Source organism: Hippopotamus amphibius, chromosome 2 (assembly GCF_030028045.1).
Source record: "Hippopotamus amphibius kiboko isolate mHipAmp2 chromosome 2, mHipAmp2.hap2, whole genome shotgun sequence".
NCBI classification, from domain to species: Eukaryota; Metazoa; Chordata; class Mammalia; order Artiodactyla; family Hippopotamidae; genus Hippopotamus; species Hippopotamus amphibius.
The window spans coordinates 175,141,015-175,212,248 of NC_080187.1; the positions used below are offsets into that span (position 1 = coordinate 175,141,015).

At 41.5% G+C, this 71,234-nt stretch overlaps 2 protein-coding genes and 9 non-coding genes across 11 annotated transcripts; 8 read left to right on the plus strand and 3 right to left on the minus strand.

Moving 5' to 3' along the window:
• The first annotated feature begins 1,231 nt into the window (after positions 1-1,231).
• On the plus strand, positions 1,232-1,319 carry TRNAY-GUA (transfer RNA tyrosine (anticodon GUA)). The gene is given in 2 exon segments: positions 1,232-1,268; positions 1,284-1,319. It is a non-coding gene; the product is annotated as a tRNA-Tyr (tRNA).
• An 18,924-nt stretch (positions 1,320-20,243) lies between these two features.
• Positions 20,244-21,245, plus strand: LOC130844648 (olfactory receptor 6S1). Its single transcript, XM_057720767.1, has one exon. It carries the CDS (start codon positions 20,244-20,246, stop codon positions 21,243-21,245), a length of 1,002 nt encoding a protein of 333 aa, XP_057576750.1.
• A 5,865-nt stretch (positions 21,246-27,110) lies between these two features.
• Positions 27,111-27,182, minus strand: TRNAP-UGG (transfer RNA proline (anticodon UGG)). Its single transcript has one exon. It is a non-coding gene; the product is annotated as a tRNA-Pro (tRNA).
• A 1,641-nt stretch (positions 27,183-28,823) lies between these two features.
• On the plus strand, positions 28,824-28,896 carry TRNAT-UGU (transfer RNA threonine (anticodon UGU)). The gene has a single exon. It is a non-coding gene; the product is annotated as a tRNA-Thr (tRNA).
• A 666-nt stretch (positions 28,897-29,562) lies between these two features.
• On the plus strand, positions 29,563-29,655 carry TRNAY-GUA (transfer RNA tyrosine (anticodon GUA)). Its single transcript has 2 exons — positions 29,563-29,599; positions 29,620-29,655. It is a non-coding gene; the product is annotated as a tRNA-Tyr (tRNA).
• A 2,861-nt stretch (positions 29,656-32,516) lies between these two features.
• On the minus strand, positions 32,517-32,598 carry TRNAL-UAG (transfer RNA leucine (anticodon UAG)). Its single transcript has one exon. It is a non-coding gene; the product is annotated as a tRNA-Leu (tRNA).
• An 8,200-nt stretch (positions 32,599-40,798) lies between these two features.
• Positions 40,799-40,871, plus strand: TRNAT-UGU (transfer RNA threonine (anticodon UGU)). Its single transcript has one exon. It is a non-coding gene; the product is annotated as a tRNA-Thr (tRNA).
• Positions 40,872-41,182: 311 nt separating this feature from the next.
• Positions 41,183-41,254, plus strand: TRNAP-AGG (transfer RNA proline (anticodon AGG)). Its single transcript has one exon. It is a non-coding gene; the product is annotated as a tRNA-Pro (tRNA).
• Positions 41,255-43,732: 2,478 nt separating this feature from the next.
• TRNAL-AAG (transfer RNA leucine (anticodon AAG)) lies at positions 43,733-43,814 on the minus strand. Its single transcript has one exon. It is a non-coding gene; the product is annotated as a tRNA-Leu (tRNA).
• Positions 43,815-44,748: 934 nt separating this feature from the next.
• TRNAP-AGG (transfer RNA proline (anticodon AGG)) lies at positions 44,749-44,820 on the plus strand. The gene has a single exon. It is a non-coding gene; the product is annotated as a tRNA-Pro (tRNA).
• A 21,290-nt stretch (positions 44,821-66,110) lies between these two features.
• Positions 66,111-66,548, plus strand: RNASE12 (ribonuclease A family member 12 (inactive)). Its single transcript, XM_057720499.1, has one exon. It carries the CDS (start codon positions 66,111-66,113, stop codon positions 66,546-66,548), a length of 438 nt encoding a protein of 145 aa, XP_057576482.1.
• Positions 66,549-71,234: the final 4,686 nt, after the last annotated feature.

Here is a 71,234-nt window from a genome sequence, read left to right on the forward strand (position 1 = left end):
AGCTGCCCTAGCCAGATAGCCCTATCAACCTCCCAAGTCCTTTAAACTTTCATTCACGCACTTCCTGGGGAGAGAAGCGCTTGCTCTGCCACCACTAATTTGCTCAACGCGGACAGATCCCTGACAACACGCGGCCCATGGTTGGGAGGTGGACTCTGGTGACTTGGACCCACCAGGATGAGCCCCGGCATAGCCAGCTCCTCCTGCCTGAGGCCTCACAGTGGGTAGCAGGGGACCACCTCGGACATAGCCCTCATCCTCACAGTGCAGACCTGCGGGTCTCCCGATCAGGGTGGCGACACAGGCATTGGAGGGCAGGTGACTTGGATGTGACTTGCCGCAGCTCTGTGCGACCTGAGCTAGGTGGGTGAGTGATCGGTGTCAGGGTGGCGGGCACGCACCAGATAGGATCTGAAACTTTTGTCAAAGACTCAGAGGGAGGGCAAGAGGTCCAACCCGGACAGCGGTGTGCTCTGCCTCTTCCCTTCGTTTTCCGTGACTGTCCAGGAAGCCGACACAATCTTGAGCTACTTCCGGGAGCAGCCGCCTCTGCCAAAGGAATCCGGGTGTGTGGGCAGAGGACGGGAGCCAAGTCCCCAGACTGGCAGCACTGGGCCAGGCGGCTGGGTACCTGTGGGCGTGGTCTCCCTGCCTAGCCTGACATCCTCTCTCCATCACTTCCCAGGAAGCCTCACTACACCGAATAGTGAGCCCAGCTAATGGTGGGCAACAGGGTTGGGTCAAGGTTAAGTGGCAGGGGTGTGGACGCCCCAGCACAAGGGAGAGGGTATGTGATTGGGTGGAGCTGAGGGCAATGCTCAGAAACTCCTCGAGGGCCCTTCAGCGACCCTGCCTGCGTGGTGGTGCATTCTTCTCCTCTGCTTTCATTCGCAAGCCCGCCCCCCACCAACCCACTCATGCTTTTGGATTTCACCAACGTCCCCCCGCCCCGCCCCACGGGCTTTCTGGCCACCGAGGTCTGTGGTCCTTGTCTCTCCCTGTAGAAAGAACCCAGGGGAGAGAAACTGAATCAACAGGTGGCGGCCCGGGCCCAGGCATTCTGAAACTCACCTTCCAGGGATGCGTGGCCACCAAGGATCTCCGGCGTGTGCACAGCTCCCTGCCAAGGGGCTTCCAACCAACCCAGGGCGTATTGCACCCAGGGTCTTCTAGAACCTCCGCCTCTGTCATTTCCACAAAAAGGAAGGACCCAGCAACAGCACCTGTGCACCCTTCGGTAGCTCAGCTGGTAGAGCGGAGGACTGTAGGTCTGACAAGTGGGTATCCTTAGGTCGCTGGTTCGATTCCGGCTCGAAAGAAGTGCGTATGATGTTTTTGCCCCATCATGAAGGCCGCCACCACCCCCTGGCGCCCAGCCGGCAAATTAGCCAATTGGCTCTTGCAGCAGGTCAGCATCTAAACTCTCCCAGGGCAGAGCCAGGAAAGCCGTTCCGAAGGCACCCTCACCTGTCGCCAAGGACCACACCTGCTTCTTCTTGAAGTCAGTGGACCCATGCGCTTCAGCACCAAACGGCCCACCGTCCCCCCCACCCCCCACCTCCTATTGCTCCTGTCTTAGCCAGCAGCCCCAACTAGCCAGCCCTGACTCTCTTCCCCCACCCCAATCCGTTTACACTTTTATTCACCCACAGCTCTGGCTGTTGCTGCTCTGCCTAGCACAGCGCAGTCTCTGTCTGATACCATAGCTTTTCTAATCATGGACAGATCCCTGTCAAACAGGTTGCCCCAGAGGAGCCGCTTAAGGCAAGCCCTGTCTATCTGCAACCATACAGGCTGCTAGGCAGGCCACGGATAACCCTGGTATGCGTCTTGAAACTTTTCATGTCATTTTATGTATGTCTGTTTTCCTCAATTTTTTTTCTGTTGGTATTTTTTATTTTATCTGTGAACTTTAACTTTTAAAAACCTGCTATGTAGTAAACTCCCATGGTTGCCTTCTTAGCATGCTATTTGTAGGCATTTGCCTTTTGAGAATGTATTTGCTAATCTGCACTGCTCTTTAAATGACATTTAAGCCGAAATAGGCAGCTGTTTTTGTCCCTGTAGTTTAATAGATAGTTATTACGCCCAGCGTCTTATTTAGGTGCTCTGTCAGTCTCATCTCTGAATTTTTTTCTACAAAGAACCCTCAGGCTTATTTGTCTTGTTAATATTTCCTGGTGCACATGTGGATTTTTGGCTACTTTATGAGCAATGATATCTCCTAGTCTGCTTGTATCATTTAGCACAGACAGGTGATCTAAATGAAGACTCTATTGCTCTATATCCACAAAGTGACCCCAGCCTTGAATGTCACCATATGCAGAAATTAACATAGACCAATGATGGAATTGGGCCTTTCTTGGACATCCTGTAATGCTACCCCTTACACCATTATGTTTAGGTTTTTTCCTATTTACTAAGAATGTGTTCTTAGAATTATGAATGGAGGTACTAAGAGGATGCAGAGAACTAGCAAGTCCTGCATCCTCTTAGTTTATGAACCCAGGTCATGTTGATGCAATAGAGTTGCTGCTCTTTAGGATTGGTATTCAGGTATGTTTTGTTTACAAACCATTTAATAAGCATGTAATCTGTCCTGTGTATTGTGCTTGTGTCAGAGATATAGAGGTTAAAATATGTCTTGCCCTAAAATATTTCTGACTGTAGGTTACCCAGAGATGGAAGCAGACATAAAGCAATGTGCTGAAAACTACAATTGAGGTAGACAGAGTATTCCATGTAAATCTAAAACTAATGTCAATCTTAGGAAGTTTTAATGCAGGCTGGGAAAGTAGAAAATATGAGAGGTCTCATAGTCGACGCAACGCACTGTAGTCAGCTCGTTTTAGAAAAGGAGTAGTAGATCTGTGATCAGGTAAGCAGAGTGGATACAAACAGTTAGAAAAGAAACAGAAACCTGAAGAGTGTTGATTTTTTGTGTAACTATATATGGTATCACTAGAGCATACAGAGAAGTCCAGGACTAGTAGGAAATGAGGATACAAATAATTGTGCATGGAATTTTAACTTATTTCATCATATCCCTGATTTCCACTTGCTGCTCACCTCAGAAACAAGGGAATGATTTCTCAACATCCCTTGTGAGTCTTCTTGGAGAAGACACCATGGTTTTATCACGTGACGTTTATTATTTTACCAGAATCACCAGCAGAAGAAAGTTTCATAATGTCCTTGTACTTACACAATCACCTCCATTGCATCCATTCCCACTCCTACTCTCATTTTCTCTGCACATACATTTTGCAGCTGCCTGGCTTGGGTCAGCTGACAGAGAAGGCAGAGACATTGCTGATGCCAGGAGAGAAAAATCTTATGTTGTATGCAGGGTTTGCTTCCTTTTCTGATTTGGCAGGAATGGGGAATTGGGAAATTTCCATTCAAGATCTCTTAAAATTGTCTTCTCTTTTTATCAAACCTCAACATCTCATCTACTTACCACCTAGGTAGCCTTTCTCAGCAAGTTCTGCCTCTATGATGCCTGGATCAATACAACTGTCTATGCAGGCCATAACCAGTGATAATAAAATAGTTCTACATAGGTTATAAATAAAAACATTTACCTTTCAATAGTGAGATTAATTAGAAACCAAAGATTTTGTCTCTCTCTTCCACCTCTACACTCATGCTAATACAAGTAATCGAGAAGTATGTGGTCCAAGAATGGGTAAAATGACATTTGTGTGTAAAATCCATAAGCAAGAAACATAGAACCTGGCTTCAAATGGAACAATTTTTCAATCAGTAGTGGGTAAGGGAGTGTAGACAAATGTCAATGTCTTCTCAAGATGGAGGATGAGAAGTGTAATCCTTTCATGTCCACCTTTTGCCTGCTAGTCCCATATTGTATATAGACTGAAATATCTTGGGGCATTTTGTGGCAAAGTCCCTTTATTTACATATCAGAGCCTGCTCAAACCAAAAATCATTGAGCACATTGTAGAGAAATAAAACTCTCTAAGAGAGGGGAGGTTGGGGTCCTAGAGGCTGGTAGCCATAAGATATAACAAAGATGACAGCTTCCCTAGGATCAGTAGGCACCCCCTTTATTTTTACAAGGCAGGGGAACAGCATTTGAGAAGCCACACCTAGGAGGAAAGCCTAAAAAACAAGCAGTATCTTACTAGGCAAGTTCCTTGTTTTCCTAGGTGCTTTTTCCACTGTTGCAATCGCATTGTCTCTCACTGTATGCCAGGTAAGAGGGCAAGAATCCAAGTTACAAAGAGGGCAAATGAGCTCCTGCCTCAAAGTCCTGTAGCATGACCAGTTCTCAATGGGAGGTCAACAACTGCCCTGGAAGATAAGAAGTGTTGCTCATTTTACTGGTGGCTTTTTCTTCCTATCACCTTAGTAGTTTAATAAAAATATTAGAGGCTCAGAAAGGATCACATTTGAGGTAATGAGCTTAATCAGTTCAATGCCCCCCATTCCCACCTTCAGCCAAACTCTTTGACTCAGTCAAAATGTGTCATGTTTCCTGGGTGTATGAACACTGGATAGTAACAAGATGCTCCTTCTGCTTTGATTTCTCTGCCTCCTCTTTTATCAAATTCCTTCTCATTCTCTCTTACTCATTTCAGGATCATCTTTTATCATAATCTCTTCTTAGCTCCTCAAGTCTCAATTTTGTCTCCACCTCTTTGTCTCCTTGGTAATCCTTAATTACTTTCACCTTTCCACCTATCATGCTATACTGATGTTACACTTTAATATCATCTTCTGGATTGAGCTCCTTGAAATCTGGGGAAATCTCATATTTATTTTGGTATCATCAGCACCTTGCTTTTCACAGTACCTTGCACAGCATAGACATCTAGCACATGTTAAATTATTTACTAGCCTGAAGCATTTCAGCATGAGCTCCAGAAAGTTGAGGGCTCTGATAAATAATGACACTCTGGAGTAATAACTAAAGACCTGATTTATTGCAAGATAAAAAAAGGTCCACAATTCCTTCTAAGATAACAATCAGAGATAACAGATTCCATGCAAAGAGTCCAGGGTTTTCTGTGATGAAAAGCAAATAAGGAAGCTTCTGGGAATCACATGGTAAGATATTCAAACTAATCATTATCACTGAGGAAACCTGAAAGTTGAAACAATATTTGAAAACATCTGCTTCCTGATATTGGAGAGAGAACAAAGATGACAAGAGTTACTCTGCCAAAATGTAAGAGAGGTAAAATCCAGAGTGATAATAACTAGAAAATCCACACATATATGAAAATAACTTATTTTAGGAAAAAGCCAGTATGAATTTTATAACAAAAACAGCCAAACATATTAAGAGAAAGAATTATTATAGGGCAGTCTCATTCATGAACATGGCTATAAAAATTCTAAACAGAACATTAGCAAATCAAATAAACCATATATAAAAATAAACATATCTGACAAAATTGGCGCTATTGGATAAAAGTAGGATGGATTTAATATTAGAAAAATCAGTGTACTTCACCATACTAACAGACCAAAGGAAAAAATACTATTTTAATAGTTGAAGAAAATTCATTTAATAAACTTCAGTATCTCTCATGATAATATTATTAATAAACCAGGAATAGAAAGCAATTTGTCTGATAAAGTGCATTTACCAACAAAAGTCTCATTGCATGTTGTATTAACCATGCGTTTAATGGTGAAATGGTGCTAGATTTCTGTCTGAGACTAAAACAAGATTAGAATGCTCTTGGTGACTGTGTCGGCCTCATGTTGAAGACCCTGGATGTCTAAGCCATTGCTGCAGCCCACAAGACTGTAATATGAGTGACAAACAAACCTTCACTATGGAAAGCCAAAAAAAAAAAAGAAAAAGAAAAAAGAAATCCACAACTATATTACTAGAGATAATAGGTGATTTTAATACATTTGCAGTATCAAAGGTCAATATTCAAAGATTAGTTACATTTCTATATGCCATCAACTAGGATAATTAGAATATTAAATTTTCAAAAGGTTCCCTTTATAATAGTACCAAACAATGAAATACTTAGAAACATATCTCTCTCTTTTTTTTTTTTTGGCTGTGTTGGATCTTCATTGCTGCTGTGTGGGCTTTCTCTAGTTGTGGTGGGTGGGGGTTACTCTTCATTGCAGTGCACAGGCTTCTCATTGTGGTGGCTTCTCTTGTTGTGGACCTTGGGCTCTATGCATGTGGGCTTTAGTAGTTGTGGCATGTGGGCTCAATAGCTGTGGCTCACAGGCTCTAGAGCACAGGCTCTGTAGTTGTGGCACACGGGCTTAGTTGCTCTGGGGCATGTGGGATCTTCCTGGACCAGGGCTCGAACCTGCATTGATTCCCTGCATTGGCAGCTGGATTCCTAACCACTGTGCAAGCAGGGAAGCCCAAAACGTATCTTTTAAAATGTGCAAAATCTCAAGGCACAAAGTACAAAATATTATTGGAGAATTAAAGAAAAGTTACATAAATAGGAAGACAGTCCATTTTTATGGACTAAAAATTCAATATTATAAAAATATCAAATCTCCTCAAAATAATCTATGATCTGAAAAATCTTATCAAAATTCCATAATTTGGCAGGGCAACTTAATAAAACAATTTTTTTTAATAAAACAATTTTAAAGCATATAAGGGCATGCAAAGTGTCAAAATACCTAATAGACTCTTGGAAAGGACAAGGAGAGAGGACTAAACTGTATCGGGTACCAAGACTCTATAAAAACCCAACAATTTAGTTAGAATGGTAATGATATAGGACAGGCAAATATACCAATGAAACAGTGCAGTCTGGAAATAGACCCAAACTTGGCCACTGATTTGTGACAAAGATTACACTGCAAGGGATATAACTGTCTTTTCGATAAATAATGATGGATCATTTAACTACTACAATGGGGAGAAAGGAATCTTGATTCAAAGCACATATTGCATACAAAACTGAATTATAAATCTAATTGTGAAATGTAAAACAGTAAAACATCTTTAAAAAAACATAAGAGGATATCGTGATGACCTTGAGTTAGGCAAATACTTCTTATACAAGACACAAAGAAACATATGTAGGAGGGATAAAATTGATAAACTTGGCTACATTAAAATCAAGATCTTCTCATTTAAAAAATTCCATTAAGTGAATAAAGAGGCCTGCCATAGCGTGGGAGAAGGTACTTAGATATCCAACAACAGATTTACATCCCAAATACATAAAGAATGCCTACAAATTAATAAAAACAATTGACAACCATCTCAAATGTTTTTTCTATCATCAGCTTTTAAAGAAATGTCATTCCTGCTACTTCAAGCAATTTTTTTGCTTGTTTTTGTTTTTCTAATTTTATTGGAGTATAGTTGATTTACAATGTTGTGTTACTTTCAGGTGTTCAACAAAGTGATTCAGTTATACATATACGTGTATTCATTCTTTTTCAGATTCTTTACCCATATAGGTTGTTAAAGAATATTGAGTAGAGTTCCCTGTGTTGTACAGTAGGTTTTTGTTGGTTATCTATTTTATATATAGTAGTGTGTTACTTCAACTACTTTTTGAGGAGCTTTTATTCCATCTAGAAAAATGGGTTCTCCAAAAACTGTGCAAATAATATATTTACATTCCAAAGGTTTAAAATTTAAGAAAAACTCAAGCCTTAAAAAACCCTGTAGTCTTTATGTGAAATATTTAGATTCTTTAGGAAAATAACTTTTAATATCTGAAGAAAAGGATATTAAAATCAATTATCTTTAAACATAGATGAATGCTCATATAAAAAATGTTTTTCTTTATCATCTACTTAAGAGAAACACAAACTATTTCACTACCTTTAACAAACTCTCAAACTACTGGTGTCTAAAAACTTGAAATTACAGGAACCACATTTCCTAACTATCATGGGGCCAAACACGTTCAGATTTCATGACTTAAAGAACTACCATATAGCTCTCAATAGCTCGAAAAGCCAGTAACACATAAGCATATGTGTGCAGATAGGTAGTGCTGGCTGCAGGCAGAATCAAAGGCAAATACTATCAGAAGGAGAGCAACCCAATTTAGGTCTTTAGTATTTCCACAGATAAAGATAAGTGAAAAAAAGAACTCTTACTCAAAAAGCACCAACACACAGGAATAAAGCCAGCAGGGAAAAAAATCTTAAACTCAGTAGGCCCTCAGATACTGGAGTTTTCAGCTGAACAGCACAAAATCACTAAATACAAAATGTTCAAAGAAATAAAAGGTGGGGGTCATGTAAATAAATAAGCAGTATGAAACTATAAAAATGATCAGGCAGATCTGTAAAAGAAGAAAATACCTACAGCCTTTAAAATGAAAAATATAACTATTAAAATAAAACTCTCAATAAATGATTTAACTAGTGAATTACAAACACCAAGAGAGAATTAGTAAATGTAAACAAACATCTGAAGATGTTACCCAGAATTTAACATACACAAAGAGATGAAAACTATATAAAAAATAATGTCCTAAAGAAGAAAACAGAATGAAGAGAGGGTATTTGAAGAGATAATAGGTGATGAATTCAGAGAACTGATGAGAGTTGAATTCCAAATATAGAAAGCACAATGTTAACCATGCAGGAATTTTTAAAAAATTCTAAACATAGATGCATAATTGTGAAACCCTAGCATATCAGTGGCAGAGAGAAAATTTTATATACAGCCAGAGGAAAAGACATTATCTACAAAGAGTAACAAGATGATAGCTGACTTTCCGACAGGTATTAATTGAAGCTTGAAGACAGGGTTGAGAGGAAATAACTCTTAATCATGCAAGCAGAAAGAATATCAAGAAAGGGGTAAAATAGTCATTTTCTGATAAATAAAAGCTGAGACTGTTAATGACCAACAGATCTTTATTAAAGGAACATCTAAAAGGTGTACAGAAAATGAGCCTAGAAAGAGAGACTGAGATACAAGAAGAAAAGATCAACAAAGAAATTGGTAAATACGGGCATAAATATGGTAGATTGAACACATGCATCTATATTCACTCCCTCCTGAAACTCCACTAAAACTATAGCGTGGAAAAGGAAACAATAACAACAAAATTTGGGAAAGCAGATAATTTACTAGTAACTGACATGGAAAGACTGATTGAAAAAGATTAATTCTATTCAGGCAGTGAGAAAAAAAAAGAATTGGCTTGATATATTCCATAGAGTCTGGCTGTATTTTTGGAAGTGGGGTGAATGGAAGGCTAAATTAAGAACAATTGAAAAATATTTAAGAAGCAGTTGAATTCTAGATACTCCTGTACTACCCGGGCTGACTGTTGTCTCTCTCCCACTCCAACAGGAGACTCGATGATTTATTTCTGGCACAGGTGAAGGAGAGGGTCTCTGGATTGCTGAAGAGAGGAATACTGTACCGAAAGTAGGGGATTAAATAAATGTATACGTTCTGGCTGCTGAGTTGCCTACTTAGCTCCCACACATTTGGCAGCTAGACGGGAAGCTGAAGAATTTTCTTTGTGTTATCTGACAAGTCCAGAATGAAAGATCTGAAGATACTGGCATTGGTGTTTCTTAAAAACAAGTCAGCCATGTCACCATAGAGTGAGGTCCAGAATTATGTACCAGCCATGAACTCAGAGCTTTCAAACAGTTACTTAGTCTCCCTGTCTTTAATATAAACGTTTAACCAAGGATCAGCTAATTGCTGGGGGAAATCATCTAATGTGATTTTATTTGTCTGAAACAAACAGAAAAGGGTAACTTGGAGGAAACAGTCACCACATAGGAAAGACACTTTATTTTTCTAAAAAATGTCATTAATGTTTTCAGTGATAATATGTTGTAGTCATGGGGCAAAAAGTGATGTTGCCAGAAAACCGCAAAACCAAACAAACAAAAAACCCACTGCGGGGCGGGGCAGGGGGAGGGATGAATCAGGAACTTGGGATAACTATACACACACTACTATATACAAGATAGATAACCAACAAGGATGTACTTTATAGCACAGGGAACTCTACTCAATATTCTGTAATAACCTATATGAGAAAAGAATCTAAAAAAGAATGAATATATGTATATGTATAACGAATCACTTTGCTGTACATCAGAAACTAACACCACATTGTAAATCAACTATACTCCAATAAAATTAAAAAATAAAAAAAATAAAAAATCCAAACCCAAAAAACTCACTCAGAAATAAGAACTCTTAGGAATTAAAAAATATAATAGCAGGAATTTTTAATATGTGTCATAACATAGAGACAAAGGAAGATCCCAGAAAGTAAAGCAAGTGATTGCTAACAGAAAATAGAAGAGAATAGTTAAAAACATTTGAGGGTCAATTAAGAAGGTTGTATTTCCAATCAGTAAAAGAGAGAGAGAAAAAATGGAGAGTAATATATTGCTGAAATAATTCCTGAAAATTTGTCATATTTTAAGGGGATTAGTTTCTTGATGCTATTGTTTGATGTACAAAGTTTATAATTTTGATGAAGTCCAATATATCTACTTTCTTATGTTGAGAGTTCCAGGGGCTAACTTGGCCGGGGGAGGGGTGGAAGAACTGGAAAAATGTGACTTAACCTCACTCATTCTTTAAGACTGATTCTTATGACTCTCCCTTGTGATCTTGATTAACAACTAGGGTGCTGGTTACCTGGGACGTCACAGATCACTGAGTAACGAAATTCTTTGTTCTGATGATTATCACGAATGTTTCTAAAGACACAATCAATCCTAACAATCAACCCTAAGTTTGAGACTGTAATTAACTCTGCTCTGAAGGTATATAACATGCTCATGTAAGATCCCCTCTCGGGTCTCTCCACACTCTTCTGGGGTCTGTGCCAGAAGCTGCTGTACTCTCCTCTTAATAAACTGTTATTCTGTGGCTTAAACCTGAGCGGCGACTTGTTACTGATCCCGAGGAGAAATTCTTTTCCTTCGGAGATCACGAATCCACTCCCTAGACGGATTCTGCAGCAACAATATGTTTGGTGTCATATCTGAGAATCTATTGCCAAATCCAAGGTCATGAAAATTTACCCCATGTTTTCTGCTAACAGTTTTATAGTTTTAGGTCTTACGTTTAGATCTTTCATCCATTTTGAGTTCATTTTGTATGTGGTGTGAGATGAGTTCAACTTTATTCTTCTGTATGTGAACATCCAATTGTTCTAGTACCATTTGTTGAAAAGACTATTCCTTTCCCATTGAATGGTCTTGGCATCTTTTTGAAAATCAATTGATCATAGATATATGGGTCCATTTCTGAACTCTCAATTCTATGGCATTGACCTATATACCTATCCTTATGTCAATACCACATTATCTTGATTACTGTAGCTTTGTAGAAGATTTTAAAATTGAGAAATGTGAATCCTCCAACTTTATTTTTAAATACTGTTTTGGCTACTAGGGGTCTCTTGCAATTCTGTAAGAATTTTAGAACCAGCATGTACATTTCTGCAAAAAAAGGAGTTGGGATTTTGGTAAGGGTTGCACTGAATCTGTAGATTGCTTTCGTTAATGTTGCCATCTTAATGGTTTTAAGTCTTCCAGTTCATGAACATGAGGTGTCTTTCCATTTATTTAGGGTTTCTTTAATTCCTCTGAACAACATTTCATAGTTTTTAGTGTACAAGTCGTATATCTCCTTGGTTAACTTTATTTCTAAGTATTTTATCCTTTCTGATGCTATTGTAAAAGTTGGAATTGTTTTCTTAATTTAATTTTTGGATTGTTTATTGTTAGTATATAGAAATACAAATGGTCTTTGTGTGTTGATCTTGTTTCCACCAACATTTCTGAATTCTTTTGTCTGCTTCAGTAATTTTTCAGGGTGGGTGGATTCTTTAGGATTTTCTACATATAAAATCATAAAATCTCCTGGTAGAGACAGTTTTACTTCTTCCTTTCCAATTTAGGTGCATTATATTGTATGGTATGGTGTGACATACTATCATATAGTATTTTGTTTTGGTTTTTTCCACTTTGCCTTATTCTGTTCCATTCCGTTCTATTTACCTGAATTCCCTCGCTAGAACTTCCAGTACAGTGTTGAATAGAAGTGGTGAAAGTGGTTGTCCTCTCTTGTTCCTGAATTTAGGGAGAAAGTTTTTAGTGTTTCATCATTAAGATTAATATTAGCTGCAGATTTTTCATAGATGTCCTTTATCATATTGAGGAAGTTCCCTTCTATTCCTAGTTTGTTGAGTATTTTCATCATGAAAGGATATCAAATTTGTCTAATGCTTTTTCTTTTTCAATTGGGGTGATCATGTGTTTCCCCCTTATATTTGATTAACATGGCATATATATTGATTTTCATATGTTGAAACACCCGTGCATTCTTGTGGTACATCCCAGTTGGTTTTAGTGTATAATCCTTTTACTATGCTGATGGATTAGGTTTACTAGTATTTTGTTGAGGATTTTTGCATTTGGGTTCATAAGGGATAGTGGTGTATCATTTTCTTTTCTTATGATATCTTTGTCTAGATTTGATGTGGATAATACTGGTCTCATAGAACGAGTTTGGAAGCATTCCCTTCTCTACATTTTGGAAAAGTTTGAGAAGAATTGATGTTAATTTTTCTTTAAATGTTTGGTAGAATTCACCAATGAAGCCATCTGACCCTGAATTTTTCTTTGATAGGTTTTTTTTTTTTTTAGCTCTTTATTGGAGTATAATTGTTTAACACTGCTGTGCCAGTTTCTGCTGTACAACAAAGTGAATCAGCTGTATTTACACATATATCCCCATATCCCCTCCCTTCTGTGAATCCTTCCCACCCTCCCTATCCCACCCCTCTAAGTCATCACCGATCATCTTTTATAGGTTTTTGATTACTGATTCATCTCTATTTGCTATAGATCTGTTCAGATTTTCTTTTTCTTTTTCTTTTTTTTTGAGAAATTTTTGAGTCAATTTTGACAGTTTGTGTGTTTCTAGAAATTTGTCCATTTCATCTAGATTATCTAATTTGTTGGTGTACAATTGTTTTAGTATTCTCTTACAATCCATTTTATTTCTATAAGGTCGGTAGTAACAGCTCCACTTTTAATTCCTGATTTTAGAAATCTGAGTTTTCTTTCTTTTTTCTTTGTCAGTCAGGCTAAAGATTTGTCACCTTTGTTCATCTTTTCAAAAACCAATTTTTGATTTTGTCGATTCTATTTTTTTAAATTCTCTTTTTCATCCACTGTAATCTTTATTTTAATTTCTTTCCATCTACATGCTTTGTGTTTAATTTGCTCTTCTTTTTTTCTTAAAACTTTTCTTCTTAAACTTTTTTCTTCAGCCTTAAGGTTGATGGTTATGTTATTGATTTGAGATCTTTTTCTAATGTATGCATCTATAGCTCTAAATTTCCTTCTGAACATTGCTTTTACTGCATCCCATAAGTTTTGGCATGTTGTGACTTTGTTTTCATTGATTTCTATGTATTCTCTAATTTCTCTTGTGATAGCTAATTTGACAAATTGATTGCTTAAAACTGTGTAGTTTGATTTACACATATTTGTGAATTTTTTCCTTCTGTTACAGATATGTAGTTTCATTCCATGGTGATCAGAAAACACACTTGTATCATTTCAATACTTTGATTTTATTGTGACTAGTTTTGTGGCCTAATATCCATCTTGGAGAATGATCCATGTGTACTTCTGAGGAATGAGTATTTTTTTGCTGTTGGGTAGAATGTCCTATGTATGTCTGTTAGGTCCAGTCAGCTTACAGTGTTGAAGTCCTCTGTTTCCTTGTTTGTCTTTTGCCTAGTTGTTCTGTCCATTATTTAGAGTGGGGTGTTGAAGTCTCCAACTATTATTGTAGGACTGTCCAATTTTTTTTTCATTTAAAAAATTAGTTGTTGATTTTCTTATGAACAAGTTTTAAAATTTCTTAATATAGTCTAAAGTCCTTTATTAGGTATGTGATTTTAATATATTTTCCACAGCCTATGACTTGTTTATGCGTTGTCTTAACGGTATTTTTTTGAGAAAGAAAAAGTAATTTTGACAAAGTTCAATTTATCAATTTTTCTTTTAGGGACTGTGCTTTTAATTTAGTTTCTATGAAATCTGCCTAAATTACTGAGATTATATCTTATTTTGTACTTTTGGAAGTTTAAAACTTTTAGTTTTACATTTAAGTCTATGATTCATTTTGACAATTTTTATATATGTTGTAAGGTGCAGATTAAAGTCCAACTTATCATATGAATATCCAGATGTTCTCGCAATATTTGTTGAAAAGACTATATTTTTTCCACTGAATTTTCTTTTCCCCTTATTGAAAATCAAGTGCCCATAAATATGTGGGTCTATTTCTGCATACTCTATTCTGTTTCATAGATATTTGTCTACCTTTATGTCACAACCTTTCTCTCATATATTTTGTCTTTTAGTTCTGTGTTCTAGAAGATAATCTTCCACCTGTTTCCTCTAAGGTCACTTGTTGTATTTTATCCTTCTCTTTCACATCATGGTTGTACTCAAGGCCAGGTGATATACGGGTGTGAGTTAACATGTATGAATTAAGGACTATGGAATAAATATTTCCTGTTTGTATTTTAGATTTGCATTGTATTTCGCTGTTCTTTTTAATTCAATTCTATGTGCTATCTGTTTTCTACTGGAAGTTCCTTTTATATAAAATTTGATAATGTCACTCTGTCTTGTTTTCCTATGTTGTTATTTACTTACCCTTTTAAAGAATGAAAAGGGAAGAAAAGAAGGAAGAGAAAAAGTAATCTTTATTTTATTTTAAGGAATTTTGTCATAATGAAAAAGATAGGCTTCTGTACTCAATATATTATTGTAATCCTCTCTCTCCATTCTGAACTGTGATTCATTGTGAATAGATCTGTTTCTATATTGCCTCCACTACTTTTAGATCAGAAAGCAAGTTGTTGCTGAGAGGTTTGAATTCCTCTTGGAGTTCATAGTTCATTATAGTTTTACATTTCCTGGCTCTGAGTAGCCCACCCGGTATTTGACATTCCCCAGTGGTTGGTTGGCTAATTTTGTGGAAATCGAGTTGCCATCTTTAGGGAACGATTTCTCTGACATTCATTAATTTTTAACTGCAGATGTCTTGTAATTCTAAATACTTTGAGTTTTCTTTAGATACCTGATTGTTACTACATATTTCTGAGGCTTTTTCATTATGAAAAATTTCAAACATACTAAAAACAGAGAGAATGGTATAATAAATAGTGGTGTAACCAACTCATAGTTCTATGAATTACCAAATCATGGCCAAGCTAATTTTGTCTATACCTCCTCTCATTTTATTCTGAAGCAAATCCCAGGTATCATATCATTTTGCTGTAAATTAATTTTACTTACAAAGTGATAATTAAATTTTTCATACAATTTCTACAATGGAAATTTTACTGATGAGGAAAACTAAAGTCAAAGTGATATCAAACAATGATTAAAGCAGAAGTATAATTCAAGAATATTGCAATCTCATCATTCAACAGAGCTGTCGAGCTAGCAGTCTCCTTAGTTTAAATATTTTCCTTCTGTTCTCCATGTAATGACAGGGAAAGCCTTCCAGGATATCTTAAAAGCAAGAAATAAGGTGCAGAACAGCATATGAAAGTCACAGGCAGATAACTAAGCGTTTTGACATTTGCTTACATATACACAAAACAGCACTGGAAGGATGTGCAATAAAATAATGGAAATGGTTAATTAGGGAAGGGATATGGTGTGGGTGGGGAAGGGGAGGACTAGGACTTTAAAAATCTATACATTGTATTTTTTAATATAAATATAATCTTTTTTTCCTAAAATGCTCTATGTCATGCAAAAACTAGGATATTCCTATGATCAAGTCAGTTTGTGGGAGATGTTTGTAGGTTATATTCAAATACTATGCCATTCTATACAAGGGACTTGAGCATCCATAGATTTTTTTTTTTTTTTTTGGTATCCCCAGCGAGGGGAGGAGTGGTCCTGGAACCAATTGGCTTTGAATACCAAGAGATAACTCTACTTTTCTTCCTCTCAGGTCAAGACTTAACTGGTGTTCATCTCACAAGACCAGCTGCTGCTCAGGTCTGGGGGTCAGAACAGTTTAGTTCACATACCATTTATTGAGCATCTAATGTGTGTCAGGCACTGTGTGTGGTATTTGACATTATACCAAAATGTAATTCCTGCCCTAAGAGTTCAGAGGCTGGAATGAGACACAAATGAGAAGCAGAGTTCCAATTAGATATTGAGATTGAGGTCAGCAGAATCTGCCATGGTTCAGGTTGGAGAGTGGGCAGGGGGTGGGTTTGAGGGAAGTAGGTAGGGGAAGCTTCTCAGAAAAGAAGCTGATATGTGCCAGAGTAAACTGAGTTTTAGAACATGAAGAGGAGTTAGTCAAGTTTTTAGTCAGGGGCATAAAGTGGACACAAATAGGAAAATGTGAACAATGGTACAGAATTCTGAATAGTGTTTTGGGTGTATGGTACCACATACGCTATTACTAGAAGGTAACATCCAAGGCTGGGAGAAGCAATAGAAGCTAGAGATGACACAGGGAACCTTCTCCTATCTTATCCCACCCTTGGGCTACTATTGCTTCCCAACCCGGAAGTCAGGGGAGGGATTCCCAATATCAGTGTAGGTCTTCAGGGAGAAGACACAATGTCTGTATTACTTGGGATATAAATGTTTCCCTTGAGTGCCAAGCAGGAGAAAGAAGGATGATGCTACGGTCTTCCACAGCTGGTCAAACTCCATCCTTTTGTTCTCATTCCCACTGTATTGCCCAGTACTTTTGCAACTGCCAGTTTGGGGTGGGTGAGAGATGAAGGCAGAAGCATTCCCACTCATCCTTTGTTGAATAAAGGGTCAGCCTCCTTTTCAGATTTATCCTGTATGGAGTCTGGGAAATTTCTGTTGAATTGCAAATCTCCCTTGGGTCTTTGAGAAATTATTTTCTCTCTTTCTTATGGTTTTATCTCCTCACCATTTGGGTCTCTTTTCTCCATTAGGCACTTCTGCTAGCTGGGCTTCTAATGTATGGGTCAGTAAATCCTCATTTTGGGGCATCTCCATTGGAAACTCAAGTTTTGCATGAAGGATCCTACTTGTCAACAGAGGGACTGGTTAGAAACCAATGACTTCCTCAGCCTTCTCCTTCCCTGCACTCAGGCTAATGTTGGGAGCCAGGGAGGGTGGGGTCTCAAACAGGAAAACTGATAGTTTGTACATAAAACTCACCAGCAAAAAAGGTGAAGACCTGGCTTTAAAAGGAATATTTTTCAACCATTAGAGACAAAGGGAACTATAGGTAAGTCCATGAAGTCTTCTCATGGATAGATGAATGGTTTAACCCCTCTTCATTCACCCCTTGCCTTCCGGCCCCTTTTAGGGACATACCTCGGAGCATTGTGAGATCGCTGTATTGTACTTCACTTGAAGTGTGACTGTTCAAGCCTAAAGCAGTGATCAGATAGCAGAAGAAACTCTTTCTATAGGGAAGGTAGGATGGGCCTTGATGGCTGACCTGCCCATGACCATAAGAAGGGACAATGTGATGCAGCCTCCTTAGGATCAGCAAGTCCCTTTGTTTACAGGGAGGAAGAACAGCTCCTGAAGAATTACACACAGGAGGAAAGCACAAGAATATTATCCACCTGCTGCCTGTTTTCCCAAGTGTTTTGCCCATCCTCAGGAAATCCAAGGGTGCCAGGCTATTGTCAGCCTCACAGTACAAGGTATGGGAAGGACTCCAGGATGGAGTAGGACATTTCAGTCATATTGAATTCTTGCCGGGTGATCCTCACCCTCATGGAGACATCATGGACATTCAGGAGTAGGTAAGAAGAATCCCTTCTATATTTTGGTTTGGGACTCATCTTCCTCTTACTTAAGATATAGTTAAGCTCATTTTAGAGAGCAAAAGAGAGCCAGAAAGAATTCTCTTTGAGGTGACCAGTCCTCTCTCATTCCGCTCCACCACTTATTTCCTGAACTTCAGCCCGAATGTATTATGTTCACATACCGCTCTTTTCCATTAAAACCCCCCTATTCTCTCCATTCAAACACATACTTGTTTTTTAGTATTTATTTTAGGCATCACCTTTCTCCAGAATACTTCCTGTCTCTTTAAGTCTCAATTTGGATCTCTTTCTACATGCCCTCTTAGTACCCTATGCTTACCTGTGACATTCCACATGTGGCACATTTAACTTTTCAGTTCTTTTCATTAGTGAGCTACATGAGGGTAGTGACAATATATCCTTTATCTCTGAATCCTCAAACATAGTGCTTGATACATAATCAAAACAGAGCAAAAGCTGAGTGATTTTACTCACAGTAAGACAATTTCTATAGAAGCTGGAGGGAGATGAGACTTTGAATGGAATCCCTAGGGAGAAAGACCGCAGAATTGCTTTATCCTAAACAAAAGGTGCAGAAGTTTTCCTACTCAAGTGGGATCCACAGGTGAGAGATTGTAAGTAAAGAGTCTAAGCTTTGCTGTGAACAAAGACTGCTGGGGGTGCTAGAGAACAGTCAGGTTCACAGAGAACCAAGGACTTAAGGTCATTTCTCATGCTTTGCATGGCTAAAGGGGATTAGTTTTCTCCAGGTAACTGTGGCTTTTTTAAAAACAAAAACAAAACCAACAATAAAGTTTCAGAATATCATTGATTTGTTCTTATAACAGGTGTTAGTCTTCAGAATTGAAATGACTTGAATCAAATGGTAAGGACTTCATTTCTGATTTCATTAGTAATTACCAGGAATTCATAATTCTGTTTCTGACAAGTCATATAATAGACCCCAAGTTTTTGGAAGGGTCTTGGCTTGGTATCATGGACTGAAAAAGCTTGAGAAACTCATCTTCTATTCCCCAGAATACTTAGCTTGAAGTTGGCACTAAATAAATAGATGTGGATAACTGACTGATTGAATCAATGTGGTTTCTTTCTATTCTCCCTTTTAAATATGGCATAATTTGCTTTAGGTAGGCAAGCACTTTGTGACAAGCTGAGTTCAGTTAGACCCTTGGGTTGCAGGAGAAATTCTCCAAGAAAAGGTATCTTCATATACCAGATGTACTAATGGCTTAGATTCCTATGACTTATTCTACAGCTGAGCAGATGAAAGACAAACAAAGCTGGATTAATTGATAGTCTTCCAAGGGAAGTGTCAAGCCAAACCTAGACTCTGGTGCCCTAACTTACAGTCCAGAGCCTTCTCTACCACATCATTTGTCAGCTAAGTGCTGGCAACTCTTTGCACTATCATTTCATTTGCTCCTTAAGCATTTTGAGGAGGACAGAGAGGTTAAGTAACTTTTCCAAGGCAACTCAGCTAATAAGTGTAGATGCTAGAATTCAAAGCTGTGCAGGCTGGCTCAAGTTCTGATGGTGGTTGAATAGGAATCACATTCTTCACAAAATCATCTTTTCTGATATTTTTGTCCCACTCAACAGATATCGTTATTGTAATAATGAGGTATCACCGTTTAGGATCGTAGAACATTAGATGTGAAGATAGAGGCTCCCAGCATTTTCACACCTTAGTTTTAGCCACCCTTTATAGAAAATCTTCCTCAGCTCTAAAAGTCAATTAGATGAAGACCTCAGGTCCTTCAAATCTTTTTTTTTAAAGTTTTTATTGGAGCATAGTTGATTTACAATGTTGTGTTAGTTTCAGCTGTACACCAACATGAATCAGTTTTACATATAAATATATTCACTCTTTTTTAGATTTTTTCCCCCATATAGGCCATTACAGAGTATTGAATAGAGTTCCCTGTGCTATACAGTAGGTCCTTATTAGTTATCTATTTTATATATAGTAACGTGCATATGTCAATCCCAATCTCCCAATCTATCCCTCCCCGACCCTTACCCCCGGTAACCATAAGTGTGTTTTCTACATCTGTAACTCTATTTCAGCTTTGTAGATAAGTTCATTTGTGCCTTTTTTTAGATTCCACATATAAGCGATACATACATACAATATTTGTCTTTCTCTGTCTGACTTACTTTACTCAGTATGACAATCTCTAGGTCCATCCACGTTGCTGCAAATGGCATTATTTTGTTCTTTTTTTATGGCCAAGCAATATTCCATTATATATATGTACCACATCTTCTTTATCCACTCCTCTGTTGATGGACATTTAGGTTCTTCAAATCTTACCAGAATCTGTGACTGGAGAAAGTGGGGATATGTGTGCCATATCGTGATAAAATAAATTTCAAGATTGTCTGGAGAAGTCCTGTCTTCACCAGGACCGTGTTCATGCTGTTGCACAGATGGGAAAGATAATGGCTCCTGGTGGGAACCAGAGCAGTGGTGTAACAGAGTTCATCCTGGCGGGTTTCCCAAATCTCAACAGCACAAAAGCAGAACTGTTTTCTGTCTTCCTTCTTGTCTATCTGCTGACTCTAACAGGCAATGTATTGATTGTCGGGGTGGTGGGAGCTGATACTCGCTTGCAGACCCCCATGTACTTCTTTCTAGGTAACCTGTCCTGCCTAGAGATCCTGCTTACCTCTGTCATCATTCCCAAGATGTTGAGCAATTTCCTCTCGAGGAAACACACTATTTCTTTTGCTGCATGTATTACCCAATTCTATCTCTACTTCTTTCTTGGGGCCTCCGAGTTCCTGCTGTTGGCCGTCATGTCTGTGGATCGCTACCTGGCCATCTGTCATCCTTTGCACTACCCCTTGCTCATGAATGGGGATGTGTGCTTCCGGGTGGCCTTGGCCTGCTGGATTGGGGGACTCCTCCTTGTGCTTGGCCCCACAGTGGCTGTGGCTTTGCTTCCTTTCTGTGAACAGGATGCCGTGGTGCAGCACTTCTTCTGTGACAGTGGCCCACTGCTTCGCCTGGCGTGCACTGACACCAAGAAGCTGGAGGCAACTGACTTTGTCCTGGCTTCTCTTGTCATCATATCCTCATTGATGATTACTGCTGTGTCCTATGGTCACATAGCCCTGGCTGTCCTGCGCATCCCCTCTGCCTCAGGCCGTCAGAAGGCGTTCTCTACCTGTACCTCCCACTTGATGGTGGTGACCCTCTTCTATGGAAGTGCCATTTTTCTCTATGTGCGGCCATCACAGAGTGGCTCTGTGGATACAAACTGGGCAGTGACAATGGTAACAACATTTGTGACACCGCTGCTGAACCCATTCATCTATGCCTTACGCAATGAGCGAGTCAAGGAAGCTTTGAAGGACATGTTTAGGAAGGTGGTAGCAGACTTTTGGGGGGATCTTTCACTTGCTAAGAGTTTCAATAAGGAAACAGTGAGGATAAAGTGAAGGGATGTCGTCACTTAAGGGATGTCTTAAGTCCAAGTCTTCTTCATTGTCTTCTTATTGTCTCATCATCATGGACATCACCACATGGCTGAATTCTGGAACTCCAAAAGAACTCCAAAGTCATCAAGTCCATCCTTCCTTTTTCCAGGCAAAATTCCTTGATTCTATCTCATATAAATCTACATTATTATTGGTTTGTCATAATCAATACCATCATTACCTCGTAAGACCCTCCGATCTTAACCTAAGGGTCCATGGTCACTAAGGAGTCTAAGGATGAACTTCAGAAAGTGTATAAGCCTTATTATTATGTAAATGTATATATTTGAGCCTATATGTACTTGTCTGGGAAGAGGACACATAGCTTCAATTCCTAAAGAGATCATGTACTATTGTCACTGAAAGTTTAAAACTAACTAAAATTCTCATTAGAATCTTTAAATTGTTTATGAAAATCAAGAACTGTAAGAAAAATGTCCTTATAATTATAAAAATAAATAAACTGGATTTTTTTTGTCTAAACTTTCTGAAAAAAAATTGCATTTACTGCCAGGTGGAAAAGCGGTAAAGCAAATTTAATAAGGGACTTATTTACTTCTCCATGGCAATTGCAGGTGCCATTGGAAAAGCAGATCAAAAAGAAATTTCATGAATAATAGCATTTAATGTGGCTTTTTAATTTGCACTGTATTATAAAGGTGAATTAAATACATATCCAGTCATTTTGTCATTGGACTGTGTTTCTTTCATTTGTCCATCTTTTTACATTTTTATATCTCTTGTCTTCATTCATATTTTATTTTTAGTAAAATTGGGATTGGAATGAGGACCTTTAATATCAAAAAATTAAGAATACCAACTATTGTTGTACCTACCAAGAATCAGACTTTGTGTTATGTTTTATCTACCTCACTGTGTATTTGAAGGGGAATGGGAGGGGGAAGTTCCCATTTGTGGTGACCTTGAAATCTTAAGCAAATATTTATTTATTTATTTATTTATTTATTTAAACATTCAACAAAGGTCTTTTAAGCATCTTTGTTGGATACTGTGATACACTAGTATATGCTAAAATGAACAAGCAATGGTTCCTAACCTAAAGCTACTTGGACCTTAGAGGGGAAGACTAAGAGACAAATAATATCTCAAAGGTAGGGGATAATAAGGGGGTCTATAAAATAACATTGGAGGTCATGTGAAAAGTGGTTTACCGTATCTAGTATTTTCTTGTTAGAGAAGTTTTCAGAAGCTACCATTCACTAAATGGGAATTACTTCCACGTTGGAGTGTGTTTGTATACACAGAGACAATGTTTAAAAACAAAACAAAACAAATATCAAAGTATGCACAGCACTTCAACCTCAAAATAATGCTGCAAAACTGGCAAACAGCATTAATATGCAAAGAGATGGCCATGAAGCTTCAGTGGTCACTGGAAATAGTAATGCTTTTATCTGGTTCTATTAGTAATATACACCAACACACACTAAATGTTTCTATCCTGAAAGATTTCTGAGTGAGAACTAAAGGAATGGAAGGAAAGATCAATGATTTGAGAGGGAAAAAGAATTCTTCTGGAGTGATCTAGAAGTGTTGCCCAGAGGGCAAATGAAGTATTGCCTTAAAAGCTACCGAATTTCATGGAGCATAAAAACCTGAAGCCCATCACAGACACTGGCCAAAGAGAGGGATTCATATAACAGTTTATAGCATTTCTGGAAGGAATCACCCCCATATTTTGGTAATAAAACACATTAAACCATCTATTTTCAAATATTTTATTGTGGGAAATTACTTTGGACTCAATTTAATTCAATAAAAATTTATTGAGTACCACCTTCTGGGAACTAAGTTGGTATGCAGAGATATAAATACATGACCCCTGCCATCAAGGAACTCACAGACTCTTTTGGGTGAGAAAGAGAGCGTGGAAGAAATAGGGATCTCTCTCTCTCTCTCTGTATCTGTCTATCATCTAGCTAACATCTATCTATCTACCTATCTATCTATTTATCTATATGACTGTGGATCAAAATGTAATAAGATCATAGCAAAATTTTAAAGTGGGTCTAACAAGATGACATTTTAGTAATAAAGCACAAGAGCAAATATTAGGTAACTGAATGTGATTAGGAATAAAAATATCACAATAAAAATTGTATTAGGGAGAAATCTGTGATTGTGTTTTTATCAATCTTATTTTACAAATTTCTGTGCCATAATTTTTTTTTTTTACTCTTCACCTTGATCTCAGCAGTGCTTGGCACAACTAATCTTGACTTTTATTTGAATTAGTCTTATTCTTTGATTTCTCTAGGACCACAGTTGCCTGATTTTGTCTCTACATTTCCAGCTGCTCTTTTTTTGTTTTGTTTTATTTTGTTTTGTTTTGCAGGTGTATCCTTTTTAATAAAGCCACTAAATATTAGCTAAGTTGTCAAGGAAAAAAATATTATTTCCAGAGATCACAAAATAGGAGGAAGCTGAAAATGAAAATGTGTTCATTCTCATAGAACAGAGCTTGGTACTTAGAAGGTGCCCCCCAAATTCGCCTTTGTGCTGTGTCAGTTTACCTAAGCTGAACTACATTACCCAGAATTTTCTTTTCTGTATGATCTAAATTTTCTATATGGATGTGGTGAAATCTATTGTGAGATTTGGAAGGTAAAAATGTCACACACAGCAGCCACTGTGTTTTGAAGTTTGGCAGAGAATGCCAGGCTCTCTTGCAGCTTGCACTTATTGATGCTGGTCTGCTTGTTCACTTGCTGGCCTGGGGCTTCAGCTGGACCCACAATTCCTGTGGCATAAATAGATCTCCTTCAGCTCCTCCAAATCCTGGGCCAAGTACATGGGTAGTTCCACGATGAAGGCAGCCAGCTTCTCCTGCAGGTCTCCCACATCAATAAGGTTGGAGACAGTGAGAAACAGATATAGGTTCCAGTTTGCCCTTTTGAGTTCAGTTTGTCTTTCTGGATTTCATGGTGTCAGTTTGCACTTATTCTCCTCACTTAATGCCCACTTGTCCTTCTCAACTTCTCACCCTGCTGAGTTACAGAGATTCAGGCCCAACGCTAGTCATAGAGGCAAGAGGCTTACATAAACTTCTTCATCAATTCCCAGAATTATAATAAATCTCTTATTCTTTATCACTTATAGTGGTTCCTCTTTGAATCCTAAATGATATAGTTTCTTTTGCAATGCAAATAAGCTGTAGCATTTCTCCAGTTTCCCAATATTTTACAAACCCCTTGAAGACAGAGACTGAGTCATACCCGAGTTTGTTTCCATGCCATCCAGGAGAGTACCTGGCAATTTAGAACATACCAAAATCTCATTACTTTTTTGTTTCTTGAAGGAACAAATGACATAAGGGATGAAAAAGTGTCAAATACTCATGCTCGATAGTGATTTGCTGGGAACGCTTTTGTATAATTCAAAGGGGTCCTGTTGATAATAGCGTACTAAAGGCCCACTTTGGCATGGAAGTACCATAGTTATTGCTCAAGAGGTGAGGAAGACAGTTTAGCAGCTCTAGCTAAGACTGTACAGGCCCTGACTCTACTGGTTGAGCTTGAGTGGACCTTGGAGCAGATAAGTTCAGTAGCTATACGCAGCCAAGTCCCTCCTTAAAGATCCTCATTCCAGAAAAAAACATGATTTTGTGAAACTTTGCATATGGCTATCTCCTGTGGCCCAACCCCCCCGCCTTTTTAAAAAATGCACTCAGATATAGGAAACATTTCCAGATCTGACAATACAGAAAGGATTTTGGCAGTAAGGACTTTGGCAAGTCTTCCAGGATCCAGACCTTCTTTGTGACCCCTGACATTCCCCTGTCAATACGGATGAACTGGTAGTTCTCAGCCCCAATAAGCAACAAAATTATGTTTCGAAGTGTCATCAGTAAAATAAACTCAGAACTCAAACTCTTAGCTGTAGTAGCTGCTGCTTCTCCTCTCAGGTAGAGCCCAGAAGGTCAAGTCCCAATTTTCACCACTACAGAGAAGTAGTAGCTGCAGAATCTTCAGCCAGGTACCCCTTTTCTGGTTCCCAATGGACATTATTTTCCCAAAGGTCAAAAGATCTTATCTAAAGTAATGAACGCCCACCCTACACCCAAATAAGATCATCTTAAATCTCTTTCTGCTTTTCAGATTTTCCTTCTTTCATCTCCCCGCTCAAGCCATGAGCTATTCTTTAATTTGCTCCTTCATGCCTTTTTTTAAACAAGTGCGGCAGAGTTCCCTCTGTCTTGAATATAGCCAGTATTTCTGCTGCTTACCATAGTGATGGAAGGAGTAATGCTGGCACTTTCACCTGTGCTGATGACAAAAAGCCCTTAAAAGTCAGAACATACCAAGGTCAAGGAGTGTACTCTTGGCAACCCAACACACCTTTACCCAGGTTTTAGGGCAGGGAAAGAAAGGACCCACTAATTGTGGAGCTACCCTAAGACCGCCAAGCCAAATGTGTGAACTGTCCAGTCCTCCCCTTCACACTCGAGGCCCTAAAAAGAATGATTTAGCTAAATAGCCACACCTTCCCCTCATTCTTCAATCCATCCAGCGCTGTCATGTTCCCTAAGCTTTCTGCTTTAAGTGCTGGTAAAGATCGTCAACAGCCTCTAAGTAAACAAATCAGCCATCAGAGCAAATGGCTGCCATGAGACTTCCTGCTCCAGTTCCTTCACTCATTTGTATTCTGTTCTCAGATTTTTAAACATTAGTGATCACCAGGGCCTGTCCTTAAATGCTTCCTCTCTCTATAAATGCTATTCCCTGTGTGTTCTTACCCAAACCAGTGTTAACCACTGCCCTATGTTTTTTATTCTTAAAATTCCTTTCTTTGGTTTGCATCTTTCTCTTGAATCTCAGGACTTTATATCCAAGTTCCCACTGTGCATCTCCACCAGGAGTCATTCAGCAAACACATCAAAGCCCAGGCTAGATATATCACCTTTCTCAGGGGAATATCAACCTGGAAGTCAGGACTATACTGGCAGATTCTACTCTCCCTCCTCCCTCTAATCACCAATCACAAAATTCTTTATTCTTGCCTGGCCACGTAACTTTTCCAAGAGAGGAACCTTGCAAAGGACAAATATGGTCAGGTCAGACAGAAATCCTGTCAAAGATTCCTCTTGTACAAGCAGTTTAGGAAAATAAGCAAGTTTGAAAGCCTATAGTACCAGTAGTTGCTAAGTTTGGGCAACTTGGGTAAACCGGGATCAACCACACTCTAGGGTTACAGGTAGACACCTCACACTATAGCCCACTGGTTTCCCAAGTGAGCAACCAAAGAGCACTAAAGGGTCTGGTGGATCCTTGTCAGAAATGGCAAGACAACTGTTACTCTGTGACATTGCGTTTTGGAAAATAACGCCCCAAAATAATTCAACTGTACTCCCTTTGGACGGAATGGATGTCTGCACCCTCTGAGCTCGAGGGCTCCCGGGGCCCCCATGTAGCATTAGGAAGACCGCCAATGCAGTTGCGGTTCTGGGGTAGACGGACTAGGGCCTCAGGAGGAGGGTTCTGTCTGGCGTTGCGACCGCAGCACACCTCCAGGCACCACTCTTTTCCGTGTGAAATGCTCCAGTGAGAGGTGCACTAGCTTTTTTCTGCGCGAAGTGCCGTCGTGAGACCTGCCTAAGATACTCCTGACAAAAGAGACTGTCATAGCGGGAAGAAGGGTCCCTATCTATTACAACGAAGCTCACGGTAGCATCTTTGGTGTCCCTGAATTTGTCGCCAGGTTGCTCACAAGTTAGTCTCGAATCAGGTCGAGGCTGAACGGACTTCGCCTAGGTGGATCTAGGCTTGGCGGTGTTGGCTTTATTCAGCTCTCAAGAAAATGGAAGCGGGGCTCGTCCGGGGTTTGAACCCGGGACCTCTCGCACCCAAAGCGAGAATCATACCACTAGACCAACGAGCCGTTCTTGGAAACACTGTCTTCTCTTTAGGAATATGTATACATTCTATTAGTTGCATCCCAACGTTTCAGGACTGTTTTTGATTCCTCTCCGAAGTCCAGCGATTTTCTCCAGACCCCAAGAGCGACACCGTGCAGATTCGGAGGAACCTAAGCCAACAGCGCTCCAGAGGTAGGAATGTTCACTAAGGGACTCGGGCTGAGCTGCTGGTCCACCTGTGTACCATCTCGCGAAGGTCTGAGTACTTACAGGGTTAGGACCAACACCATCGCAGGTGGCCTGGGGTTAGAAGACAAGTAAGGATAAATAGAAAAAAAACATTGATTTCGTCAAAAGACCCTACCCCAGCCCAGGGTCGGTCGGCGGAGGAACAACGCCCCGGCGGAGGTAAAATACAACCATTATCTTAGCCCGCCCTGCTATCTCACACCCTGTAACATGCTCTTGCTGTTTCCTTTCAGCTTTACTTAATGAACTTTGCACTATAGGTCTAGATTTAACCTACCCTTCAAGGGCGCACAGAACGTGGCAACTGTCGGGAAGAGTTGCACACTTCCAATACGCTCTTCTATGGAAGCCCGAGGTCGCCCGCTTCCCCATCATCTAGAAGGTGGTGGGTGGAATGGGAAGGGTGAGCGTTGTCCTTAAGTCGCAGTCCCTTCTGCTTGGGAAATAACGCTCTTGGGCTCTAGCTTGTTTGCCTTGGTCACACTGTTCACCGTGCGGCGAGCACATTCCTGGCGCAGGGGACAAACTCGATAAATGAAAGGCTAAATATCCGCCCCAGACTGCTGCCAGGGCTAAGACGGGAGGGAAGGGAAGGGAAGGGGAGTGCTCCCTTCCCAGCCCTCCTATGTATCGCCGCTTTCTGTTGATTCTGGACTTCAGGTTGGGTATTTCGAAGAGCTCGGAGGCCGAGAAAGAAGCAGCTACCACTCAGACTCCGAGTTGTTACCAAAGAGTGTCACAGGACCGAAGGAAATGTTACTCCTCTTCTAGCCAGTTTCTGCTTCAGGATATCTGGAGGAACCTCAGGCGCAGACTGACTGTGACAGAACCTGACTCTTACTGAAAGGACGTGGGAGGGGGCGGCCTAGACTCCTGGATGCCTTCACATCCTCACTGCCTCGGCCCCGCTCCTCCATTCTGAGGGTCCAAGGGGTTCGTTCTGGGCTTCGAGAAGGCCGCCTCACTTAACAAACAAACAAACAAACAAACAAAAACAACAAACAAAAAACTCCCTAATCTCAGTCTACGAGAGCTGGAGCAGTTACTTTTATAAGAATCCAAACAGATCGGGGACAATGACGTGATGTCGCGTCCCGCATCCTTCTTTTCCGTAAGGCACCCGTACCTATCCCACTTTATCCCAGGGCTCGGCTAGTGGGCCTGGTGTTGCCCAACTTCAGAGACCTATCGGGCCTGAGGCTGAGGAGCATGCGGCTACCAGTGCTCTTCCAGTGCCTTACATTCCCGTTTGGGCCTCGTCAAGAGTATGTTTCTTCCTCGTGTACAGAGAAGCACTTCCTTCAAAAGAAATCTCTTTTAATTTTTATGCATTTATTAAATTTTGTTTAGATAGGCCATTGGACTGCGGCTTTTAAAACTTAGGGAATGCAGCCTTAGGTGTGTTGCTGTATTGAGGCTCCATAGCTCAGGGGTTAGAGCACTGGTCTTGTAAACCAGGGGTCGCGAGTTCAAATCTCGCTGGAGCCTGCGCCTAGTACGTTGTCATGAAGAAAAAGGTGTTGTCTTTTTCGTCCAGCGACTGTTGAAAGAAAGGAAGCGCTGTATGATGTTTCAGGGAAAATCAAATCTTGGAAACCCAAAGATTATAGGATTGGGACCATTATGATCCTGGGGGGAAAGCTAGGTGTTTATACCATTCAGGAAGTAGTGGAGAAACTAGGTTACTCAAGTCTCCGCGAGTACCCTCCGGGCCTTGAAAGAGTCCACACATCTGCGTTTACGGGAAAAAGCAAATTAGCCTCGGCCTGCTGATTGCAATGATCCCCGGCTGCCGCTGGAGCGTGGAGTCCTGCGCATTTCCCCACTTGCAACCTGCCTGGAGCCCCAGTTTTCCCTTTGCTTCTTGGGGGGAGAGCTGGTTCGCAGATTACTCTGGGACAGCCTAGTCCAGAAGCTAAGCAGATACACCCCAGTCCGGATGGTTCCTGCTCTGTTTCCGTCCTTACTTCCTCGGACTCAGACTCCGCGTCCTTCTGCCCCGGGCTGCTGCCTGGATTCGGTTTACGATAGACTCAACTCTCTGGAGACTTCTTGACCTCCAAGTGGAGCCCGAACTTTCAATACAAAGAACTAGGCCTCGCACAGGCTGTTACTATATACTCAATAATTGACACTAAAAATGAACTTTCGCGCCCTTCGGTAGCTCAGCTGGTAGAGCGGAGGACTGTAGAGGTATGCTTAGAGCCTGTTATCCTTAGGTCGCTGGTTCGATTCCGGCTCGAAGGAGATGCGCGGACTTTTGCTGCAGTCTCTCCTATTCAGTTTCCGCTAGGTTTTATCTTCCTAAACCAACAACTGCGAAATATTTACTTTAATTCTATTTTCAGGCAACAGAAGAACACCTTTTTGCCAACTATGAAACAATTTTATGTGTCCTCTTTGTGGTCGTGCAGTATGCGTGATTCAGTTTACTGAGAAGATAAGAATTAATGGTTCCTTTTTGATTTGAATGTTATCTCCTAATCTTGAAGACCAGCTAGGGATGACTGAATATTGGGTAACATCCCTCAACCCCATCCCATCCCTACATTTCCCCCTTAGCGTGAATAATTTATACTAGGCAATTCAGAGTTTAAAGAGAAATACTGTAGAAATGTCTGTTCTCCAAAAGAATGTAAACAATGTAGAGGATAAGCAATGCAAAATGCAAAATATGCATGTGGAAAGGTTCCTTCAATAATAAGAAATACTAATTAAAACTAGGGGATATTGTTTCACCATCAAATTAGAGAATGTTTATTATTTAGTACTGGCCAGGATACAGTGACAAGGACTTTCTTGTAGAATGTCACTACTTTCTGGAGGACAGTTGGGAATTATAAATCAGGAAAAGACATTGTGTTTGATCAAGTATTCTTTTCCTACTTCTAGAAATTTATCACTTATTTTTGGAAAAGAGGGAAATATGGCAAAAGATGTTTATCTGTGGGTAAATTGTGTTCTTTATACTTTACTGTATTTTCTTTCAAAATATGCCACATATATAAATTACATTTAAAAAAAAACAGTGTTTTAACCTTATAAAATGAAGTTTAAAAATATGCTGTGCCACTATGGAAGACATTTTGGCAGTTTCTTACAAAACTAAATATATTCTTACCATACAATCCAGGAATCACATTCCTAGGTACTTACTCAAATCAGTTGGAAACTTACGTCCACACAAAAATCTGCCCATGAATGTTTATAGCAGCTTTACGTATGTATAACTTCCAAAACTGGGAAACAGTAAAGATGTTCTTCAATAGGTAAATAGATAAACTGTGGTGCATCCATACACTGAAATATTATTCAGCACCAGGAAGAAATGAGATATCAAGCCATGAAATAATATGGAAGAACTTTAAATGTGTATTACTAAGTGAGAGAAGCCAATCTGAAAAGGCTGCATATTGTATGATTCCAAATATATGACATTCTGGAGAAGGCAAAACTATGGAGACTATAAAAGATAAGTGATTGCCAGAGGTTAGAGGGGAGGGAGGGATGCATCGATGAGGTGCTGAGGATTTTTAGGGCAGTGAAACTATTCTGTATGATACTTTAATGTGGATATATATCATTATATATTTGCCAAAACCCATAGAATATGCAACACCAAGAGTAAACCCTAATGTATACTATAGACTTTAGAGGCTTCCCCCCATCCTGCCCCCCCTCCCCCCGCAAGGCACTGGGAGTGAAGCAAGCCTGATCTCTTAATTTCTGAAAAAAATATGGTCTTTTTTTGGTGTGTGAAGACCTCAGGGGCTTAAGGTTTTTTTGGGTGAGAGGTGGGTAAAAAGGAAAGGAACTGGTCTGGAGGAGTCATCAAAGTGAAATGGGAGTGGACCTGAGAGGACACAGAGAGGATTTGATTGAGGAGGTGGAAAGACAAAAAAAGGAAGGCAGAATCAAAAAGTGTTATAAAAAATCCCAAGACCTTGGTTCCTGCACAGTCCTACTTCTCTGCTCCGATCCTTTCATTCATTCCTCAAGGCACTGCAGGGAAATTCGGTACCTCCCTGAGAGAGCTGTAGAGCCAAATCCGTGAGTAGCACAGTGGGATAACAGGGGCTGAAACGGCCAAGAAGTGCAGTGGGACAGCCACTTTGATAGGGCATCGCTAAATAGACCCTGAGTGCCCTCTCCTCTTTCCCACACTCAGTTAGGTTCTACACAGGTATGGCAGTTGGGTCGTTCAGAGACCTGGACAGTCTTCCAAGATAAGCAAATTCACTTGGAAGGGCATAGCAGGGGCAAGGCCAACATTCACGGCAGACCCCACTGGGCCAGACGCACGGAGTTAGCCAAGAATCAGCTTTGGGGGGTGGGGAGTGGGGGTGGGTGGGTGTTGGGGTGGGATAAATTGGGAGATTGGGATTGCCATATATACATTACTAATAAGAAAAAAGTATCAAATTGCACACGAAATATATGCAGTTTATTGTATGTCAATTGTATCTCAATAAAAGTTCTTAAACAAAAAACCAGCTTTGAAGGGTTTTGGAATCACAAATCCACCTGCAACGTCAAATTGGAGAGAACCGTTTACCTACCCCTTCTCACCCCGATGCCTCAGCGCGAGCTGGAAGCCTGGTAGGAAGTGGCTTTCTGCATTCATTCATTCATTCATTCATTCATCATATCCAATTACAAAAGTAATGTGATTGAAGCCAAAATCGGGTCTGTGCAGGTTATTTCGCGATCACAGAGCTGCAGCTCCTAAGCCAGTGTTGGCGGCGGACCGATGGGGGCTGCGTGGCACTTTCTAGGAAGCCTTCCCTACTGGATGGTGCCTAAGCCAGGTCATGCGAATGATTCGATGTGAGGATGGGTTTTAGAAGAGGAGGGCCGACTGAATTCCCCATTACGGGAACACAAAAGCTTGAACACAATGAAGGTTGGGTCCAAAGAGCTAGTTTGGGCACAGGGTGTCGGGAGGAAACAGAGATAATCTGATTTGACGTTAGGTAATAGATACTTCGCAGGGGTAGTGATCGGAGGTACGGAGGAAGGAGGAAATTCTTTCTAGAAGGAAGATCTCATGGGATTTAATTGGAATTAGTATATTAGTTCAGATTTACAGCCGAACTAAAACACACGGTTGGCAGTGGTGGGATTCGAACCCACGTCCCCGGAGAGACTGGAGCCTAAATCCAGCGCCTTAGACCGCTCGGCCACACTACCACACACAGCCCCCAGCTCTTTACTACGGCACACAGGCTCAAAATTCAGAATTTAGTTCACGGTTTAGTTCAGGTTTCCCTCAGTATTTTCATTTACTCTTAGGCATCTAAGCAAACACGAAGAGAGGAGAAATCATCACATTCTCACAGGCCTGGGAAGTGAGCTAGAAAGTGGTCAATGATTATTAGCGTGAATATCCTTTGAAGACTTCCACCTTTTCTTTAACCTAGGCAATTCCACTCAAAATGAGGGGAAAAAACCCCTATCTCACTGGCGACTTATTGCAAGTGATTACAGGAGACTGAATAAGGAACTTCTCGCCGTTGGGTCGTTGGTCTGTGGCTGTGAAACTCACTCACAAGGCGAATGGGGTCGGACATCAGATGCAGTAAGAGGCCTCCTTCCGTTGACAGTTCTGGCAAGCCTGTCACCGATAGAAAGGAAAATCCTTGGTCGCATCCTCTGCAGGTTCAGTCAAGATGGAGAGACTGGGTTTAATTTTCTTTAAAGTAGCACTCTGGGGTAGACCCATGCACATGTAGCCTCTGAACCATTTCCCCTATACAGGCACCAGGGTGACTCCTAGAGGGAGGTTGCATCCAAGAACGTTCCCACACTGGAAAGGAGTGGGTCCCGAATCCAGCAGGATCCATATTGTTTCTTTCGAATGGAGTAGATGGAAAGCTAGGAAAAGTTTCAGAAGTGATCCCGGGAATCTCCAGCACACAAGTGGGATCTCTCACCTGTCAAAGACCTCTACTCGGCGCTAAATCCTGGATTACACGTTACATGTATTTTTCTTTGCTGTTTCTGATTGGCCATTTCTGGGTCTCTGGATTCAGAAATTCTCCTAGGAGTCTCATTAAAGTTTCCTAACTTCCTAACTCTTACTCCCCTCCTCGACCACTTAAAAAAAAAACACCCCGCTCTTGCCTCTCCCTTGCCCAAGGACTCTCCGAAGTCCTTCCCTCACCAGGGGGAAGGTCTGAGGGGTCGGGGTTAGGGGTGCTTAGAGAGGCAAAATTGTCTTCACGGGGCGGAAGGTCCTGCTAGCTCCCACCTTTGCTTCTGGGGAGTGGGGGTGGGTGACGACAGAAAAGTACTAGAAAAGCTGCCTGGAAATAGGGCTCAGGGAGCACGGATGAATTTAGAACTTAGGAGGGAAGGGGCGGGGTGGGAGTAGGATAGGAGAAGGCTGGGGCCAGTTTAGGAAGGCGCTCCCAGGGTCTGAGGCCGGAGGGGGGCTCTCCCCGGGCTCCCGAACAACTTCCCACCCCCGCCAGTCCCGGCCGCCCTCTCGGCCAGGTCCCCTCCACCTCGCCCCCCCCCATCTCACCCCCGCCAACAGCGGATTATGCGCCTTCTCGTCGCTTCTTTTCGCCTTCTCGTTCCCTCCCACTGGTCCCAGCTGACAGGCAATCTGAGCTCCAGGGGCGGAGCTGGATGTCCGCCGGTGGACTCCAGCCCAAGTTCTTTTTCTCTCCAGAAGCTACCGGAGTCAGGAGCGAGGGGCACGCTAGGATATGGTCAGCAGAGAAGGCCAGCGAATCTAGAGGAATGGGCAAAGGTGTGGTTTCTATGTTCCACATCACTGGAGATGGAGGGGTTCAAGTATGCGTCGCCAGCCCCTTTGGCTGAAGTGTACCACTTCTAAGAAACTTCACTTTGTGTTTTCACACTTTTTGAGAATCCTCAGATAAAAGCGAAAGTGAGCTTATTGCCTTCAGCAGTACACACAAGTCTTTGCAACACGCCATACCAGTGGAAAGACTGATGCTAATTTCAAAGTGGAGAGAACCTTAGAAATCCTGTGCAACCAGCTTTGTGCGTAAGATGAGGAAGCATTGATTTGAAAGACAGAAAAGGCCTGGGGCTCTTTATTTCTTGAAAGGAAGTAGGGGGTGAATGGGAGGAGAGAAAACAAATACTGATATTTGAAATGTCAATATTTATTGAACTATTTTATCTAGTACTGAACCAGGCAAAAGACTCAAGTTCTATGAATTGGTCTTGGGAAGCCTCATATTGAGACTTTTTCTGAGATGATCAGATGAGATTATACAGTCAGTTTTGAGTCTCTATTAGTGCTAATTTGGTAAACATAAACAGTTAAGTAAACCACAGTTTCTGTAAAAGTTTTGACTTCTTTTTAAAAATACTTTTTAAAAAAAGTATGGAGATTCTCATAAGATGGAAGTGACCTGAGCTCTTGATTTTGTGTGTGTGTGTGTGTGTGTGTGTGTGTGTGTGTGTGTGTGTGCGCGCGCGCGCGCGCGCGCGCGCTAGGTCAGGCAGTAAAAGGAACCATTTAACAAGAAAGAACCTGTCATTACAGCAGAGCTCCTTTTGATCTTGGGGGGCTGCATGTTCAGGCTCCACAAACTGACAGACTTCAAAGCACTTTCTTATCAGGACAAAGTGCCACACTCTCACATCCCAAGCTGAATTTCCTTTACTGACCAATGTGCATGGCTTCCCCTATTCAGTCACCTGATGTTGCCTGAGCACTCACTGCCTACCTTGAACTTACTGGATCCTTCAATGAAGGCAGAATCCCTGATCTATTCTGCACAGAAGTGGATCACCTGTTGGATTGCACAGAGACCTGAAAGCCAGAAGTCTCAGCTTTTCTAGTGGAGTACCAACCTTGCCAAATACTTAATTGCCCATTATCTGAAGCCCTTTGGAATGATGCCTGATACAGAGAAAAGTGCTGTTTGTCTGGCACATGCCTATTCCTTCAGTTTTCAGTGTGGGATGCTAGCATTTTAGGCTCTAGCATTCTGCAATATTACTGGAGAATTTAACCTTGGATTTCCTGCTATGCATACCTTGTCAATAGTCCAGATGATGCCAATTTATATACAAGCAGGAAATTTACTTTAAGGTCTTGATGCTGAAAGTGTAGTCTAAGGACCAGCAGCGTCAGCATCTCCTGGTAATTTATTAGAAATGCATAATCTCAGGTCTATGAATTGGCATCTTAGCAAGTTCCCCTAAGGTTAGAGAATTTTTACAAGGACTCTATGTTCCAATCTATGTTTCAACTCTTCTGTGCTCAATTTAGGGCATTTGAAAGTTCCCAGCAGATTTGCACTACGTTGCAATGTAAATCTCTAACTCCAGTAGAAAGCTATCCAGGTATTGGCCTGGCTTCCTTCTGCATGTGCTATAAAAATCTTACTAAAAATTAAATCCTGGTAAATAATATATTCCTTTTGATGGATGTAGCAGATAGTCTTTTCAGCGTGTAATGAGCCTCTACTTAAATATTTAGATTTCAATGGTCTCATGTGTTTATCACATTGACCATTATAGTAATGCAAAGTACTGTGATGTATTTATACTTACAAATTTTCTAAAATAACTGTTCAAAGAAAAAGGAGAGAAGGGAAAGGAAATCTCTTCCCTTATTTTCAACAGAGAAAATTAAGCCTCTTATTTTAAATTTTTATTTGTCTTTACAATGTTTACTGGAGTTTATGGAAGAGGTGGGACAAAAGGGAGCAATCTCATCAGACTGATTGCCTCTGAAAGATTCAGGTGAAAAGAAATGCAACCCTGAACTAGGGCATGGTCAGAATGGAAAGAGGAAATTTATGAGACATTCTTTATTCTTTGTTTCTGTTCATCCTGCTGGTAGCAGTAACCTCCTTCCCCCACCCCGATTCAATCCCTACAAAATATTAAAATAGTCTGGTTTCTTTGGGTTTAAGAAGATCACATCTGGTGTACACTTAATTTCCTTCTTTGATTGCTCTGCTACTTTTCCCAGCTTCTGATTCCAATTCCACAGAATACCAAGTGCTCAAATCTTGGGCAGCTTAAACACACAGAGTGATTATAATGGATCTAGGCACTTAGGATTAGGCTAGTGGGGAACATCTACCAAGAAGCATTTTGAAACTGAGAAATAGGATCTTCTTTTGGTCCTTCGAGGTAGCACACCACCCACTTCACATCCACCAAATAAATCTGCGCTCACCATTTGGTCAGGTTTGGGGAGGTGCAGAAAATAAACAAGGTTATTATTCCTGCTTGTAGGAAGCTTAGAGTTGAACAAAAGAAGATATCTTCTTCTCCTTCTGTAATACACACAATATAAACATAGAAGAATAAATACACACACGCGTGTGTGCACACACACACACACACTGGTTAGGTAGTAACTGATAATCACAGAATGAGTACAGCCTCAATTTCCCCAAGGGTGAGAGGTCTATGGAAACTGCAGAAAATAAACTTAAGAAAGCACAAATTGAAGCAAGTACAACTTTTTTTTTTTTAGCTAAAGTTTTGCAAACCCATGTTCCTTGATACTGTAGATAAATAATCTATGTACCTTAGAAACCAGTCTGCCTATCCATAGATGTCCTTGGATATTGCTAAGGTGAATAATTGACTGGACTCTGGTAATTGTGCCTACTTTCCTGTATAAACCCTTGACTTTTTAAGGTACTTTATGGTCAATGAATCTGAAAATTACAGAGTCTTCACCAAAGGAGATCAAGGAGGTCTGCTTTGTGAACGAAAGTTCCTTGAGTGGTACACAGTGCATTTTCATGTAAATAGATAAAATAATCTTATTAGACTTCATTCTTTCTGCTTGGGTAACTAGAAATTTAATTTCACCTACAGCATAGACAATCTGTCCTGGAAAATTATTGGGTTCCTCAGAGTATTAGAAATCTGTGAGGTAGTATTCCTAACAAAAATGTGTAAGCTGAATCCAGTCACGAAGAAATAATCAAAATCAAATGTTAAATTCAATCTAATATGAGGAAATAATCAGACAACTCTAGAATGTGAGACTTCCTACAAGACAGCTGCCACAAAAAAAGAAAGGCTGAGAGGAGGGGAATTTCCTAGATTAAAAGAGACTAAGGAAACATTCAAAGTAAATGCAATGAGAAACATTGCTTCAATCTAGATTTTTTTTTTAATTGGATGGAGCCAGGTGGGGAAATTTGAAAATATGGACTGTTAGATAACATAGAGTTATTATAAATGTTGTTAGATGTGATATGGTACTGAAGTTATGCTTTTATTCTTAGTTCTTATTTTTAAGAATTGCCTGTTGAGGTATTTAGGTATGAAGGGTCATAGATATGAGATATGAGACAAACAAGGTTATTATCCTTGTTTCTTGGGAACTTGCAATTGAACAAAAGAAAATATCTTCTCCTTTTATAATAATACAATGTAAACTTAGAAGAATGAATATGTATACACATACACAAGTAGTAAATGTGACAAATGTTAATGATTAGTGATTCTAAATAAGGGGTATACAGGTATTACTGTAATGTTTTTTTCAACTTTCCTCTAGTGGCAGATTGAATATGCAAATGGACAAAGGCCAGAACATATATAACAATAGAATTATGGCCCACAGCCTGCAGCAATCAGCTTAGGAAACCAACCCATTATCTACCAGCTCAGGAAGCCAACCTACTATCTTTAAGTCGGACTTGTAGGAACTCTGACCACTGTGTCTAGTAAGAGTCCAGGAAGCCAAACAATAACCCCTGTAACAATCAGCTCCAAATGGCCAGGACCTGATTAGTAACTGACAGCTTTCCTAATACTAGTCCTTGCTTCCAACTTAGGATCAACCAGACAAAGTCAAATATATACCCTAACCAGTTACACAGGATACCTGGCTTCTAGTTAACCTACCTGCAACTTCCCTAGGCCAGCAGCCTCCAATCAGGGCATCTGAAGCCTTCCCCTTTTTCCACTATAAAGCTTTTCCACTCCTCTGTCTGCCTTTGAGTCTCTGCCAAAACTCAAGTGACGTTGGCTGACTCCCTTGCTACAGCAAGCTCTGAATAAATAGTCTTTACTTGTTCTCATTTAGTTGATATTCATTTATTTACACTCTAGGATTAAAATTTTGCAAAATAAAAAGTTGGGAAATGGAAGAAATACAAACAAACTAAAATAGTGAAAAATATTCCTAAGATCTCTACTAGAGTCAAGTTGTTTCAGAGATGAGCTTCTGATGTCCAGAGCACACTGGGACATGCCCATATTTGATCTTGCTCTCTAGGTCTAATAAACTAGTGGGAAGGACTCTTAGAACCTCCCGCAACCAGACAGGCCAACCAAAGCAAGTGATGGGCAGTGAGTGGCTGGGAGAATGTGGGAGATTGACCTGAGGTCCTGGACAACCTTCAGGGATAGGAGATAGGCTGAATGTAGATGGGCTCTCTTGATCAAGGGTTTATTTGTCCTGATGGAGGAGTGAGGACCCTGCCTCTACGCCAAGTTCTGTCTAGGAGGGAGAGACAAAAAACATCAGGCCCATCCCATGGTTGTTGCCCTGGCTTTTCTTCTTGGAATTCTCCTTTGAGCATTTTAAATTCCTCTCAGATGCTTAACTAGCAGTCTGCGGTTAAAAGAAAATCAGTCCATAGAGGGAATAGACGTGAGCTTGCTGAATTGTGACAGGGTGAGGATGAGGAAACAGACTCTAGGAAAAGGTCAGAGGAGCCAAGACTACAAGCAGAGAATAACTAGTAAAGCGAGGAGGAGAAACAGCAAGGGGGAGGGGATTAGAAAGCTGTGAGGGAGACAGTTTTGACTGTTCAGCAATGTTGCCTGAGGCCTGTCTCTTCAAAAATAGCATCAATAATAAAGATGATTGATAATAATGAACTCTCCTCTCCAAAATTAGGACACTGTGACTCTACAAGGCAGAATAACTGCCCCCGGGGGGTTCTCCAACCACTACACTACATACTTAGAGTCTACACTCACCAACATAACACATCACCCATGATTCAGAGTTTGTGTTGGTTTGATCTTCCTGCTGTTTCCTTAAGAATAATGATGTCTGTCTTCAGGTTCAAAGAGATGATCATGCTTAGAGGTTTCCTCCAGTAAAATGCCTTATGTAAACAAATGGGGTACAGTGACCTGATTCTTGATTGTCACAGGCAGAGCAGTCAGTTAAAATAAAACCTTGTAGTTCTCTTGGGTGGGGGGTTGGGAGAGGGGAGGATATCGCCTGGTGTAGAAGGACTGAAGGTTGAACACCAAGGGAGTGTTGGGAGGAGCAGCTCTTGTCAAGCCACAGAAGATCCTATTACCTTCTTGGCCCTGGGCAATTGCATACCTTCATCTCACCTTAGGACAACAGTATGATGCCTCCCCAAGGCTCATCCCTGATCCTAGACTACCTGCCATAAAGTCCTTACTTTATCTGTCTAAATAGGGAGTTGCTGAATTGCTCTTCCTTACAAATTTGTAAGGTCAATGTCACCATGTTTTACATTTACGTAACAAAAATTAAAGGACACAATGAATCATGAGCTTTCAGATTCCTTACAGACTTTGTGATCTTGGACAAATGACATTAAAAAATAGTGAGCACACTAGCAGGGCTGTGCCCAGAGGACCTAAACCTTACTAAACAGGAGTGGTTCACTTCTTGGGCTTGCATGAATCAGTGCTTTTTGCCCAATGTTCTAGTCCATGGCTATATTTGCAGTAAGAAATAGGTACAAGATTTTCTGTAGTGGAATAAATTTTTAGTTCCTGTTTACTAGCTCACAAAAACAGGGTCTCAAAAGTGAAAACACAATCCTTTTTTAAAAATTGCATTATTTTCAAACCAAAGATATATGTAAATCCATATGTCTTTAAGGAACGATTAAAATCTTCCTCCCTAGCACCTCTTTTCCCTGCTTGCTCCTAACCCTGGACCTTTGTTTGAGACAGAGACATTAATTCTAACATACAAGCAAGAGGTTGGGGCTCTGGATTCAGAAAGGACAAAATCGCGTGGTAAACCTCTTCTCAGCTTCTCCGTGGATTTTACCACCATATTAAGGGCAGGGGGTGCACCGTAACCTCCCTGCCCATCAGATACCCTCTATACGCGCCTCTTAATTCTCAGGTCGGTCTCCCGTGCGCCCAGGTACCTGGAGTTCTTGTATATGCATCCTTTCTGGGTCCCAGAGGCGCAGACGGCAGCCTCAGGAGAGTATCAAGATGAGGCACTAGAAGACAGTCTAATAGTGGCTCTGCTCAAAGTGAAGCCTTTTCGAGGGATTGATAGGACACGGAAAGATTTCAATTTTGTAGAATACCATGAATTTCTGCTTGGGTCAAAATTTCATTTAACATTTAACAAATTCTAGAGTTACTGAGTATATCTATAAAATAGAAGATAGAGGCTGTTAGTTCTAGGCAGGGCTCCATAGCTCAGGGGTTAGAGCACTGGTCTTGTAAACCAGGGGTCGCGAGTTCAAATCTCGCTGGGGCCTTTCAGCCTTTTTTCTCCTCCTCCTCCGAAACCTCAAAGCGACAAGGGTGGCTTTCCCCTGAAGGTCTCCTGTGTCCTAGGCAGCACCTGAGAAAACATTCGGGGAAAACGGAAGTTTAATAACTTCCTCTGCTGCATTCCCGGTCTGGATCCACCATAGCAGCGGATAATGCCTCTCGGCTTGAGGCTTGTGCTAGTTGGGTAAACAAACACGCATTCCTGCCAGTAGAAGGCACTCAAACTCACATTTCTTTGGGAAACGCCTAGTGACGTGAGTGAGCCTTGAGGCGAGACGAAAGCGTTTTTTGCTGTGGCTCGTTGGTCTAGGGGTATGATTCTCGCTTAGGGTGCGAGAGGTCCCGGGTTCAAATCCCGGACGAGCCCCGGTGCTTTTGCGTCTATTAAATAAGTTATTTAAAATACATCTGTTATTTCAATTGCATACTGTTCTCTCTACTCCGCTTTGAAAAGTCGCGGCAAAGGTCCCCTAGAGGTGTGAAACAGCAAAGGTAGGGGGAGCGCGAAGTTCTCTTTTGAATTCTGTCTGAGGAAGCGATTCCCCACTCTCCCTGGCGGACAGGCGGACGTGGCGAGTCCGAGAGCGGGTAAGTCTCTCGGTCTCTCAGTGCATCTGCTGTGAAATGAAAATGGTAACGCGTTCCCTTTCCCTGCCTACCTCCAGGGACCCCGCTCAGTTCACTAAAATAAAGTCCTGTTTGGGAAACTGGTTGGAAACTTCAAATAGTGCTAAATACAAGGGGATGTCCTCCCCACCTCCACCCCGTCCTTCCCCGACCCGAAGGAGCTGGGATCTCAAACATACTGACAGGATCACCATTTTATGTGTGTCATATGTTATTCCTTAAAAGAGTTTTTATGTGTTACCACATAGTGTCGTGTCTTTTCTTCGCTTTCTTTCTTTTTCCTCTTCTCCACCCCCGCCTCTTTTTTAAAACAAAACACCCCTGTGGAATAGAGAATGAAATCTGTTAACTCTAGCAGAGCAACAGAGTGATGAGGCAATCTAAATCCCCAAAGGCAAATTTAAAGGCTAAATTTTTAAAAAAATGTTTTGTGGACCTTTACCAACTCTCTTATTGAGTGAATAACTATTACAGAAATGAATAACTCCTTTAGAAGTGAACTATATTCTCTTCCTGGCAGCAGACTGGCCAATTCACCCACATCCACACTCATATTCTCTGTCTTCCCTCTTTAGAGTCATCTTCCTTGACCACTCTTTCCAAAATAGCCCCCAATTGTCACTAGTCCCTATGCGACTTTATTTTTCTTTACAGAATTTATCACTACTCGACATATTTATATACATTTAATTGTTTCTTTTTTTCTTCTCTTTCCCCCCTCTTAGGATATAAGCTCCACGAGGGAAAAGATTTTGTTATGCTTGCTGCAGTACTCTCAGCACTTGACATTGTGTACAATGTATAGTAGATGATAAATAATGAATGAATGAATATTCCTGGACACACCTGCTGGTCTCCAGAAGCCACAATTAAACAGCATTTATTTTTGGCTTTTGTAGACTCAGATTGGAATTTTCCCAAAGGACAGGAGCCATGGCTATGGGCTTACAATACGAATGGAATGCCTAAATGATTCTTCATCTCTCCACATTGGCCCAAGTACCCAGTTCAGGCTTCTCCTCGATAAGAAACTACTAAACTGCTTTATCTGTGGGCATCAGAATGACAAATATTTGTATTGATAATTACAGGACTTTCACATCTCAGCTTTTTTACTGTAGCTGTCTGTAGACAATTTGATCTTTTATTACCTAATCTCTAGTGGAATTTCAACCCAGATGAGAGAAAAGAAAGAGACACCCCTATGGTCTGAAATGTGGCAAAATATGTGTTTAAGCAATGAGAACACAGCATTTTTTGATTGCCGAACTCCGTTCTAAGCAGCTTACATGTGTGAACTAAGTTTTATAATATTTCTATGAGGTAGCTCCATTGTACACATGAAGAAATTGAGGCACGCAGAAGAGAAGTAATTTGCCTAAGGCCACACAGCTAGTAATGTGAGAACAGGACTCTGGTCGTCTAACAGCAGCAGCAGAGCCCAGTGTTTCCACAGCAGCTTCCCCACATCACTGCACTGCCTTCCTTTATGCTACATTTGTTTTCTACTTGATGATGTCTTACAATATTTCGAGACCATTTTATTTATTTTTTATACTGTTTATTTATTTATTTATTTATTTATTTATTTATTTATTTATTTATTTTTGTCTTCATGAGCCTTATAGTCTAGGCACTTTTTTTTTAGCTTTTTATTGGAATATAATTGCTTTACACTGTTGTGCCACTTTTTTCTGTACACCAAAGTGAATCAGCTGTGTTTATACATATATCCCCATACACCCTCTCTCCCGCGACTTCGAGACCATTTTAAAATCGGATGGCTTACTTTTCCAGTTTGCTCTGTGAGTTTCCCTTGTGGGCAGGCATTGTGTTTTATTCATTTTTTTCTGTACTTCTCAACAGTAGAGCACTGCCAATAACAATAAAAGTGCTCATAATATGCTCTTTGGCTGAGTGAAGAAAGGAAAAGCCAAGCAATGATTACAGATTTATACTAAAGTCTTAGCACCTTGCCTTTGGGAAACCATGGATTCAAAGGCATTATTATGATCTTACAATGCTGTCATAGTCTACCATTAAAGAACTTTGACTTATGAAAGATTCAGAAACATGAGAAGTAAAACTGTGCAAACCCAGATCCTCTAACAAATGTAGACAAGCCGTTGGACACGAGAGGAAAGTAAAGAAACCGCGTCTTTAAAAGTGGCAGGGCCAGGGCAGTCGTGGCTGTTTCATTCAATTTCGAAAACATACTTGGCAGCGGTGGGATTCGAACCCACGCCCCCGGAGAGACTGGAGCCTTAATCCAGCGCCTTAGACCGCTCGGCCACGCTACCCCACGGAAGAGCTTCGAGAGGCATACACTGTACCCTCCGCTCTCCTCCTCTTCCTTCTACACTGCACGGTTCATACATTTATCATTTGGGGAGGCCCTTCGTATCTCTTTTTTCCCCTTTTCTTCCTGATTTGTTTTGCTTGCTTTCTTCTTTGAAGCCACAGTGCCTGAGACTGATGGAAAGAGTCGTATTACCCAAGCGCAGGGCGTCTCGAGAGACCGGACAAGTTTGTTCTGACAGGTACGGAGCGCCTGCCTGGGCCCTGCACAGGCAGATCACCCGGGAGAGTCGGGGCCCTCTCGGGCCTCTGAGGGGCTCTGCATGGAGGGCGCCACACCACGAGAGCTTTCGCTACTGGAGATGCTGAGTCTCTGGTCCTGCGGAGAGCAGGCGCCTGCATCTTCCCAGAGACAACTTGGAAGCTCTCCGGGCAGTGAATTCCATAGCATGTAAGGCAGGGCCAGAGACGTCCCAGCCTGGCCGAGCCCAGGAACCGCTCAATAATGTGCCGAAACCGGAAGAAGCCTCCCGACCTGGACCCATCTCTCGCGCAGGCAGCCGGCTGAGCGGTCGGTACCCGTCAAGGAGACGCCCTGTCGGAACGCGGGTCTTCTCCCCCTCTCCAATGCCACAGGACTACCCCTCAGCCTGTGACTATCCCTGATACGATTGCCTGCTATCGTTCCCGCAGCATCTTTGGCTCACTAGAAAGCGAAAACATACAACGCGATTATTCTTGTTGATCCTGAATTTTTTTTTCGTAAAAAAGATGTGTGGCGCTGCATTCGGGAATTTGGAGGGAGCGTGCAGTGGTTTGTTCCTCCACTAGGTGTCACCCATGCCCACAGTTGGTAAAAAAAAGAATTTACAACCAACTGTGGATGTGGCTAAAAGTTTCTTTACTAAAGTTTAGAAATGGAGATACGAATCAACTGGCTCGTTGGTCTAGGGGTATGATTCTCGCTTAGGGTGCGAGAGGTCCCGGGTTCAAATCCCGGACGAGCCCTACTTCTCCTTTTAAGTCAGCTGTCTTTGCCTCGCCTCCCATAGTCTCTGATTTGTTGATGTTAAACACCATCACATTAAACCAGCACTCTATGTAGCAAGTACTGCAGTGTCAACACCATTTTATACTCCACCATTGCAGATTTCTATGTATCTTTCGACAAATGCTCCTTGTGTTATTAAATCACGAGGATAAATGGCAGATGTTGTTAGGTATATTTCGTACAGTATTTCTTTTACAAAATCATTATTTCCAAAATCAACCATCATTCCTCTTTTGTAGTTTTTTGTCATTATCCAGGAATTTTTCCTTCAGGACTTGGGGAGGTGTATTTTATATTAACAGCTTCCCATAACCCTCAGTTTTCCTCCACTGTAAGCCTGGGGACGCGCTGGGTGCTGAGACCTCTGCTGGTCAGCAAGTGTGACGACCTGTCTCCTCACAGAAAACCTGGACTCGCTCCCTCATTCAAGCCTTATATTCCAGGGCTCTTGGGTGTGTGTGGGGCAGTGCAGGAGTCCCTGGTAGTGTAGTACCCTGGGAGTGAACTTCTCAACAGGGGCGCTCAAGCCTGCCTGCAGATTAGGCTTAACCTGTAAAACTATTTAATCGTCCACTGCAGGGGTCCAACCCTAAACCAATTACATTGGAGTTTTTCAGGATGGATCCCACATGGTTATTTCAAAAAAGATCCCCACGCATAATTAAGGTTGGCCTGGGAAATACAGATACTACCCAGTTGCTCTACGGACCACAGCTGGAGACCATGCCCAGTATCCCAGCAACTCTAGGCATCCTGCCTCCCATTCCACCCTCCTTAGAACTGCCCTCTTCCAGCTGGTATTTCCCTTTCCCTAGTTAAGTTTAGTTCTGAGTCCCACCATGTACCAGACTTAGTTTCTCTCTGTGATCCTCCTTACTTCCCCAAGCCGCAGAAACACTGTGCTAAGAGCAGGAAACTTCAAGATAAAAGAGAGCCCAGTGGTTCAGCCTGCTTTATTTGAGATATATGTGGATATGTGGATATGGGGTGAGGGTGTGCGGCACAGTAACTTTCATTCCATACACATTCAGTTCATGCCCTTCACCCCTACTGGCTCTGTACCTGCTGGGTATGCAGTATTCACATCCTCTTATTCAGTCAGATGTGCCCTGACTCACCTGATGAACAAGACCTAGAAAGTGTGAGTGTTTTACCTCACTTTTCATTATTTTCCTGAGTAGTACCTCTTCAGACATTTGGAAGAACTGTGAAACAAATAATCTTGGAATCATCCTTCAGTGCTTTCTCTTATAACCTACATTCAATCCTGTAACAAATGATGTTGGCTGTACTTTTAGAATATTTCCAAAGTTCAAACACATCCCACCATCTCCTCCACCATCTCTGTACTACAAGGCACCACCACCTCTCCTCACCTCTACCAGTATTCCAGTAGTAGGCCTCCCTGGTTGGCCCTTGGGTCTATCCTCAATGCAGCATAGATGTAACCAAGTAGGATCCTAGAGGGCCTTCCTGGGACAGGCGTTCCCCCATATCCTCTGCTTTAGCTCCTCTCTGAAGTACCTAGATAACAGTATTTGATGCACATTTCCAGAGTTGCTTTACAGATATGAAAACCCCTCACCAAATGGAAGATGTTTACTACTTGGTGACCACAGGCACCTGCCGGGAGCCGTCCGGGGATTGCCTAAAGGCTCAGGCAAGGCCGAGCACTTCGGGAATGGCCTGCAAGGCGGGAATTCCGATGAAGGCATCTTCGGTTCGGGAGAGCTGCAAAGCAGGCATCTTGGAAGTACCGGAGTTCTCTGAGATTTAGTTTCACTATGAGTCTCCTTTGTGTACTTTTCTTTCTAGGAATGATGAGCTCTCTGGGTGAGGGGCGCCAACGCTACCTTCAAGAATGGTGGCTACCCCCCCCCCCCCCCCCCCCCCCCCCCGCTTTCTTGGTGTTGTGGAAATTCTATGGGCCGCAAACAAATCACATGTAGACCCTTAGGGGGCCCGGGTAATGGAGGAATGTTTAAACTTATTATCCCCACCCTTGGGCCATGCTGGCAATTTGGCCGTAATGGGCCATGCATTGTGATCAGGAATGCTGCCTCACCCAATCACAATTATCCCAAACCTCTGAAGTGAGGGTCCGTCAAACTAAAGTTGCCTATAAAATATCCCATGCACTCTTCCCTTATAAGAACAGAATATTACGGGTATCTATGTTATGTCCATGTCCTGTATGTCTGCTGTCACGTAGCATAGAGAATGTAGCTCACTGATTAAGCTTAACCTGCTAACAATGTGTCTGTCACTTCAAGCCTGGGCGCCTGAGAGGCCTGCCCTTAGAGATTGTTATCCTGTGTTCCCCTCCCCCTTGTAACCACTGGAGGGTTAAAACAAGAATGGTGATGTAAAGCATGGGGAAAAAATGTTTGATTGTTTATGGACAAGAACGCGAAGAACTGATAAGAACTAATGATTACATAGAAGACTCATTACCTGACTAAGGACAGGCCCCCGGCGGAGTCATTGGGACATTTGGGGGAGGGATATGGGGCCCCTAATGGAAAAATCCACAAAGCAAGATGTAAGATATATAAGACCCGAGCAAAAATTAAAGTCACTCTCACTCTCACACTCTCACTCTCTCTCTCTCTCTCTCTCCTGTCTCTGTCTCTTTTTTTTCTCGCCGACTCTACCCCTCCCAAGGGACTCCCTGGATCCTGCCTGGGCTGGACCCCGGCAGGCACCCAGCCCCAGGCCTCCTGGAGCCTAAAGACTGATAATGTTAATCTCTGTGACACGGCCCTGTTTCCTCACCATCAGTCAGTCAGAGAATTGTGCAAGAGCTGATCACATACCTTGCAACACCCCTCCCTCACCTGGCTTTTATTTTTATTTATTTATTTATTTATTTATTTATTTATTTATTTATTTATTGGCTGCATTGGGTCTTCATTGCTGCACACGGGCTTTCTCTAGTTGTGGCAAGCAGGGGCTACTTTTCACTGTAGTGTGTGGGCTCCTCATTGCAGTGGCTTCGCTTGTTGCAGAGCATGGGCTCTAGGCATATGGGCTTCAGTAGTTGCAGCACACAGGCTCAATAATTGTGGCTCATGGGCTCAGCAGTTGTGGCACACGCGTTTGCTCCCTACTCCCCTTTCTCTACTTAAATTTTCTTCTTTGCATGTACCACCATCTGACTTTTGCTGCTGCTCCTGCTGTTTTTTCATCCTCCCTCCCCCACCACTAGAATGGAAGCTCCACAAGAACAGGGCATTACTGCTGTTGTTGTTTTTACTGTCGAAGTCTCCTGTTCAGAGGCTGGAACAGTTCTTAGCACCTAATAGATACTCAATAAATATTTGTTTAATGAATTATGTGAATTGCTTTAATTAATTTATTTATTTATTGCCACAGAGCAGAGTCCTAACCACTGGACCACCAGGGAATCCCCTGTGTGAACTGTTTTAAATCAAAAAGGAATCCCTGATCCTGGATACTGAGGGGAATAAGGAGCGTGGAGGTACTGGGGTCTTGAATAGAGGGCTCTTGCAGTGTGGGGAAGCCACTGTGCGTGCCATCCTCTGGGAAAGGCTGAGGTGGGGCCATTCCTGAAATACATTCTTTGGCAGCTCTCCTTCTCGGCCACAGTGTGGACCTGTAAATGCTTTACAAAAGCGTTGAAAGTTTCTCCCAGCTGGACATAAAGAAGGGCACAAAGTAAGTTCTCACAGCTGTAAGTGTGCATCAGTGCCCTTGACTTCTGTTGCAAACTTGCTCCAGGCAGAGCTACTGAAGTACAAGGCTGCTTCAGGCTTTCATGGCTTTGGGCAAATTCCGAACCAGATGGTGTTCTGAGGTTACACTGTAGGGTTGCTTTTAGCAGGACCATTCTCTAAGAGTCTGTAAAATAATTGACTTAACATGATAAGGAACAAAAGTCCATAAAAGGAAGACTGCAGACGAGGAGGAAAATGAAGGTTAGGGAAGGAGCTATATAACCCAACAGGACTTCATCCACTTCACTTGACCAGGTTTTGTGGTGAGGGATCATGATGACTAGGAGTCCTAAGGAAACGCTGCTCATGTGTGGGGAGAATGTTGGCAGGCATGTATGAAACAGGGGGTGAAAACCTGTTTATGGTCACAAAATACGTATGAATAGGCAAAGTGCCTCTGTTCTCAGGAGCTATGACCCCAAGTTGAAATCTGCCCCCTTGTGAACAAACCAAATATTACCACGGGTCTTCTCTTTGGGGTCTTGAAGATTAAAAATTAATTTCTAGGGACCTCATTACATTTTGCTGATCATTCCATGTGCATGATATGGAGGTGGGAACTTATTAGGGGAGAGAGCTGTGTTATTGCCCATGGAGATGATGTTCATGGGATTAAGCTGAACTACTTATTAAGGTAGATGGCATCCTATGACTACAGAGGGAAATCAGAGAACACAGCTAGCACCCACTAGCAAAACTCTTGAGCTGGTCTTTAACAGCTAAAGGTGAGGGTTAAGAGTGACAATCATAGATTTAAAGTCTTCAAGCAGAGGAGGTAAATCAACACTTTTCTTTCCTTTTATTGATTTTTCTGATCTTACATCCACATGGTGCTACAAAGTCCCACCAAAAGCATCAAAAAGGATTATTAAGTTTTGCAAAGGATGGCTTTTTCATACTATCGTTAAAGAGAAAAATCTAGTTCTTTTAGGACATTCCCTCATGCATTCTTCCATTCACTCAGTATTTACAGAGTACTTCTTGAGCAAACATTTGTCAAACAATTTGTTGTATTCCAGGCACTATCCTTGGAACCGAGATTACTTCAGGGAACCAGACAGATGTGGTTTCTACTCTCATGAAATAAGCAAATAATTTTTCAGAAACCAAGAAATACAGTTAGTTTATTATGCTAGTGATAAGGGCCACAAAGGAAAAGCACAGCGTGTGACGCAAGCAAAATAGAGGCTGTTCACTTACCCTGGGGGTTCTGGATAGACTTGTCTAAGGAAAGGAGGAACCCACGGGATTTAAGCAGGTAGAATGGGGAGGGCTGAACGGAGTAAGGAACACAATGAGGGAACTAGATGTTAAAACCTTGAGTTGAGAGGAAGCCTGATGAGTTCCAGGAACTGGAAAGGGGAGTGTAAGGAGGGATAAAGAAAGAGAGGGAGAGGGTTTGGGGTGAGGCTCCCTTGCAAGGCCTGGTGGGCAAAGGTAAGGACTATGGTCATTATTTTGACTTATGGAGAAAAAAGAAAAAAACTTATGAAAAACTATTGACACTGTTTAGGTGGGTTGGGGGTGGAGAGCACAGGCATAGAACTAGATTTGTGTTTTAAAAAGATTACTGTGATATAGTAGGGTTTGCAAAAGAAGCCACGAGGACCCTCATTTCAGCTTTCTAATAAGCAAGCACAAAGCCCTGCATCAGGGAAGGTTACGACTGACTGTGTTTTATCAACTCTAAAACTCTTCGTTGCTTTTGTTTCTGTTTCATGCATTCCACCAACTCTGCCAGCTCCCAGCCACTTCAGAGGAAGTCAGTGAGGCCTGTGGAATTACGCTCAGGGTCACAGAGCTAGTTAGTGGCAAAGTCAGTGTGAAGATAGGAACCTAGCTTTCATGCCTCCCTGGCCACTGCTCATTCTGCTCTAGCTGGAGGCATCTGAAAAGGGAGGGGTTTTTTTGGTTGGTGGTGGGTTTTATTTTTGGTTTTGATTGTTTGTTTATTTTTTATTGCATCTGGGTTCTTTAGGGCTTTGGTGATTATTTGGGGTCACCTGCTTTCAAGGAATCTTATCTGATTTTCAGGGAAGCTGGAACTGGCCCCCAAGAGGAGAGCAGAGCTGGGAGTTGTAGGAAAGGTGTAAATGTGCTTGGAGGTGCTGTAGGGGAAAAGCAGGTTAATGCTCCTTCCTCAATGAGGATTCAGAGGAAACTGTTGAGGGCTCAGCCTGGGGACTCACATAAGAAGCCAGGTACGCTGTGATGAAAGCATTCTCAAAAGCGAGAAACTGAAGGGCCTACCAAGTAGCTGTTGGGTACGGTTAGGGCAACCTCCCCTCAACCTGACTTCCCCTGGCCTATCACCTGGCGGCTGTCATTTCAGGAATACAAGTAAAATTACAAAAAAAAAAAAAAAAAAAAAGGGACTTGTTTTGCCCCCAAGGGAGTACATAGCCTGGGGCTGTGCCTGCAAGGCTGAGGTTGACGACAGCCTCTGATGTAGAACATGTCCTGCCCAAATCAGGAGCAGCTTGTTCTTGGACATATGCAAGCTCCAGCCTGTCTACCTCACCTGGACAGAGACAGGTGAGGCAGTGGGAAGGCAGTGGGAAGAGTGCCCAGAGACTTGTGAAGGTATTACATGAATCCTGCTATTAATAGCTTGTCAAGGAAACAGCTCTGTGGTTGCCAAAGGTAGCCAATCAACCCCTCCAGAATAGGGGTGCTTCATGCCGTTTTTTTTTGTTTGTTTGTTTTTTGGTTTTGGGGGTTTTTTTGCAATAGTTAGTGCTTTTGATTTAGGGAGGTGTCTCTCTGACCAGAATGCCAATTCTCTAGGCCATTTCACAGGCTACTCCATCACACTCCTGAATCAGGGCTCCACCTCCCCACTTCTGGGACTGATGCCCGGGATCCAGCCCGCCTTTTCCCCATTGCTCACCCTGACTCCAGGCGGGAGGCATAGACCGCATGGCTACTCCTCCAGTCTCAGGGAAATAGAAGTGGCAGCCAGAGAATCCTCATCTTAAGAGGATAGCCATTGGGGTCATTAAATGCAGCTTAGAGCCTTCATTTGTGACAGCAGAAAGGGACCTTATAGATAGTCAAATTCTTCCTTTATTCTTTTCTACCACCTCCATGTTAGAGATGAAGGAACTGGGACTCTGAGCAGTGACATGGCTTTCCCAAGATCTTACTGATGAGGAAATTGAAACTTCCTCTCCTCTATCTTGCAAAGGCCTGCTCGCCACTCTCAGTTAAACAGTAAAAGGAATGACTAAGAGTGATCAGATAAGGGAAGACTGTCTTGCTCTCAGGCACCCCCCCCCCCCAAGCCTTTGTTTGAGACCCTTTGCACATAGACTTGTTAAGTGACCATTAACTTCAACCAGCAACCAATGTGAGAATGCAAATTGTGACCTTAGTCCTGATAGGAATGGAATGTCCGGCTCCTACAAGTTGCTGTTAGGACCCCCTACTATGTGCGTAACCCATGGCAACTCCTGCGCTATGTAACTGCCCCTGACCTGCATAACCCATGGCAACTCCTGCGCTATGTAACTGCCCCTGACCTATAGTAATTTGTAGCCAATCAGTTTGTACCAATTATAGCTGTATGTTTTAACCTATATAAGGAGACGACTCCCCTGAGACGGGGCCCCAGAATTTTGGAGCGTTAGCTCGTCTGGGTCCGCCGGCTCAATAAACCTGAGTTCTCCAACTCTCTGAGTGTTGTGCTTGGTTTCTCATGGGATCAATTCTTTTCTGCAACAATACAGCTACTTAGTGACAGAAGAAAAAAAACCTGAAATCTTTTACCCTTTTTTGATCTCCTGTGAGTACCAGGCAGTGTGCTAGAGCAAGCAAGTGCGTTTCTGGCTCTCCAGAGGCACACTGCATAGGGAGAGAAGGCCAAATACACCCTTTGCCACACCACACAGTAATCGCTAATGCTAAGTTGTGTGCAGGAAGCTTGGAGAGGGCTTCATATAGAGACCCCAGGAGAAGATGGAGGTGCTTAATTCAAAGAAGGATTCCGGAGGAACTGATAAAGTCCTATACCCTTTGGCAGTTAGAGATATTTCTTGATATGTGGGCTTATATCAAACACCTGAGAGTTTGTGGGAACCAGCATGAGTTTCCTCATGGGCAAGCTCCACTTCCAAGGTTAGAAAGAAGCTTGAGCTATCTATCTTCTGACTGTTGTCCACACCAGGGCAGTAGGTGAAAAGGGTTCAGGAGGGCTTCTTAGTGAAAATGAACAAGGAGGAAAGAGAGCAGATCCCAACCCAGAAGTACTTCCAACCTTCTGTCTTAAGAGTGGTGCTAACATGTGGCATCTAGGTAATAGAGAAATAGGAAAAGAGGGCTAGAGGATGGTGGGGAGTACTTTCTGCTTTAATACCTGAATCCAAGGTATTCCCAGCTCCTTCACTGCCGGTCATCCCCACTTTGGCCCTGCTTCCAAGCCAGAGACATGTTCTCACGTGTCCCTTCCCCCCGCCTGACCCTGGAATCTCCCTCCCTGGCAGAACCCAGATCAGTCCAGCTCGTCTCTAGGATCCCTATGAACTAGTTTGAACACAGGTAATTAAGGACTATAAGTAAGAAATACAGACGAATCCTTCTTCCTCCAGTGGTGTGTTTGGGACGTAGGTCCTCCCAGTGTCCAAGAGGGAGCACTCTAAGGAGCTGCCTGACTCATGTGATATGAGACAAGTGCATACCCTTTGTCTTGTGGAAGCTCTGAACCAGGGAAGTAATCCAGACACAGTGGTTTCCTATTGGGGTATTGAATAATCTACATCATAATAGAAAAGCCAGCTTAGTTGTGGGACGGGTGCAGCTCTAGAAATTATCGTGCTGTTTACCAATTTGGGACTCATCTACTGTGGATCCTTAAGTAACAGCCTGCATTGTAATCATCAGAGATGGGCTACTGATTGCAAATGCAGATTCCAGGGCCTCACCTCCAGAGATTTTGATTCATTAGGTCTTGGGTAAGGCCCAGGTTTCTGTATTTTTCATCAGTAGCCAAGGGACTCTGATGAATTTCACTTAGAAACCACCACCTTCACCTTTTTCTTTTTTTTTTTTTTAATCTGTGGGAGCCAGGCAATGGCAGACTAAGGAGTGGTTGAGGGCTGATGGTGAGGTCATCAGCCCTCCCATAATATGCTCCCCATTGTCCTTCCATTCCCATTCTTTGGTGTGGGCATTTCGTGTTTCCTCAGTTTTATGGTAAAGCACTCAGAAGATGCATCTTCAAGAGGGCCCCTCGCCTCCTTTTGTGGCATGATCACCCCCGCCCTGTGGCCATCCTCTATAGAAACTCTGTGGTCGCCTCTATAGATGGGCAGGGGGCCCAGCACTTGAGGAAGAGGACATATACAGTCGGGGATGATATAAGGCGAGTAAGCATATCCCATATCAGAGTGGTCAAGAAAATGGACACTTTGAAAAGGACACCTGGTGAAGGGCCTGCTGATGGATGGTGGGGCTAGTAGACATATGAATCAGGGTTAAGATGTTTTTTCTCTTCTGTAATTAAAAATGTTTAGGAAGTCTGCTAAACCCCATATCCTTGTGTTTGGTGTGTATTAGCAAATATACAGCAGGACCCGTATCCAGGCTTTGGGAGAGGGGGGTGAAACAAGCCAGAAACAGCTGCAGCATCACAGAGGAGCACTTATGAGAAGCCAGGGATGAATAGAGACAAAAACTGGAGCATCTGTTTTGAACAAGAGATGAAAGTACCCCTCAGGGAACTTCTAAAACATTTGGGGAAGGGAACTAGAATTCTAGTAGTAATGAAGGATGGGGCCTGGATTGTCGTTATACAAGGGAGGGCAGTCCCCCGAATCTAAAAAACTGGGTCTATTTAGGTTACATTCCCTTTTGCTTATTATTTACTTTGCTCCCACTCAGATGCCTGGCTCCTCATCCCGTGCACCATTTCCCAAAACGAACTTTCATAGAACCCTATTGCTTAAACTGTTAACAGTGGTGTCCAAATAAAAAAATTAATTAAAAAAAATAGTGGTGTCCCTCAAATGAAGCTCCATGCTCAGATCAGTTTGGAAAATCTTGTATTAAATGAAATTAGTCAAGCTTCTCTAAAGCTGGGCTTCTCAGAATCTCACGCTCTGTGAATCTTGTGACTCTGCAAAGGAAGGAATATAATGGACAATGTTTCTCAAACTTTAGATCATGAGACTGTTTTCTTAAAGCACACTCATCAACATTTTCCAGAACAATGTTTGCCTGAAGGCAAGTAGGAAACATGCCGCTGGTGGTCCTCCAGTGTTTCTTCTCCCCTTTTTTCTTAGTAATAGGAAACCAGAATTTTAGCTGGGCACATGCCCACCCAGAACAAACCCTACATTTCCCAGTGTCCCTTGTAGTTGGATCTGACCAAGTTATTGCCAATGAGGTATAACTGGAAATAGTGTGTGAGACTTTGGGATGCGTCCTTAGAAGGCAGTGCCTGCCCTTTCTGTACCTTCCTCCTCCCTTCTGGCTTGACTGCAGACCAGATGGCTGTGTCTGGAGCAGCCTTCTGGACTATGACATGGAAACCACACAATGAGAGAGAAGAAGCCAGCACGTGGGAGCACCTCACCAATCCTAGGCTAACTATCCCAGGCTTTTTTTTTACACGAGAAGTACGCTTCATCTTGTTTAGACTACTATTACTTTGAGTTTTCTGTCATTAGCAGCCATTTGGGAAATGTGTAAAGGTGATCTTTTTAGATTTGTTTTTTTTCTCTTTCAAAACCAGCTGTGTATTAGGATATACACATAGTCTAGGGATTTACATAGAAGCTAACAAAAAGGATAAAAGATATTCAAAAAAGGATACTTGAAATATGCGAGGGCCTTGACTGATTAAGAGCATTTAAGATCATTAGATATATTCTGACAATATACTAATTATAATAAATTGGGTTATTCGAAAGTATTCTTCTAAAGTTTACATATATATATATATCTTTGATCTCCTTCAGTTATCAGTAGGTCCAGGGGATATATACAAATATGTAGGTATTTGAGAATAATAAACTGCTTTTCTTTTGATAATCTTCATTTTTCAAAGACAAATAAAGTACTGTAAACAACCTCCAAGGTCCCACTCTGTACAGTCAGGGGATCCACAGGAGTTCTGAGCTTCCAGAGTCAGGAATGGCTCAGAACATGTGCTCAGCAACTGCTTAAGCTGCATCCAGTCAATAATGTGAGCGAAGAGCTACCTCCTGTCCTCACGCCTCCTTCATCCATTTTCCCCTTTAATACTCTTGAGACAAGCTTCCCGGGTCCTTAGCCAGAGGGCGTTGAAGCACCAGCACTTGGTGCTACACCATAACACACTCTTGTTTGTTGTGATCAAATCCAGGGAAGGGGCCTGGAGGAGCTGGAAATGTTTTCCTCCCCCAGGGGAGCATGCTGCTGGTTCAGAGCACTCACTCCCTACGTGGAGCCTACTTGCATGGTGGCAACAAACAAGATCGTGACAATGAACAAAATCAAAATGTAAATTATATAATATATTAGAAAGTAAAAAGGAAATAGAAAAGAAAAAGTAGAACATGGACGTGTGGATCAGGCATGTGGGGGTTGGAATTTCAGGTGGGTTGGTCTGTGTAGGCCTCATTGGGCAGAATTGAAGGAGGAGAGCGAATGAGCATCTGTGAGGGCCAGACATCAGGCAGAGGTGGGGCCAGAGCAAACGCCCCAGGCAGAAGCCCACCTGACCTATTCAAAGAACACAAAACTAGAACAGATATTGATGGGGTGTGACTCTGCCACTAATGTGGCTCTTACCAACTCCTGTTTTCATGCTTCTTGGTTCAGAATTACAAATTCATGTCCCAAGAAAATTTGGTGTGTCAGGTTAAATCAGATGTGTATCTACAGACAGAGCTACGGCCAGAGAGGAAGAGTCGCATCAGAAAGTGGCTAAATGGATAACCTGATAGGTATCCTCCACACAATAGAGTTGAATTAATTATTAGATATTTTCTTCTTAAAAAATGTTTCAGGAGTTCCCTGGTGGTCTAGTGGTTAGGATTCAGTGCTTTCACTGCTGGGGCCAGGTTCAATCCCTGGTTGGGGAAATAAGATCCTGTAAGCCAAGGGGAGCAGCCAAAAAAATAAATAAATAAGAAATTTTTAAGTGTTTAATTGTTTTGGAAAGGTATATTTGAGTGATTCTGAGTTCCTGAATGACTCTGAACAGAACCTGGCATCCTCGCCTTGAACTGTTACATAAGAGAGAACTAACCTTCTAACTTCTTCAAGTCACTGAAGTATTCGTGATGATGTTGTTCAGCCTGTCCTTACCCTGTGCAGATTCTTTCCAAAACTTCTAGCTGCATAGCCCTCGCTTCTCACTGACCTCACCTGAAAGGGGTTACTCTGATTGACTTAAAGTCACTGGAATCCACGCCCAGAGCTGGGGATGAATGAAGACTCTTAAACAATGTTGGAGTTTGGTTAGAAAGGAAGAAAGGGGAATCCTGTCCTGACTAGGGCTACTCTGATAATTCTATTTAAAATTGCACTGAGGAGTAGACTTGCTGCATTTTCTTTTGGGCTAGATGTTAAAACTCAGAAGAATTAATTTTGACATTGCTTTGTACTTCGTTTGCTTATGTTCTTTGCTAATAACGTTTTCTGTTCAAATATGGTATACCTACGATAGACACAGTGATCTAATGTTTAAATTTTTCACGTATGGTATATTTCAGAAATTTGAAAGTAAGCAAAGATCTCAAAGAATGGAGAAAGTAAATAACCTTCAGGAAATCTTAATAGGGGACCAGGCCCTTTTGAAATTGTGAATTGTCCCTGGTGTACATGTCCAGGGTGAGATCCAAGGTGGTAAAGGTGAATACAAACTGGAAAAGCACTGTCTGAGCTAAAATGGAATCAGGTTGATTATGATTCATTCCCCAGTTTGGTTTTTTGGGTGGCCTTGGGCATTGTTGTAACCACTGTTTCATTGACATATTGATTTGGACAACTTCACTCTCTGGCCTGGAAAGGAGAAATGGGCTCTTGGGTTCAACCGTGTTCCCTGGTTAAGTCCTTAAGATCTCAGCTTTGCCCTACTCCCCGTACTTGAAGTGGGCCTTCATTCACAAAAGGAGGTCTCCTGAAGCTGTCAGATGAGGAAATCCATAGTATGTTCTTTTAAAGAAGATGCTAGAAAGGGCTACTTGAGTTTTACTTAACACCCACGAAGGTCCATGTTTCAGCTTTCTTCCAATGGCCAAACCATATGCTACTTTGGGCCCTTATAACCAAGCAAGGCTAAACCTCCCTGTTTTAAGTACTTGCCATTTATTTTACTTTGGGAGAAGAAAAAGAGGCAAAGTGGAGGTGAGGGAGAGGTCACCTCTTCCCAAATATTTCCGTCCTGAATCTTAATATCTAAGATAATCACTGTGCAGTGCCATTGGCAGCAGGAACTTTGCATGAGAGAAAAACATCAAATTCTCTCTTGGATGGGTCCAAACCAGGTGATTTATCCTGGGTCAGGTTATGTTTTTTATTTCATCCCTGGCATGTGGATGGAATCGTGCATGGTCCAGAATTGGTCTTTGTTATAAACTAGATGTACATATGCATATTGGTCAGGGGGCCTTTTATAGTCCTTGTCTTTTGGTGTGCCAAAGGAAAGTGGGAATGTCTGAGAATTGTTTGGCAAGTACAGTTATTTTGTGGGTTTTCAATACATGTGCTTCCAGTGTGGATATCATCACCACTCTGCAGTTGGGAACTTAACTAATACCATAGGTCTGGTGAAAAATGAATTTATATCTGTTATTAACTATACAAGAACGAATTTTATAACCTTATTGGCCAAGCCCAGTAATTGAATCAAATTTTGTAAAAACATTTAAAAGTACTTTATGGTACAGTGAGACAGTGTCTAAAAGCTTCTTTTTGATGGTGACAAAAACCGTAATCAGAATTTGCTTCTGTGTACTCTAAAGTCAGGGGTCAAAAATCAAAATAACCTGGGCCTAGAAGTGGAGGGTTATAACTAGGAAACACAGCGTCTAAAGGGAACAGGCAGGCCATAAGTTAAATTGCTTTAGTTGATGGTGGTAAGAAGGATTTATACATGCTACACCTAATTTTCTAGTTTATCAAGAGAGGTGGAAAGTTTATGAACTATGATGTTTAAGTTTTAGTCCTATATTAAGTGTTTTAAAAAGTCTAGCTCCAACAATATATATGGGGCTGGGTATTAGGCTTCTGGTTTGCATCCTCTAATGTAATTGAATTACTTTCTATCCCTTTGTAACAAGAGGTTTGATTTTTAAGCAAACACTTTTGTGGTTTTTACCAAGGACATATGACCAGTAACTTTTATTTATTTTTTTGTCCTCATGGCTTGTGGGACCGTAGTTCCCTGACCAGGGATTGAACCTGAGCCCGTGGCGGTGAAACCACAGAGTCCTAACCACTGGACCGCCAGGGAATTTCATCCAATAACTTTTTAAAAGCATTTGTGAACGAATTCTAATTGGTTTGAATTTGAAATAAAGCCAAAAAAATTTGGCCTAATTTAACAGGTTAATTTGAAATCCATCTGCTAAGTAGAAGACTGGCAAGAAAAAAATGGGTTCCTAGGAAGAGGTAATACGTTGCATAGTTTTAGGGCAGGGATTTTGCCCACAAGGAGGTAACTATACAATCTGCTGCCTTTCTTAGGGCCTTATTATTCCATGGTAACCGGTTTCCTTGCTATCTTGCTTTGGTGTAAACAGAGTTCTTTTTGGAGGTTTTCTCACAAATGAAAACATTGCAGGAACACCAAAGGAAGCAATGCTTGCATTAGTGATTTACAAACAGCAGTGTGGTAACATCAATCAGCTACTGAGGATTTAAGACTTATGAAGTATAGCTGCTCATGTAATCTCACTTTGGGGTTGCTAAAAAGTTTGGGAAAGCATAGTTTGTCTTGTTTTTGGTCAAGTTCCCTTTTCTGATCAAGAGACTGCCAGCTGCTTGCCCCTCTGTAGCCTCTGTTACACCTGAAAGGAGGCATTTAACAAAACTATGGAAATATTTTGCTTTTTCCTACGCTGTGTTTATAAATATCTTGGTAAGTTTCTAGGTTTCTTTGTCTTCTGGACTTAAAATTCGAAGCACTTCTTAGGGATGGTATCGCATTGAGCACCCATTATGGTATGTAGTCCTGTGATTGAATCAGTTTAATGTGTACAAGGACTGGAAGGTCAACAAAAATGAAAGGTGTAAGAGAGTCATTATATTTTGTTAAACATCTTTCCAATAAAAATATCACTTCTACCTTAAAAAAAAAAATTGCACAGCACTTATCTTCTAAAGCACTTAATTATTGATTGATTGATTGATTGATTATTTTTCATTGCCTATCTCCCTTTATTAGATGTAAGCTCCATGACAGCAAGAATTTTAAAAGTGTTTTGTTCTTTTTTAAAATAAATGTCTGCAAATATACACAAAAGCAGAGAGAATAGTGTAATGGATTCCATTACACTTATCTTCCTAAAGGCAATAATTATTGAAAATTTTCCAGGGACTTCCCTGGTGGCATAGTTGTTAAGAATCTGCAGGGGACATGGGTTCCAGCCTTGAACTGGGAAGAACCCACATGCCGTGGAGCAACTAAGCCCACGCACCACAACTACTGAAGCCTGAGTGCCTGGAGCCCATGCTCCACAACAAGAGGAAGCCACCGGAATCTCGTGCACCACAACGAAGTGTAGCCCTCCCCGCCCCAACTCACCACAACTAGAGAAAGCCTGCATGTAGCAACGAAGACCCAACGCAGCCAAAAAAAATGGATAAATAAATAAATAATAAATAAATCTAAAAAAAAAGCAAAATGCATAAAAAATTTTTTTCCCACCTTTGCTCCCCCCAGCACTGCCTGCTTTCTTCTTTTCCTTTCTTGCTTTCTTCCTCCTTTCTTATTTTCTTTCTTTCTTGGAAGAAAATACTTGAGATCGTGTGATTTTATTTTTGAGTATACCTCTTAAAAAATAATCTATAATAATAATTATTGCATCTTATAAAAATAAAAATGTTTTTAACATAATCTAATGCCCAGTCCATATTCAAATTCCAAAAGATTCCAAATCTGAAGATTCTTTTAATCTATAACAGTTTCTCCCTCTTTGTTTCCGTGCCACTTACCTATTGAAAAACTGGTCGGACATCCTGCGGAATGTCTCACCTTCTGGATTTGATGTATTGCTTCCTGGTGGTATTATTTAACTTGTGCTTAATTTTCCTTTATTTCCTATACACTGAAAGTTAAATCTAGGGCTTAATTAGTTTAGGTTCAATTGTTTGGCAAGGATGCTTCCTGAACAACTCTGTGTACTTCCTATAGCATCATATTAAAAGGCACATAATGAGTAGCTTTTCACTTCTCTGAATGTCTAAGTGGTGGCAGCCAGCTCTTCCATTGCAAAGTTTCCCGTAAGCCTCTCTCCTAATAGCTTTACGACCTACCAAATAATTTTTGCCTGACAATAATTTCATAAATGATTATAAAATAGTGACCTTTAAATTTCTGTCATTCTTCTCCTTTCTATTAGTTATTATTCTTCTCTAAAGAAGAACTTTCCCTTACCACGTGAAAGCTATTTGGTTACCCAGAAATATAGTTCCTACAGTCTAGGCAGAATAAATGTGCAATTCTTATGTTTTAATTATTAATTTTCACATATAGGGATTGATTCAGAGTCAGTTGGGGGTTAGGGATCTTTGTCTTTTCCCTGGTGTGTCCCAAGTGTCTAGAATAGTGTCTGGCATAGGTAGGTGTTCAATAAACACATGTTGAATGGAATAACATGTGAATGATAAAAGTTCCTTACAGTAGGTGACAAAAATCCCATATAGTCGGTAACTGAGGAAACTAAATCTTAGTACAACCATGTGTCAGGATCCTGGATCTGAACCCTGCACTCCAGGAGTTTTTTAAGGGAAGCTAATTAGAATGTTTGTCCCCTGGTTAGTGTTGTTGCCTAATACAGGTTCCATAGTGAGAAGGGGCAAGAGCAGTATCCTTCTGGATCCCCCTGGGTCCCTGGGAGGAAAAGGAAACTGTAATGATGACCAAGTTGAATTTCTTCCCAGATTAGTAGGGCAGAAGACCTAGAATTAGCTTTGATACAGAAGCAATAAGGTGATGCAAATTTTCTTGCCCAAGTTTGTAGAGTAAGATCTATCCCTGCTAGGTAGCAAAATATTTGTTACTTACAATACTTCACCAATTTTTTTAAGCGAATCGATGTTCAGGAAGGGTCTTTGTTTGGTCACTGGATGACTGATGGGAAGGTAGGGGGCACAGAGGGGCAGGTGGAAGCCAGGAGACACAGAGGAGCTGGCACCATGGAGAAGAGAGGCTCTCGGGGCACAGAGAGAGAGAGACGGGGGAGTTAAAAGGGAACTTTGGGGGTTTTACAGCAGATGGAAATTTTAAAAACTAGTTCCGCATTATTGTTTGTGTGACAATCTATACTCTGTATCCAATAAAACTTCAGTGGTATCTATTATTTGCTAAACCTTGGTGGAATTGGATTTGGTTGGGGAGACTTAGCAGCGTGGTGAGCAGTCTGTTTATTGCTGCTTTACAGATCACCCCAAAATGGTGCCCGAAAAAAACAGCACTCATTTGATCCTGAATCTGGAGGTTGAGCTCAACTAGGCAGTTCTCGCTCCAGGCCTCGCATGTGGTTTTCCTCACAGGGGACTGAAATAGGTGGAGCATTTGGGGGCATCTCTCTCTCTGTGGCCTCAAGACAGTCAGGCTTCTTTCCGTACGACACCCAGAGTCAGCATCCTAGCAGAACCACAACCTGGAGGAAGCTGTGTGACCTTGGCTCAGAGGGCACGCCATGCGGTGTGAGTGGGGGCGTACAGAGGCCCACCCAGGTTCTCAGGAAAGGACAGGACTCTACCTCTTGCTAAGGGAGTGGGAAGATTCTGGAAGAGACTGTGGGATAGAAAATATTTGGTGGCCATTTTGGGGAAAATACAATCGGCTACACGGCTTTAAGGTCGACATGGCATTGGGCAACTGCAGAAGTCTTGCAAGGGCAGCCAACCACATCTGTAGGACATGAATGACCTCCACTGTTTCCTGAAGGAGCTGAAGCAGCCGGAGCTCTTTGAGCATTTCTCTCCCTCCATGTGTTCTCTTCATTGGTGGTCTCAACACGGTCAAACATCATATGTGGCAGCTGAATGCCTCCAGAGTAAGTGTTCGCTTCCTCCACGGTCCCTTTGAGGTCATCGCCTAGTCTCAGACAATACTGGAGCTGGGTCGATTTCTAGCAATCCCGGAGTAGAGCTCATTATTTTGACCAGATGAGTAGTGAGTGGAATTACTAATGTTGTTTTACATCCTAGCACTAATATTTGTCTCCAGCAGCTCCCTGCCTCCTGCAGTCTCCTTCTGAGAGTGACCTGAGGCTTAGCAAAGGGAGGGTGGTGAGAACTTTAGGACAAATGCAATCATCTGATAATAGGCCCAGTTTCTCCCTCTCTTTCCTTCTTCTTCTTCCTCCCCCCCTCCTCTCCTCCCCCTGCTGTCCCCCTCCCCCTTCCCCTCTTCCTCCTCCTCCTCTTCCTCCCTTCCCTCCTTCCTTCTTTCCCTCCTTCCCTCTTCAGGTGATCATATTCTGCTCATGGCCCATGCTAGGCCTCTCTTCTGTTTTATTCAATTTTATTATTTTTCCTTTTCACTCCTTACCCCTGCATGTATTTCTCTCATCCTCATGGCTATCTGTCTTAGAGTATTTAATCCACATTCTTCCATCCTACTTAGATATTGTATGTCCTTGGAAAATATCTTGTATTATTTTGGAACATGCATGTTTTCAATTTAAATCAACTGGAAATGATTTTTATTTCTTTTTTTCACGTAACACCATTTGAGTTCTATGCACTTTGCCATTTGTAAAACTAGTGCGTTAGTTGAAGTTGTTTTATACTATTTTATTTTATGTATCTAACATATCTTTACCTGTCCATTCCCTTCATGAGGGACATTTAAGTTACTTTTAGCTCTTTTCTGCCACCAGTCATGCCATAATGAACAGCCCTGCACATACTTCATCTGGAAGAACTCTGTTGAAGTCTATGCCCGGGGTGGGATTACAAAGTCCAAGACTATATCCATTCATAATTATGCCAAGTACTTCCAGATTACTTCCCAATATAACTACACCAATTTTCATGCCCACTAACACTTTTTTTTTCCAGCTCTTGATATTAAATTTTGTAATTGTTGAGAATCTGATAGTTATAAACCAATGTCTCTTGGTTATGTTAATTTCCATTTATTTGAGTACTAATACAGTTAAGCATTGTTCACCATCCATTTTGGCTTCCTCTTCTGAAATTGACTTTTCATAACTTTTGACAGTGTTTTTTCCTCTGGAGTTTTTGTATCTTTTTATTGTTGATATGAAGGAATTCCTTACACCTACAAATTAATCCTTAGTTGGTTTTAGGCATTACAAATGTTTTCTCCAAGGCAGCCAGCACTATTAAACATTTGAATCCAGTCTCAACTCTATTTCAGTAGGGTAATACTCTGAAATGTAGAGATAGGTCCAGTTGCCTCAGCTGAGGATAAATTTTGTAACAAGGGTTGATTCCTTGACTGTAAACTCAGTGTAACACCTGTAATTTAGCTGCATGGAAGTCCTGGCAGGAAATATTGAACATCTTACAATACGTAGATAAGAGTTCTTATTATACAATGGAAAAGTTTTTGCAAGATGATGTGCAAACAAAAATTTGTTAACTGAAAACTTTGTCAACAATTAATTACGCACTTATATCTTTGTGGTTTGCAACACATATCCAAAACAGAACAGTTTGAATTGTGAAAGGACACCCAGAATGAAAGTTTTTGGAAAGTAAATAACAACTTCCTGCTTGTTCATTTTCATAGTCTGGAATTATGCTTTTGTTTTCCTTGCATAGAAAGAGATACATTCTTTGAAGGCTTTTCCAGGATTCTCTGTCTTTCCTAGACAATTTTTAACCCCCAAATAGCTTTCTACTTGACAATTAGAAAGACACAGATACATACAAAGGAGACTTTGTAGTTCTTTCCAAAAACTAAATCATTTCAGAGCAAGAAATAGTAAAATTAAGTCCATTTTTCCATTCCCATATCAAAGACTAGGAGACGTTGGCAACAACAACAAAATTTTATTATTTCAATACCTTGAGCCACTATCTTATACCAAGCCTTCATCTACTAATTTTCCATGTGGGTCTCCCAAGTACGCTATATTTCAGTGGTTCTCAAATTTTGCTGCATGTTAGAGTCACTGGGAAAGCTTTTAATCATCACAATGCCCAGGTCTTACCCAACACTAATTAAAGCAGAATGCCTCAGGCGGCATTAAAAAATGCCTTGGAAATTTCAGTGTTCAGCAGAGTTTGGAAACCATTGCCGTACTCGACAGGGGTCCTGGGCTTTATCAACACTCATGTTAATGCCAGGGAATTGTTCCTGTCCTGTCCTGGACACCACGTGGGAATGAAACTTGCTGAAACTGGAGTTCAAGAGTTAACCATTGAGAAGATTTCTGCAATTCATTTCTTCATTAATGGAATGGAGATAACAGCTACTTCACAGGTTTGTAGTAAGGACTGATATAAATTTGGAAAATAAACAGTTCTGTGTCTGGCACACTTCAGGACTTTAATAAATGTTTTGAAAAGTCAATGCTTGTTTAGTGAGGACACATTCAGGACCTGTCTTACCCAACTGTCCCTCTGAAAGTAACTTCTCTTCCCATGGCTGCCAAGCACACTCCCCTACAGGCTCCTCCCTTTCTGTTCTTTCCACTTGGGCCCTCCCCACACTCAACTGGCTCCCTACCAGTTATTATCTGGGAACAGTGAGACACAAAGGGCTATCTCAGATCCATGATCACAAGGATATGTTACCTGTGAAAGCTACACCAAAAAGGAGAGGTGAGAGGATCTAGCACAGAGCCAAGTAGGGTCCACAGAAGGAGAGATCGGGAAGGAATTGGGAAGAATGGATTTGTAGACAGTGCTGAAAGCATATTGAACTGGGTGGGGTCAAGGTTAAGACAATTATGAGAAAGAAAGTCATTCAGCAATAGGAATAAAACAATCAGACATGGGTACTTTTAATAACTTCTGTATGTTCTGCTCTTAGTTAAGCATTCTGATGGATTCAGGAGAAATAGGAGATGAGAGACTGACTATCAAGGAGCTGTGGAGGCCAACAAACACAACAGGAATAATTAGACAACAGTTCAATGCCAAACTCTGAGAGCCGAAACGGTCAGAAAGGGCTTTCTTGGGGAGCAGCTGTACCTCCAGCTGGACCTTGCAAGGTTAGCACAATTTTCATTAATAGAGATAAGGAAATAAAATATCAAAGGTTAGGGGAGCAAAGTCAGGGGATGGAGCTGGAGGAATCTGATTACCCTCTGATATTTTCTGTTTCCTCTTACTCTATAGGAGTTAGAGCAAAAGATGTGAAGGACCTCATACCCCTGATGATACTAATGGTGATAATTTTCCTGCTGCTTCTCTTCTGGGAAAATGAGCTGGATGAGGAAGTAATGGCGGCGACTTTAGAGCAGTTGCACGTGGACTACCCTCAGAATGACCTTCCTGTAAGGTACTGCAACCACATGATCATACAAAGAGTCATCAAGGAGCCCAACAACACCTGCAAAAAGGAGCATGTCTTCGTCCATGAGCGGCCTCGAAATATCAATAGTGTTTGCAATTCTCTCAGGAAAGTGGCTTGCCAAAGCCATTCCACCATTCTCTGCTTCCAGAGTGAGACCAAGTTCAAAATGACAGTCTGTAAGCTCATTGAGGGCACCAGATATCCTGCCTGCAGCTACCACATTTCCCCTACACAGGGGTTTATTGTTGTCGCTTGTGACGACATGGGGCCAGTTAATATCCAGAGATATGTTGAGTAACCTGAGAGCAGTGCCCGAGTCTGCCACCCTCTCATCTCATCTCTCAGAGGCGCTGGTGCTGGCTCTCCCTGAGCCACACCTGAACCGTGGACCTGGGGTCATGCCTTGAGTGAAATGCTTTTATCCTTCCAGTATTGCGGAGCTGGAATCTTTTTATTCTGCTTCTATAAAAAAAATCTGCTGAATTAAACCATGAACTCTACATGTGTTTTAATTCCTTGTCCTTTTGTTCTGGGTCATTTGATGAGAGCCAGGACTGGGATTAGGGAAGGTCAGTGAGGGACTCACTTCACATGCAAAATTTAAGGAGCACCAACCCCCCCCCGAGCAATATAGATAAATAAAGTTTAAAAAATCAAAATTAATGCAAAAATCCCTGATGAACAAAATATCTGAATTTTCAGTCAAGACCCATTCTGACAGGGTTGGATTTAGGATGAGGTGGGGTCCATGAGTTGTACCAGGGCAGGGTCAGATCCTCTTATTCAAAATTTTGATATTTGTCCATAAGGCATTATTTGCATTACATTTATTTATTTATTTATTTATTTTGAAATATAGTTGATTTACAATGTTGTTAATTTCTGCTGTACAGCAAAGTGATTCAGTTATAATATACATATACATATATTCTTTTTTTATATTCTTTTCCATTATGGTTTATCACAGGATATTGAATATAGTTTCCCGTGCTGTAGGAAACTATGTTCAATAGGACCTTGTTGTTTATCCACCCTATATATAATAGTTTGCATCTGCTAACCCCAAGCTCCCAGTCATCTCTCCCTCATCCCCTTCCCCCTTGGCAATCACAAGTCTGTTCTTTATGTCTGAGTCTGTTTCTGTTTCGTAGATATGCATTAGATTTGTGTCATATGCATTAAATTTATTTTTAAATGTTGCAATCAAATATTATTTATCTTGATTACTAGGCCTTTAACATCTTGTACCTGCAGTGAGTACCTCATTTTTCTCACACTAATCCCAGACTTTATACTAGGTGTAGAGGCAGTCGGGGTCATCTCTTAAGGTCTTCTTTAAGGACGATATGTATAAGTCAAGCTCTACCTGCTCCCATTCAGCAGATGCCTCTGCGCCTTGAAAGAAAGGGAAAAGGAGATAGAAAGAAACCTGACTGATCAGAAACCATTTCCCTTAAAGACTAGAAAGAAATGGATAAGGATTTCCCAGGGAGAGATCAAAACCCTCAGAGTTCAGTCTATTACCTCTTTATACCCCCAGAAGGAACAAAGAGGACTTTGACTCAGACTAATCATTCCTTTCCCCTTTTAGTTCTTACAACTGGACTGTTTGTTTAGTTCCTCCTTTTTCAGCTACAGGGAGAGGATCTTTAGAGTGAGAGGGCAAAGGAAGAGAAGGAAGCGAAAGAGAGGCTCCTAATTCCAGGGATTTGATTAAATTCTGTTCCTCTCTATCAATTTCCTCATCTATAAAGTGAAGAGCTTGAACTAGTTAATCTTTGAGATTCTTTCCAGGCCTGTTACTCCACCATTCTATTTCTTAGGGAGTCTAGTTGGAGTTGCTGGGGACAGGGAGGTTAGTAGTGGTGGGTAGTAAGGAAAAAAGGGGTAATTGGCAAGTAAGGGCCAGATTGTGGGATCACTAATTCTGAGCTATGACATTTTAATCCTGTAAATGACACCAAGAGGCTCATACAGTGAGCTAGACCAGACACGGGCAATGCACAAGCTTTAGAAGGCCCTTTCTGTTCTTATCTTTTCACTTGAGAGACTTGCATTATTTATTTGCACTTAATTCAAGGTCAGATCAACCTATGCCTGTTGTTAACTCTATCGTTGGTAAACATCAAGTTCTAACAGATTGATTAGGTTTATGGAGGGAAGAAGGTGGCAATCATGTGTAAAGGACATTTTGCAACCTTGTAAGTAGAGGCTTACCTCTCTGGACGGCCCTTTTGCAGCTGAGTTCCATTACTCATTTCTCTGTGGGAATCCCATTGTCATTGCTGTTTTCATGAAAGTGTGAATGTCACCAAGGAAGCAGGGCCCCCAGCGTCTGAGCGGGTCCCTATCACATCATATGTTGGGTCCTGGTAGCAGCACCATTTCCTGGGCAAAAGTAGCTGAGATGTGTGCTTTAGGCCCATGTTTCTATGTTCTGAATTCTGATTCCTTTTCCTTCCCTCTCCCTAGGCTTAATTATCCTCTCTTTCCTTCTCAGTGCTTTTTCTTCCCTTCCTCCCCTAACCACCCTCTTTCTAATTAAAAACAGAATCTTGCAGATAACTGCATTCCCATTAAAGTGTACGTAACTGAGAATGTCAAGTGGAATCTATTCTCAGAGCATTTTCATTCGATAGGGATCAAATTTCAATTCAAATAAAATGTGACATTTGTAGTTTGCAAGGGGTGGGGGGGTATATTTTTTACATGGGCGCCAGCAACCCCAATCAAACACAGGTGGCTCTGAATTCTGCCCCCTTAAAATGTTTTAGAAAAACTGAGAATTTCTGTACTTCTCTTTTTCATGTTTATTTTTCTCCTTATTGTCTCCCTGTTTTCCTATTATTACCTCACTATTGATATAATGGTAGAGGATGTTTAGGAAGCAGTCCAAATCCTTCCCTCCTCCCTTCATCATGCACCAAGTCTATGCACACACATGAACACGTCCACTGAATTCTTAACAATCTATCAATAATCAATCAACCCAATTAATAAGGCTCATATATTTTTGGTACTGGGTCATTGCTCTAATTTCACATGCAGGACATTTTAAAATCAAGTACAATTAAAAAATACAAGTCCAGGACTTCCTAGGTGGCGCAGTGGGTAAGAATCCACCTGCCAATGCAGGGGACACGGGTTCGATCCCTGCCCCAGGAAGATACCACATGCCACAGAGCAACTAAGCCCGTGTACCACAACTATTGAGCCTGTGCTCTAGAGCCCGTGAGCCACAACTATTGAGCCCATGTGTCGCAACTACTGAAGCCCACGTGCCTGGAGCCCGTGCTCTGCAACAAGAGAGGCCACCTCAATGAGAAGCCCGTGCACCACAAGGAAGAGTAGCCCCCACTCGCCGCAACTAGAGAAAGCCCCTGTGCAGCAACGAAGACCCAACACAGCCAATAAAATAAATAAATAAATAAATAAATAAAATTTATTAAAAAAAAGAAAATTAAAAAAAAAAATACAAGTCCATATATACTAATGTCAAATGAGTAGTATAAGAGGTGAGTGAGAAGTAAGAAATGGATTTAGTACATGTAAGCAGTGAGAAAGAGGGTCAGAAAAAGAATGGGATCTGAATTGGGCTTTGAAAGACTTCAAGAGGCAGAAAAGAGCAGGCATTCAAGAAAGGAGCCACACTGGAGAGACAGAATAGGGTGTATTCACTGAAGAGTGGGTCACACAGATTTGACTGGAGCAGATTTGTGTACCAGAATAATGGAAGATCAGCGTTGAGAGGCATTTTGGGATTAGATCATGTAGAGTTTGGACTAAGTGGCCTCAGGAGGTTAGATTACCCCGCGTAGACAGTGAGGAATAGCTCAAGTTTCCTGAAATAGTGTCACTGCAAGTGGTATTTTTAGAAAAGTAGTGTATTGAAGGAATTGGAGGGGCAAGGCGTGGTAATTAGAAGGTATGTGTGATGATACAGGAGAAACAAGTATAAGGGAAGGAAGCTCTTAGAGGTTGGAGAGAATAAAGAGGGAAAAAAAAGGAGATCTTTCTAGAACAAGGGAAAGAATTATTACCCTAAATAGCCATTCTTTCTGGGATTCTCATTATGAATTTTCCAGCATTGACCTCAAGTAAAGGACTTTCTACACTAGTCAAGCCATGTTTTGTTGTTGACAAACATGGTTGAGAAACTAGTGTGTATACAGTTCAGTGTTTCTGTACAGAATGAAAAGAAGCAGAGACTATGTCCAGGCTCAAGGAATTTTCAGCCTTAATAAGAGAGAAGAAAGACTAACATGTGTCAGCTAACTTCAAAAAGTAAAAGAGAACATACAAAATTAAGTGCAATATTATCTATGCTGTGCAGTCTCAAAATGACAACAACAAAATTACTCTAGGTTGAAGTATAAATGGACAGGGAAGATTTTGCAGGAGAGGAAGCAATGGTGCTGCCCAGGGCACTGGGATTCTGACAGCCAGTGGGTACTGCATTCAGTGCTCTGAGCATCACTGGTTCCACATGGTCTCCTCCTATCTCACACAATTTTGCCTCCCCCTTCTTGCCCTTCCTTCACTTGTTAGACCCAATAACTCCCAGGAAACAAATACAATTTCACTTCTTGCCTTGCAGCAAGCTGGAATCTTTCTCCTCAGGATCCACTTGCCAAAAGAACTGGTAAAGACAGAAATTCCATGACTGAGAATCAGTGGGAAAAGAAATGAGAGATGGGGAAAATAACATTGTGGGTTTTTCAAGTGGCTGCCATGTGCCAAGTACTGTGTGAGGCTGGACTCACTGTGAAGATTATTGTGACTCACTGTGAAGCCCCTGCCAATAAGATTATGGACAAGGGGAAAAGAAAGAGAAATGACTACTTGGTTCTGGGCACTTTAAACATATTATCTTATATAATTTTCCCCATTCCTTCTTTTTTTTTCCCCACAAGGGGACTCAAGTTAATTAAATGAGGTGGAATAAATTGTTTATTAGTGGATAAACAGGGATTTGAAGTTGGGT

Bases quoted from the DNA above. Each gene is read 5' to 3' on its own strand.
- LOC130844648 (XM_057720767.1), top strand. From the start codon at position 20,244: ATGGCTCCTGGTGGGAACCAGAGCAGTGGTGTAACAGAGTTCATCCTG.
- RNASE12 (XM_057720499.1), top strand. From the start codon at position 66,111: ATGATACTAATGGTGATAATTTTCCTGCTGCTTCTCTTCTGGGAAAAT.